Below are 72,089 nucleotides of genomic sequence, written 5' to 3'. Positions count from 1 at the left end.
ATATAAAAATATACTGGATGAATTTCACCTGATATGCCAGGCCAGTAATTATCCACCGTGGAGTTGATGATCACCATGGTGAAGCGGAAATCAATCATGGGAGAATCCACCGTAGGAGCAGACAGATGATCCGGCCATGGCGCTGTAAGCCAGTGCGAACGAGCAAGTTGCCCTCCGCGTTGTAAGCTGGCGCGGACGCGTGAATCGGCCGCAAGAGCGGACGGGTGAGTCGTCTGTGGCTTTGTAAGCCGGTGTGGTCGCGAGAGAGGGCCACGTCATTGTAAGCCAGTGAGGGAGTCCGTTGAGTAACGACAATCACTGGTGTTGAATGATGTTGGCACGCCTCCATCTCCACAGTATAATGCCACATTGTAATGAATATTCTTCTGCATATAAAATATAGCAGGACGGAGTAGTTGTTTGTCGATGGAAATCAACATGAACTTAACAAAATATGTAAGATAAATAGCACCTGATTTTTAGACGACAGATGATCCGTACGTAGCATTCGTATATAACCTGGTGATGTACGACCCATCCAATGCAAACAAAGAACTATGATGATCAGTCACTGTCTGTTTTTCTCTTGTGAGCTCTATAAGACCCCCTCCTCTTTTGTTTCTTAGCAACAATCCGATGGTCAAACCGGGCATTTTTCTCCTGAACTCACGAGGCAGGGGCAACATGACCCGGGCGGGGGTGACTTGCAAGCACTATGAAGCGGGGCCGGGTCAAGACCGTGGCCGTACAGATTTGAAGATGAGGCGGCGACTCGGTGAAGGCGGCCTGCAGCAGAAGCAATCCACGGCGGTTTATGGTGGCCAGGCGAGGCATGGTCCGCTCACAGGGGCAACGCGGCAGGGGCGCGCAGAGGGGGGGGGGGGGGGGGGGGGGCACGGCGGAGACGGCGGCAAGGCCGGTGACTCGGCGCGGACGCAGCCGAGGAAGCCCATGGCGAAGGTGGCTCAGGAGCCGGTGACTCGGCGCGGACGCAGCCGAGGAAGCTCATCGGCGACCCAGGCGAATGGCGGTTCAGCGGCGATCCGTCAACAAGGCGAAGGTGAGGGCGGTTTGAGGAGGCACCGGACCAGCAATTGACTTGGCCACGGCGGCGGTTTGTCGAGGCGATAGCGGCCCAAGGGCAGTGCAAGGGCGATGTAGGCCGAGTCCGCGTGCAGCTGCGGTGGTGACATGTTGCTCGGGCGGGAGGCGAGTGATCCGGTGCACACGGATAGCAGCAGGAGGCGCAGGCGCACCGGAGCGGGCGGTTCACGGGTGAGGGACGGTCGACAAGACCCGGCGCAGCGGAGACGGCCCGCAACAATAAAGAAGCGGCGTGGTAGCAGGCCATGGCAGAGCGGCTTGTGGTCAAGGTGATAAAGCCCGGAGGTTTAGCGCGGGGCGGTTCAGCAAACCGGCATTTCCCTCGCCGGCGACTCAGCGGGCTACGACGGCAATTGACACCGAGCCGTGAAGGCGCGCCAGAACCTCGGCCAGACCGGCGACTCGGCGGAGGCAGCGATTTAAAGGCCGCGGTGGCTGCTTGAAGCGGAAGATGAAGCCCAGCAGCAGGGCAGGTTACTTGGCTGGTTCAATGTGCGACGGCGGCGATTTGAAGCTCTGGTGGAAGTGAAGCCAACGGGCGGCGGAGGCGGGTTGAACCTGAATCAGCGGTGGTTTGAGGAGGCACCGGGCAGGCCACCCACTACAAGGGCCGGTGATTTGGCAAAAACTGAAGCGGCCGGTTCATTGGTAACCTGTTTCTCGAGGTCGAAGCAATTCGGAGTCAAACGGGTCGGCGAAAACGGAGTGGTCTCGATGGTGACTCGCAGGTCGGCGATTTGAAGCGACTCGGTACGAAGCCCTCCCGGTGACTCAGAGCAAGGCTGAAGCTGCGACGGCGGAGGTCGGCTGGCTCGCGGGCGGACCCGGCCCGCAGGAACAACGGCGGCTCAGAGTAGGCGGTAGCAAGTCGGTTTTTACTCGTCACGAAGCTGAGCGAGGGGTTATGAAGACTGGTGCCAGAGGTGAAACGGGGGCGACCCGGATCGGAGGCCCGCGGGCGTGCGGCTGGAGCAGAGGCCGGGTGACGGCGAGGGTGAGTCGAAATAGGACGGTTGTGACCGAGGCATTTAAACTGGCAGGGCGTTTTAGCAAGCTTGTGAGTGCGGCGGCCCACGGCGGCGGCTCGGAAAAGGCCGCGGCAGAGGTATTGAACCGGTGAGGGCAGCCCGGAGGCCGCGACGGTCGTGGCGATTGGCGCAGCTCTTTGGTGCAGAGCAGCTCTCTGGTGCAGGGCAGCTGTCTGGTGGCGGTGACTCAGCAAGGGAGTGAGGCGCCGGGCGGTTCAAGGCATGGTGGCCCAACGCGCTGGTAAGATGGAAGCGGAGGAGTGAAGCGCCAGGTTGGAAACGGAGGCGGGTTGAAGGCGGTGATTGAAGTCAGAATACAACCATGGCGGTATCCCGTCCGAGGCAGCTCAAGTGAAACATGGCCGCGCTAGCCGGCGGCATGGTCAAAGACTACATCTGCAGTTGGTGCTCGTTTCCGGGTTATCCACGTCCGAATCCTTTCCATTTTGGTGGCGGCTCAGAACGGCAGCAGCGTCCCAGCACCATCCGGAGCGGGGCGAGACGGCTGGCGGGTCGGCCAGTACAGGCATTGCAGCGGCGATGGTGATCTGGCAGAGGCCAGAGCCCCCCGACCGCGGAGACTGAACCCGTGATTCAAACCGCTTTCAGGTCGTGGGGGCTTCTGGATCTTCCTTTTTTTTAATGTCCAAAGCATAGACTCGCTTTTCCCTCGTACACTGATATCCAAGTCTGAATCACCTGCTCCAGACTAGACCGGCTAATTAGGCAGCCATCCGATTTGTTATTGTTTTGTTGGACATGCACCAGCACTGAGTAGAATTTGGATATGATAACTGATCCGAACGCAAAGTACTCCTTCCCTTTGTATTGATGTGATGATAAACCCTTGTAGTATTCCTTCTGGTCCACGCACAGTCCTCGGGCGCTTCCACAAGCCCTTGATTTTTATACTAGCATCTACGCCAGTCCAGACCGGGTCAAGGCAGGAGGCCAGATTCTTGACAAACCGCCTCGGAACCGCTCGTTGATGATGTAGATCCTCGCATGCTGACTGATCTGGCTAGTGAATCCAATGCTAAAACAGATCCTTCAAACCGGCGCTTTATTCGAAAAATCACAAACTTTTCGATCCCTTAGAGGAAATCCCTTTAAGAACTCAACACCACCGTGCGCAGGCCTCACGGTGGGCGCCAACTGTCGTGGTTTTGTCACGTCAGATGTCCTAGCGGAAGGATTTAGTCGTGAGGCCAACACATATATGTGGTAGCTTGAGAGGGGTTGAGCAGAATCGAGAGACGCAACGCAAGACAAAGGTTTAGACAGCTTCGGGCCCCGGGAAACATCATCCGGTAACAACCCTACATGTTGTTTGAGGCTAGATCTCATTATCATCATGAGGGAGTCGCCGTAAACCGGCTCTCCTCTAGTTGTGTCTAGCCCTAGAGATTGTTTTTTCTTCTCCCTTTTTGGGGAGCCCTGCCCCTCCTTATATAAGTTAAAGGGGCGGGTTACATGTAGAGTCCATCTCGGACTAAGACTTAAACTATTTTGACTTTCCTTCCTGGGCTTCTTAACGTCTGCCGGTTTAACATTGTCTGCCGGTTTAACATTGTCTGTCGGGTTATGATTGACTTAACACCTGCCGGTGCTACCATCTGTCTTAACTCTGCCACCGGTTTACCATCCGCCGGTTTACCAAGTCCCAGCCGGTTTACAACTCCAGCCGGGTCATACCGCGGGGTATATCCCCGACACCAACCCTTCTCCATCGCCAATTCTATGATGCTCCCCACCGGGAGTGAGTAATTCCTTCATAGGCTCGCTGGTCGGTGAGGAGTTGGATGAGATTCATCATGTAATCGAGTTAGTTTTGTTAGGGCCTGATCCCTAGTATCCACTATGTTCTAAGATTGATGTTACTATGACTTTGCCATGCTTAATGCTTGTCACTTTGGGCCCGGGTGCCATAATTTCAGATCTGAACCGTTTATGTTATCATCATTATATCCAAGTTCTAGATCCGATCTTGCGAGTTATAGTCACCTACTACGTGTTATGATTCGGCAACCCCGGAGTGACAATAGTCAGGACCACTCCCGACGATGATCGTAGTTTGAGGAGTCATGTATTCACTGCGTGTTAGTGCTTTGTTCGGGCTCTCTATTAAAAGGAGGCCTTAATATCCCTTAGTTTCCAATTGGACCCCGCTGCCACAGGAGGGTAGCACAAAAGATGTCATGCAAGTTCTTTCCATAAACACATATGACTATTTACGGAATGCATACGCCTACATTATATTGATGAACTGGAGCTAGTGCCATATCGCCCTAGGTTATAACTGCCTCATGATGAATATCATCCAACAAGTCACCGATCCAATGCCTGCGAATTTATATTATATTGTTTCTGCTAAGTTACTACTGCCGTCGTTACTGTTGCACTTGCTACAAAACTATTGCTATCACTATTACCGTTACCATTGCTACTTTCACTATTATCAAAACTATCGTATTACTTTGCTACTGATCACGTTGCTGCAGATAATTAATCTCCAGGTGTGGTTGAATTGACAACTCAGTTGCTAATACCTTCAAATATTCTTTGGCTCCCCTTGTGTCAAATCTATAAATTTGGGTTGAATACTCTACCCTCGTAAACTGTTGCGATCCCCTATACTTGTGGGTTATCAGTAGGGCACCACCGCCACCTCCTGTTCTTCATCAAAAGGGCTGATATGGAGTCCGTTTGGGGCTCCAGAGAGGGGGATTCATCGTCGTTGTCATCATCAACCCTTCTTCATCAACAATTCCATGATGCTCACCACCGGGTGTTAGTAATTCCTTTGTAGGCTTGATGAACGGTGACAGAGTTGGATGAGATTTTCATATAATCGAGTCAATTTGTTAGGGCTTGATCCCTAGTATCCACTATGTTCTAAGATTGATGTTGCTATGACTTTGTTATGCTTAATGATTGCCACTAGGGCCCGAGTGCCATGACTTCCCATACAGACCTATTATGTTATCATGAATATAAGCGTGTCTTGGATCCTAAATTGCAAGTTGTATGCACCTACTATGTGTTATGATCCGCAGACCCTAAGGTGATAAAAATTGGGATTCACTCCGGTGATAACCGTAGTATGAAGAGTTCATGTATTTGTTGGAAATATGCCCTAGAGGAAATAATAAAGTGGTTATTATTATATTTCCTTGTTCATGATAATTGTTTATTATTCATGGTATAATTGTATTAACCGGAAACCGTAATACATGTGTGAATACATAGATCGTAATATGTCCCTAGTAAGCCTCTAGTTGACCAGCTCATTGATCAATAGATGGTCATGGTTTCCTGACCATGGACATTGGATGTCTTTGATAACGGGATCACATCATTAGGAGAATGATGTGATGGACAAGACCCAATCCTAAGCATAGCACAAGATCGTGTAGTTCATTTGCTAAAGCTTTTCTAATGTCAAGTATCATTTCATTGGACCATGAGATTGTGCAACTCCCGGATACCGTAAGAGTGCTTTGGGTGTATCAAACGTCAAAACGTAACTGGGTGAATATAAAGGTGCACTACAGGTATCTCCGAAAGTGTCTGTTGGGTTGGCACGAATCGAGACTGGGATTTGTCACTCCGTATGACGGAGAGGTATCTCTGGGCCCACTCGGTAATGCATCATCATAACGAGCTCAATGTAACTAAGGATTTAGCCACGGGATCATGCATTACAGAACGAGTAAAGAGACTTGCCGGTAACGATATTGAACGAGGTATAGAGATACCGATGATCAAATCTCGGGCAAGTAACATACCGATGGACAAAGGGAATTGTATACGGGATTGATTAAATCCTCGACATCGTGGTTCATCCGATGAGATCATCGTGGAACATGTCGGAGCCAAGATGGGTATCCAGATCCCGCTGTTGGTTATTGGCCGGAGAGATGTCTCGGTCATGTCTACATGGTTCCCGAACCCGTAGGGTCTACACACTTAAGGTTCGGTGATACTAGAGTTGTTATGGGAAATTGTATGTGGTTACTGAAGGTTGTTAGGAGTCTCGGATGAGATCCCGGACGTCACGAGGAGTTCCAGAATGGTCCGGAGCTGAATATTTATATATGGGAAGTCCAGTTTCAGTCGGCGGAATAGTTTCGGGGGTTATCGGTATTGTACCGGGACCACCGAAAGGTGTCCGGGGGTCCACCTGCCCTGGGGACTTAATGGGCTGAATATGGGAGGGAACCAGCCCCTGGTGGGCTGGTGCGACCCCCTCCCCCCCAAGGGCCCAAGGCGCCTAGGGTTGGAAACCCTAGGGGGAGGGGGCGCCTCCCACCTTGCTTGGGGGGCAAGTCTCCCCCCTTGGCCCCCCTCTAGATGCATCTAGGGGGGGCGGCCCCCTCTCCCCTTCACCCTATAAATAGAGTGGGGGTGGGAGGGCTGCCGCACCCCTTCTCTGGCGCAGCCCCTCCCTCCTCCAACACCTCCTCCTCTTCCTCCTCCGTAGTGCTTAGCGAAGCTCTGCCGGAGAACCACAAGCTCCACCACCACCATGCCGTCATGCTGCCGGAGTTCTCCCTCAACTTCTCCTCTCCCCTTGCTGGATCAAGAAGGAGGAGACATCCCCGGGGTGTACGTGTGTTGAACACGGAGGCGGCGTCCGTTCGACGCTTGATCGGATCTTCCGCGATTTGAATCGCCGCGAGTACGACTTCATCGACCGCATTCTTGTAACGCTTCCGCTTAGCGATCTTCAAGGGTATGAAGATGCACTCCCTCTCTCTCGTTGCTAGCATCTGCTAGATTGATCTTGGTGACACATAGGAAAATTTTGAATTATTACTACGTTCCCCAAAAGTGGCATCATGAGCTAGGTCTATGCGTAGATTCTATGCACGGGTAGAACACAAAGTAGTTGTGGGCGATGATTTGTTCAATTTGCTTGTCGTTACTAGTCTTATCTTGATTCGGTGGCACTGTGGGATGAAGCGGCCCGGACCGACCTTACACGTAGGCTTACGTGAGACTGGTTCCACCGACTGACATGCACTTGATGCATAAGGTGGCTAGCGGGTGTCTGTCTCTCCCACTTTAGTCGGATCGGATTCGATGAAGAGGGTCCTTGTGAAGGGTAAATAGCAATTGGCATATCACCGTTGTGGCTTTTGCGTAGGTAAGAAACGTTCTTGCTAGAAACCCTTAGCCGCCACGTAAAACATGCAACAATAATTAGAGGACGCCTAACTTGTTTTTGCAGGGTATGCTATGTGATGTGATATGGCCAAAAGGATGTGATGAATGATATATGTGATGTATGAGATTGATCATGTTCTTGTAATAGGAACCATGACTTGCATGTCGATGAGTATGACAACCGGCAGGAGCCATAGGAGTTGTCTTAATTTATTGTATGACCTGCGAGTCAATGTAAACGCCATGTAATTACTTTACTTCATTGCTAACCGTTAGCCATAGTAGTAGAAGTAATAGTTGGCGAGACAACTTCATGAAGACACGATGATGGAGATCATTGTGTCATGTCGGTGACGAAGGTGATCATGTCGCGCCTTGAAGATGGAGATCAAAGGCGCAAGATGATATTGGCCATATCATGTCACTTTATGATTTGCATGTGATGTTTGTCATGTTTACATCTTATTTGCTTAGAACGACGATAGCTTAAATAAGATGATCCCACACTAAAATTTCTAGAAAAGTGTTCCCCCTAACTATGCACCGTTGCGAAGGTTCGTTGTTTCGAACCACCATGTGATGATCGAGTGTGATAGATTCTAACGTTCGCATACAACGGGTGTAAGCCAGATTTACACATGTGAAACACTTAGGCTGACTTGACGAACCTACCATGTACAGACATGGCCTCGGAACACGAGAGACCAAAAGGTCGAACATGAGTCGTATAGTAGATACGATCAACATGGAGATGTCACCATTGATGACTAGTCCGTCTCACGTGATGATCGGACACGGCCTAGTTGATTCGGATCATGTATCACTTAGATGACTAGAGGGATGTCTATCTGAGTGGGAGTTCATTAAATAGTTTGATTAGATGAACTTAATTATCATGAACTTAGTCTAAAATATCTTTACAATACGTCTTGTAGATCAAATGGCCCATGCTAATGTTGCCCTCAACTTCAACGTGTTCCTAGAGAAAACCAAGGTGAAAGACGATGGTAGCAACTATACGGACTGGGTCCGTAACTTGAGGATCATCCTCATAGCTGCCAAGAAAGCATATGTCCTTGAAGCACCGCTAGGTGACGCACCCATTTTCCCAGCAACTCAAGACGTTATGAACGCCTGGCAGTCGCGTAGTGATGATTACTCCCTGGTTCAGTGCGTCATGCTTTACAGCTTAGAACCAGGGCTCCAAAAGAGTTTTGAGCATCACGGAGCATATGAGATGTTCCAAGAGCTGAAAATGGTTTTCCACGCTCATGCCCGAGTCGAGAGATTTGAAGTCCCCGACAAGTTCTACAGTTGTAAGATGGAGGAAAATAGTTCTGTCAGCGAGCATATACTCAAAATGTCTGGGTTGCATAACCGTTTGTCTCGGCTGGGAGTTAATCTTCTAGATGACTCGGTCATTGACAGGATCCTCCAGTCGCTTCCACCTAGCTACAAGAGCTTTGTGATGAACTACAATATGCAAGGGATGGAGAAGACCATTCCTGAGTTATATTCAATGCTGAAACCAGCGGAGGTGGATATCAAAAAGGAACATCAAGTTTTGATGGTGAATAAGACCAGTAAGAAAAACTTCAAGAAGGACGACAAGGGAGTTGCCACACCCGGTAAGTCAGTTGTCGGAAAGAAGCCAAAGAATGGACCCAAGCCTGAGACTCAGTGCTTTTATTGCAAGGGAAATGGTCACAGGAAATGGAACTGCCCCGAGTACTTAGCGGATAAGAAGGCCAGCAACGCCAAAGGTATATGTGATATACATGTTATTGATGTGTACCTTACCAACGCTCGTAGTAGCTCCTGGGTATTTGATGTTGGGGAACACAGTAATTTCAAAAAAAATCATGCGCACACGCAAGATTTATCATGGTGATGCATAGCAACGAGAGGGGAAGAGTGATGTCCACGTACCCTCATAGACCGTAAGCGGAAGTGTTATGACAATGTGGTTGATGTAGTCGTACGTCTTCACGATCCGACCGATCCTAGTACCAAAAGTACCGCACCTCCGCGATCTGCCCACGTTCGGCTCGATGATGTCCCAGGAACTCTTGATCCAGCTGAGTGTCGACGGAGAGCTTCGTCAGCACGTCGGCGTGATGACGATGATGATGAAGCTACCGACGCAGGGCTTCGCCTAAGCACTACGATGATATGACCGAGGTGTATTATGGTGGAGGGGGGCACCGCACACGGCTAAGAGATCAATGATCAACTTGTGTGTCTTTGGGGTGCCCCTGCCCCCGTATATAAAGGAGCAAGGGGGAGGCTGGTCGGCCCTTGGTGGCGCGCCAAGGAGGGGAGGAGTCCTCCTCCTAGTAGGAGTAGGACTCCCCTTTCATAGTCCTACTAGGAGGAGGAAGGGGGAAGGAAAGAGAGGGAGAGAAGAGAAGGAAAGGGGCGCCGCCCCCCTTCCCTAGTCCAATTCGGACTAGAGGGGGAGGGGCGTGCGGCCCTGCCTTGGCCGGCCCTCTCTCTCTCCACTAAGGCCCATGTGGCCCATTAGTTCCCCCCGGAGGTTCCGATAACCCCCGGCACTCCGATAATTATCCGGTGACCCCCGGAACTCATCCGGTGTCCAAAAATAGTCATCCAATATATTAATCTTTATGTATCGACCATTTCGAGACTCCTCGTCATGTCCATGATCACATCCAGGACTCCGAACTATCTTTGGTACATCAAAACACATAAACTCATAATACGGATCATCACCGAACATTAAGCGTGCAGAACCTACGGGTTCGAGAACTATGTAGACATGATCGAGACACGTTTCCGGTCAATAACCAATAGCGGAACCTGGATGTTCATACTGGCTCCCACATATTCTACGAAGATCTTTATCGGTCAAACCGCATAACGATATACGTTGTTCCCTTTGTCATCGGTATGTTACTTGCCCGAGATTCGATCGTCGGTATCTCAATACCTAGTTCAATATCGTTACTGGCAAGTCTCTTTACTCATTCCGTAATGCATCATCCCGTAACTAACTCATTAGTCACATTGCTTGCAAGGCTTATAGTGATGTGCATTACCGAGAGGGCCCAGAGATACCTCTCCGATACTCAGAGTGACAAATCCTAATCTCGATCTATGCCAACTCAACAAACACCATCGGAGACACCTGTAGAGCATCTTTATAGCCACCCAGTTACGCTGTGACATTTGATAGCACACTAAGTGTTCCTCCGGTATTCGGGAGTTGCATGATCTCATAGTCATAGGAACATGTATAAGTTATGGATTAAGCAATAGCAACAAACTAAACGATCATCGTGCTAAGCTAATGGATGGGTCAAGTCAATCACATCATTCTCTAATGATGTGATCCCGTTAATCAAATGAAAACTCGTGTCTATGGTTAGGAAACATAACCATCATTGATTCAACGAGCTAGTCAAGTAGAGGCATACTAGTGACACTCTGTTTGTCTGTGTATTCACACATGTACTAAATTCCGGTTAATACAATTCTAGCATGAATAATAAACATTTATCATGATATAAGGAAATATAAATAACAACTTTATTATTGTCTCTAGGGCATATTTCCTTCAGTCTCCCACTTGCACTAGAGTCAATAATCTAGATTACATTGTAATGATTCTAACACCCATGGAGTCTTGGTGTTGATCATGTTTTGCTCGTGAGAGAGGCTTAGTCAACGGGTCTGCAACATTCAGATCCGTATGTATCTTGCAAATCTCTATGTCTCCTTCCTTGACTTGATCGTGGATGGAATTGAAGCATCTCTTGATGTGCTTGGTTCTCTTGTGAAATCTGGATTCCTTTGCCAAGGCAATTGCACCGGTTTTGTCACAAAAGATTTTCATTGGACCCGATGCACTAGGTATTACACCTAGAACGGATATGAACTCCTTCATCCAGACTCCTTCATTTGCTGCTTCCGAAGCAGCTTTGTACTCCGCTTCACATGTAGATCCCGCCACGACGCTCTGCTTTGAACTACACCAACTTACAGCTCCACCATTTAATAAAAACACGTATCCGATTTGTGACTTCGAGTCATCCGGATCAATGTAAAAGCTTGCATCAACGTAACCGTTTACGATGGGCTCTTTGTCACCTCCATATGCAAGAAACATATCCTTAGTCCTTTTCAGGTATTTCAGGATGTTCTTAACCGATGTCCAGTGATCCACTCCTGGATTACTTTGGTACCTCCCTGCTAAACTAATAGCAAGGCACACATCAGGTCTGGTACACAGCATTGCATACATGATAGAACCTATGGCTGAAGCATAGGGAATGACTTTCATTTTCTCTCTATCTTCTGCAGTGGTCAGGCATTGAGTTTGACTCAACTTCACACCTTGTAACACGGGCAAGAACCCTTTCTTTGCCTGATCCATTTTGAACTTCTTCAAAACTTTATCAAGGTATGTGCTTTGTGAAAGTCCAATTAAGCATCTTGATCTATCTCTATAGATCTTGATGCCTAATATATAAGTAGCTTCACCGAGGTTTTTCATTGAAAAATTCTTATTCAAGTATCCTTTTATGCTATTCAGAAATTCGGTATCATTTCTGATCAACAAATATGCCATCTACATATAATATCAGAAATGTTATAGAGCTCCCACTCACTTTCTTGTAAATACAGGCTTCTCCAAAAGTATGTATAAAACCATATGCTTTGATCACACTATCAAAGCGTATATTCCAACTCCGAGAGGCTTGCACCAGTCCATAAATGGATCGCTGGAGCTTGCACACTTTGTTAGCACCTTTTGGATCGACAAAACCTTCTGGTTGCATCATATACAACTCTTCTTTAAGATAACCATTAAGGAATGCAGTTTTGACATCCATTTGCCAAATTTCATAATCATAAAATGCGGCAATTGCTAAGATGATTCGGACGGACTTAAGCATCGCTACGGGTGAGAAGGTCTCATCGTAGTCAACTCCTTGAACTTGTCGAAAACCTTTTGCAACAAGTCGAGCTTTGTACACAGTAACATTACCGTTAGCGTCAGTCTTCTTCTTGAAAATCCATTTATTCTCTATGGCCTGCCGATCATCGGGCAAGTCAACCAAAGTCCACACTTTGTTCTCATACATGGATCCCATCTCAGATTTCATGGCCTCAAGCCATTTTGCGGAATCTGGGCTCATCATCGCTTTCTCATAGTTTGTGGGTTCGTCATGGTCAAGTAACATGACCTCCAGAACAGGATTACCGTACCACTCTGGTGCGGATCTCACTCTGGTTGACCTACAAGGTTCGGTAGTAACTTGATCAGAAGTTTCACAATCATCATCATTGGTTTCCTCACTTAATGGTGTAGGAACCACTGGAACTGATTTCAGTGATGAACTACTTTCCAATAAGGGAGCAGGTACAATTACCTCATCAAGTTCTACTTTCCTCCCACTCACTTCTTTCAAGAGAAACTCCTTCTCTAGAAAGGATCCATTCTTAGCAACGAATATCTTGCCTTCAGATCTGTGATAGAAGGTGTACCCAACAGTCTCCTTTGGGTATCCTATGCAGACACATTTCTCCGATTTGGGTTCGAGCTTATCAGGTTGAAGCTTTTTCACATAAGCATCGCAGCCCCAAACTTTAAGAAACGACAACTTGGGTTTCTTGCCAAACCACGGTTCATAAGGTGTCGTCTCAACGGATTTAGATGGTGCCCTATTTAACGTGAATGCAGCTGTCTCTAAAGCATAACCCCAAAACGATAGCGGTAAATCAGTAAGAGACATCATAGATCGCACCATATCTAGTAAAGTACGATTACGACGTTCGGACACACCATTACGCTGTAGTGTTCCGGGTAGCGTGAGTTGCGAAACTATTCCGCATTGTTTCAAATGAAGATCAAACTCGTAACTCAAATATTCTCCTCCACGATCAGATCGTAGAAACTTTATTTTCTTGTTACGATGATTTTCCACTTCACTCTAAAATTCTTTGAACTTTTCAAATGTTTCAGACTTATGTTTCATTAAGTAGATATACCCATATCTTCTCAAATCATCTGTGAAGGTGAGAAAATAACGATATCTGCCGCGAGCCTCAATGTTCATTGGACCACATACATCAGTATGTATGATTTCCAATAACTCTGTTGCTCGCTCCATTGTTCCGGAGAACAGAGTTTTAGTCATCTCGCCCATGAGGCATGGTTCGCAAGTACCAAGTGATTCCAGAAGTCCATCAGAATGGATTTTCTTCATGCGCTTTACATCAATATGACCCAAACGGCAGTGCCACAAATAAGTTGCACTATCATTATCAACTCTGCATCTTTTGGATTCAATACTATAAACATGTGTATCACGTCTATCAAGATTTAGTAAAAATAGAACACTCATCAAGGGTGCGTGACTGAGGGAGTCCTGGCTTAGGGGGTCTCCGGACAGCCGGACTATATCTTTTGGCCGGACTGTTGGACTATGAAGATACAAGATTGAAGACTTCGTCTCGTGTCCGGATGGGACTCTACTTGGCGTGGAAGGCAAGCTAGGCAATACGGATATGTATATCTCCTCCTTTGTAACCGACCTTGTGTAACCCTAGCCCTCTCTGGTGTCTATATAAACCGGAGGGTTTTAGTCCGTAGGACAACATACAATCAGACCATAGGCTAGCTTCTAGGGTTTAGCCTCTCCGATCTCGTGGTAGATCTACTCTTGTACTACTCATATCATCAATATTAATCAAGCAGGACGTAGGTTTTTACCTCCATCAAGAGGGCCCGAACCTGGGTAAAACATCGTGTTCCCTGCCTCCTGTTACCATCTGCCTTAGACGCACAGTTCGGGACCCCCTACCCGAGATCCGCCGGTTTTGACACCGACATTGGTGCTTTCATTGAGAGTTCCTCTGTGCCATCGCCAGAAGGAAGGATGTCTCGTCTCGTCTTTAAAGATGGTACTACTGTTGGGGGAGCTTTGGTTGTGGGCCAAACTCTCCGGCTAGGCAGGTTCATCATGACCGCCTGTTCGGCCGCCGCGCCAACGATGAATTCTCGGGTCATCGAAAATAGCCTCCACGTCAAATCGGCACTCGCCAAACAAATGGATCCAATGGATCTCTCCTCCTTAAACGAGCTCTTGGATCGCATCGCCGCCTTGGGAGTCGCTACGGACTATGACCGGATTGGGCTTAAACCCAATCAAAGGGAGATTAACTCTCCACCGGTCACCCATCATATTGCAGTGGTGGAGGAACAATGCGGCGACCTTTCCTCTATCCCGAGGACCAAATATGTCCGGATTCCCGAGCTCTCCGAGCTGGATGCCCGTTCGCGGGAGGACAACATCCAATCCATGAACTTAGAGTCAGGCAGCGGACCAGGATTAGCGGGTAACATCCCGGAACCAGAACTTCCAAAATTGGAAACTCCTCGGCCCCTGGATCCCAGATCAGGTAGGGGTTTGGATTCAATTCCACCCACCCACCCAAACACAAGTGACCTTTCCCATATCAGGCAAGAGCCCCAGGAAACAGTACATCACTACTGGGCCAGATTCCTCCTTGCGATGAACAAGGTTAAGGACTGTCGCGAGGAAGTCGCAATCTTATTTTTCTGCAATAATTGCACGGACAAGGGAATCCTTAACGCCATAAATCGCCGTGAGATAACACGCTTCGCTGACTTGGCGTCCATGGTACGAAAGTACTGTGCGATGGAAAGTGCCTGGAAAACCGAAACAAACTTTTGGGATAATCCAGCCCTGAACACAAACCCAGTCCGAAATAAAAGGGTGCATTATCACAATACACCCGGGTTAACTACCAAAAAGCAAAAACCCTCTATGGGGCAAGGAACCGTACTAGAGGGATGGCTCAACGGACCCTGCAAAATTCATAGTACAGCGGATACAATACCAACGCACAGCCTTAGAGCATGTTGGATACTCCGGCAGGTGGCCAAAAGTGGTGAGGATATACTTCTCCCAAATATCACAGAGCACCATCCCGTCGACAACAATACGGTGTTAACGGTGTTTCAGACCTTCGCGTCGAATAATAGACGCAAGCGAACACTCCGCAGCATGGCCGAAATCTGCCACGTAGCAGCAATAAATCCATGGAGTGACACAGCTATTACGTTCAATGCCAGTGACGAACCTAAATTCCGAACAACCCGAGCACCAGCCGCACTGGTCCTTAGTCCAATCATGGATGGCTTTCGACTCACCAAGGTACTCATGGACGGCGGCAGCGGATTAAACCTCATCTATGAGGAAACTCTTCAAAAGATGGAGATAGACTGGAGCCGCATTGAGAAAAGTAGCACAGCCTTTAGAGGAATCATACCCAGTCGGGAAGCACGCTGTGCTAGGAAAATGACACTAGATGTGGTATTCGGCACGCCGGATAATTACAGGTCCGAAGAAATTACATTCCAAGTGGCCCCGTTCAGCAGTGGTTATCATGCTCTTTTAGGACGGGAGGCATTCACAATCTTCCAAGCCGTACCCCATTACGGGTACATGAAGCTCAAAATGCCCGGGCCCAACGGAATCATCACTCTCACCAGCGATCCGGACACAGCACTCCGCGCCGAAAACAAAACAGCCACATTGGCCCTCGAGGCATTGTCCGAAGCCCTCTCGGCCGAGGAATTAACCACGCTACGCTCCACAGTGGACAGGGACGACATGATACTCGACAAGAGATCCAAGTCCACCTCTTTTAAACCAGCGGATAAAATAGTCAAATTCCAAGTCCACCCAACGGACCCTACAAAAACAGCCTCCATCGGGGCACAGCTAAGCCCCATTGTGGACGTCGCACTACGAGAGTTCCTGCACGAGAACTGGCACATATTCGCCTAGCATCCCTCAGACATGCCAGGAATCCCACGCAGGCTGGCCGAGCATAGCCTCAATATCCTAAAGGGATTCAAGTCGGTCAAGCAAGCTCTTCGGCGTTTCTCTGAACCTAAGAGACAGGCCATGGGAGAGGAACTAGCCAAGTTACTGGAGGCCGGATTCATCAAAGAAATAAAACACCTGGACTGGCTAGCAAACCTGGTGATGGTACCAAAGAAGGACAAATCCTGGCGCCTTTGTGTCGACTTCAAAGACCTCAATAAAAGCTTGCCCAAAGGATCCCTTCCCCCTACCACGCATCGATCAAATCATTGATGCTACTGTAGGACACGAGTCATTGTGTTTCCTCGACGCATACTCCGGTTACCACCAAATCAAGATGGCGGAGTCCGACCAAGCCGCAACGGTATTCATCACACCATACGGTCCCTTCTGTTTTAACACAATGCCTTTTGGGCTCAAAAATGCTGGCGCAACATATCAGCGCATGATTCAGACATGTCTGGAGAAACAAATTGGCAAAACAGTAGAGGCATACGTAGACGATGTGGTCGTCAAAACCAAACACGTCGACTCTTTGATAGACGACTTGAGGCCCACATTCGACAACCTCCGAACATATGACATCAAGCTCAATCCGGAAAAATGCGTTTTCGGCATACCAGCCGGAAAGCTCCTGGGATTCATTGTCTCCAGTAAAGGTATTGAAGCTAATCCGGCCAAAATCCGAGCGTTGTCACAGTTGTCTACCCCAATAGACCTCAAACAAATCCAGAAGCTAACTAGATGCGTAGCGGCTCTAAGCCGCTTTATCTCCCGCTTGGGAGAAAAGGCTTTACCCCTTTATCGCCTCCTTCGGCGCACCGAACACTTCGAGTGGACGGACGCGGCCACAGCCGGATTGGAAGAAATAAAGGCCATTCTAGCAACCAACCCGATCCTAGCTGCACCAAACATCGGCGAACCAATGATGTTGTACATTGCGGCAACTCATCAAGTTGTAAGCGCGGTGCTCGTTGTCGAACGGGAAGCGGACAGACACAAATTCCCTCTTCAAAGGCCGGTATACTATGTATCCACTGTCCTCACTCCATGCAAATAACGGTACCCGCATTACCAAAAAATAGCATATGCGGTATTCATGGCATCGCGGAAACTGCGACACTACTTTCAAGAGTGTTCGATTACAGTAGCCTCGGAAGTGCCACTTAATGATATTATCAACAACCGCGACGCTATAGGCCGGATTGCCAAGTGGGCCATTGAGCTCCTCCCATTCGACATAACATACAAACCTCACCGAGCCATTAAATCGCAAGTACTGGCCAACTTCGTCGCCGAATGGACGGAGGCCGAACTCCCTAAAGAGTACGGCGCATACTCCAATTGGATCATGCACTTCGACGGTTCTAAAATGCTGGCCGGTCTAGGGGCTGGTGTCGTCCTGACGTCCCCAACCGGAGATACCGTTCGGTACATACTGCAAATATTGTATACAGATTCCAACAATGCAGCCGAATACGAAGCTCTGTTGCATGGTCTTCGGATGGCATTCTCCATGGGCATTCAACGTTGGAGGTGTGTGGGGATTCAAACCTCGCAATATCCCAAATAAAGGGAGATTTCGACGCCAAGGATCCGAAAATGGCGGCCTATCGAAATGTCGTCCTAAAAATGTCAGCTCGCTTCAAGGGACTCGAATTCCACCATGTGGCTCGGGAAAACAATCAGGCGGCGGATATCCTCACCCGCATCGGCGCAAAACGCGACGCGGTCCCCCCCCCCCCAACATATTTCTGGAAAGGCTCTTCAAGCCATCCGTAGCATGGGAAGGGGACACCGGTAACAACAGTCCAGACCCGGCCAAAATACCCGATACCGAACTCTCTCACACCATCGGAGGCTCCGCCACCGAAACAACACCTTCAGCCCACAAAATAATGGCCATTATTGCCCCGTGGACAGAACCATTCCTGGCCTACCTAACTAGACAGGAACTTCCAGAGGACCAAAATGAGGCACGCTGCATAGTGCGGCCATCCAAGGCCTACAGGGTCCATGAGGGAGAATTGTACAAGAAAAGCACTACCGGAGTCCTTCAAAGGTGCATCTCCGAAGAGGAAGGGCGGAATCTTTTGGCAGAAATTCACGCCAGACTTGGCGGTCATCACGCCGCAGCCCGGGCTCTTGTAAGCAAGGCCTTCCGTACAGGATTCTATTGGCCAACGGCCCGGACAGATGCACGGGACTTGGTCCAACGTTGCGCCGGTTGCCAGCTCTTTGCAAATGAAAGCCACATGCCACCCACCGCCCTCCAAACAATCCCCATTACATGGCCCTTTGCGGTCTGGGGGCTTGACATGGTTGGACCCCTTAAAGGGGGAACCCACAAGAAAATATACTTATTGGTCATGGTGGATAAATTCACCAAATGGATAGAGGCCAAACCGGTTAAAATAGCCGAATCCGGACCGGTGATAGATTTCATATCCGGGGTTGTACACCGTTACGGCGTCCCCCACAGCATCATCACTGATAATGGCACGAACTTCACGACCAACGAGGTAAAACTCTGGTGCAGCAAAATGGGCATCAAGCTTGATTATGCTTCAATCTATCACCCATAAACCAACGGTCAAGTCGAACGAGCAAACGGTCTTATAATGAGCGGCATTAAACCCAGATTAGTGCGTTCCTTAACGGAGTCTGACACGCACTGGGTAGAGGAGCTCGACTCCATACTTTGGGGGCTGCGGACCACGCCGAATCGTAGTACCGGATATACACCGTTTTTTATGGTGTACGGCGCAGAGGCAGTCTTGCCCTGTGACATAATTCATGACTCACCTCGAGTGCGCATGTACAAAGAAAGAGAAGCCGAGCTCGATCGGCAGGACAGTCTGGACACCTTGGAGGAGGAGCGCGGTGTAGCCAAAGCCCGTTCCGCATTTTACCAGCAACAGGCTCGCAGATACCAAAGCAGAGAAGTACGGGCCAAAACTTATAACGTTGGCGAACTAGTTCTACGCCTGCCGGATAAGAAAAAGAACAAGCTCGAGCCCAAATGGGAAGGTCCCTTCATTATTGACCAAGTTCTGACCGGTGGAGCATACTGACTGCGGGATGCATCGACTAGTCGACTCGAGCCGAACCCATGGAACGCGGCCAGGCTCCGAAGATTCTACGCAGCACCGGACTCTATGTTAGTCCCCTCCCTTTGTCCATTTTCTGCATATGCATGATCTGTCTTGTTTCCCTTTCTTTCTTTCTCTTATTATTTCTCTAGGCCTTCAAGGGTCACCTTGTGCCTCACTTGTAGATTACAGATGCGCTAGCCGCACTCTCCATACCTGGGGGCTTCTTTCACAGAAGCTTAAATTATTTACCTGGGCCTCACGCCCAACACATGTGTTATACTTCCGCATGTACCTTTTTTCACCATTATATGCATTGATATGACTTAAGTTTTGGCCAAGCTGGGTTGACTGGCTCTTGTATTTATGCCCTACGTTCCCGTTAATTCGGCTAGGGCATAAGGGGAGCACCTCTGTGATTGTTATTGCCGGGTCAGCCGGATGTGTACCTCAGACTGGGTGAAGCCGAAAGCTAGCATTCTTAAGGGAATATTCGGTCGGTGAACAAAAGATGATTTTTATTTATTGTCCATATCTGCCCCCAGATGCTTTTTCTGCGTTTCTTATCGCAGTCCGGACATGCACTTTAGGGCATGCTTACCTAGGGAAAGGAACCCTTAACGGAACTATTCTCCCTGGAAGATGTTTCTTACTACCCATGTAATATAACATAACTAGTTGGGCACTTGTCTGATAAAGCACTAATGACCCCTACGCCTGGTCTCCACGCATACACCGGTTCTTATATAACTGAGCGGGTATTCGGATTCACTCTGGACTATCGGGCCCGGAGGTTGAAGCGAAAAGGTCTGCAACGACAAATGATCTACAATCCGGCTAGAAGGCATTATACATGTCACTTTAATTACATAGTCATGCAGACTGACTAAACTCCTCTTCTATACCATCCAACAGGCGGTCTAGCTTACAATCCCGTTGAGAATACTTTGCGGCTAATTCTACTTGCCCATAAACTAAGCTAACGGGGATCTTTTTGCCGTCGGGCCCCACAGGTCCGACCTCGGCCATGTGATTTGGGTCTGCCTTGGTGTACCGAGTCTTCACCATGGCCCAGGCCTCTCTGGCACCCTATCGGCAGGCCGATATCTTCCATAATCGGAGGCGCCGCCGTGCTCCCTTGAGCTTCTCCGTAAGCTCTGCAACGCCCTCTGGCAAGGAGACGGATGGCCACAAAGCCTGGGCAACACCTTGCATCACCTGCCGAACTTGTTCGTGCAGATGTGACAGCTCGGACAGAAGATCACCCGCAGACCCGGGCATTTCCTCCGCGGGACGACCCATCAGCATACCTACAGACATAACGTTGTTAGTCGACTTCTTCGCCGAACTCCTTTAGCAGGATTCGTTCAAGCACTTACTAAAAATGCCGCGCCGAAGCCGCTTATTCTCCTTCTCGGAGTCCGTAAGCTGGCCCCGAACATCTTTTAGTTCAACGCTCAGCTTAACATTGGCATCTTGGAGACTGTTTTTCTCCAGCATAACCTTACTCAGCACGCGTTTGCCAGCCTCTAGCTGTCGCATAACATGCTGGTCCCCGGGACTTTCTCCGGACTCATCTGCAAAATCAATTGTTAGATCTGCAGACACGCCGCACACTATATGGTAACCACCATTCTTTAAAATAAATGTTACCAGCGGGAGGCTTTTTCTGTTCCTGCAATGCGGCAAGAGCGGCCCCCAGTTGGGTCTTGCATTCCTCCAGCTCCTGGGACAGCCTAGTATTCTTCTCTGTAAGAACCTGCACATTATAGATGATCCTTAAATCAGTTCTGCTAACTGTTTCAAGTCTCAGGGGCTACTGATACATATAAATCGTCAGATTTACTCACCCGTACATCCTTTACATACTGATCCGTGGCTCTGGCTAGACCATCTTGAGCAGCACGGAGGTACGCCTCTCCAGAATTGAAGGCGTCGAACGCCTCTGGTGAGAAACAAGCGTCACGGAGTACGGCCCGGTGGCGCCTGTGATTCATGGTGCTTTCCACTGTAGCGGACAATCTATCCGCATCCTCTATCGGGGGATTATCCGGCGCCTGCCCCATATTGCCTTCCGCCTCTATGTCCGGTCCAGGCGCCCGACTGGTGGAAGCTTGATTGGCAGCATCGCCGGACATATTCCGGCGAGCGTTCTTTCTGTTAAAGAAACGAGGGCGTCATTACATTTTGAGAAAGATGACAGCCACAGAGCGGGGTTTTTCCTATACCTTTGCGCCGGCGTCTCTGTCCTGACCGCCTTCCTTTTTGGCCTACCCAGCCTCGGCACCTCTTGTTGGCGAGTTGTCGCAGGTTCGGCAGGGCGTCCCGAATGCCTTCCCTGTAAAAGATGCCATGTGTATATGGTGGGTGAAGTGCCTAAAAGGGGATCCTAGTTTTGGAGTTGGGACTTTTTGATTTTTCTTACCTGCGATGCAGGGAGCAGTCCGGGATAGTCGGCCGTAATGGCCACCGGGGTATCGTCGCAGCTTAACTGATAGAACTGTCGGTCTATCAGTTCCACGGAGATAACCAGATCTTCTTCGAGTCCGGAATCGATGGCCCGGTCAGGGTCCTCTGGTTGTGGAGAAGGGTTGTTGACCTCCTTTATGGCTTTTTGCAGTTCCTGCCGCAAGGTGGCAAGGTGAATACCTACGACTAAGAATGCAGGAAAAATGGGAGCAGGGAAATATAACTTACCCAGCTTGGAGGATTGTACATCGATAATCCATCCCGTGGCTTGATGCGGGTGAACTCCTCTTCCTCGCCCTTGAACAGTTCGGACAGAATCTTTGCTAGAGCGGCAGCATTGTCCGGACCCTTACGCCCGCAGCGGGGGGCGTCATCCGCCCCGTTATAACACCACAAGGGGTGCCCACGATATTGGAGTGGCTGCACTCCCCTCATTATGCAAATCGACATAACTTCGATTATTGTCAATCCGAATCGAGCTAGTGCTTTGATCCGGTTCATCAGATAGAGGACTTCTCCGTTGTCTTCCGCCCGGGGGCTTCGTGGGCGCCAACTTCGGCGCTTCTTCAGAGGAGCATTGTTGAACTCGGGTAGACCCCGCCGAACAGGGTCCGGAAGGGGGACGTCCTCCATATAAACCCATTCTGAAGGCCAGTCTTCGGACGGCTTCTTCGGGGTACCGGACAAATATCCGGTATCAGCGATGCGCCATACTTCGGCTCCGCCCACTTGATAAAGTGATTCCCTCTGTGTGCGAGGGACAAGGCAAAATAGCCTTTTCCACAGCTCGAAATGAGCCTCGCAGCCCAGGAACAACTCGCAGAGAGCAACATAGCCGGCGATGTGTAGGATGGAGGCAGGGGTGAGATTGTGTAGTTGGAGGCCGTAGAACTCCAGGAGCCCGCGGAGGAATGGATGAATTGGAAATCCGAGTCCCCTTAGTAAGTAAGGAACAAGGCAAACCCGTTCCCCCATGGAGGGACAGGGAAAGTTCTCCGCTTGCTCCCCGCCATTGTAGGTGGCGAGCCCGGCTCGAACGGGCACCATGTACGCCGGAGGGAGAAATCCCTTAGTCTGCAGCTCGACTAATCGACTGTTCGGGACTGAACACCTCTCCCAATCACCGGGCTTAGGGCTACGGGGGCGGGAGGAGGAGTTGCGGAGGTCGGCCATGCTGGAATGGATCTTTCCGAAGCATGCTCTGATGAATCCCCGCTGGGGGAGGATGATATGGATTGGATCTAAGAATCCCCATCCCTTTAATAGACAATTTATTTATCTGGCTAGGGGGGCGAATGTAAAAATGCCCTGGCACCTCGTATTCATTCGACGCGTGGGAGATAGCCCTTATTGGGCACAGAAGCCAAGAGGTTCAACATTTAGGGAGCCGGACACTGCTTACGAACACTTGAAAGTTGGAGAAGAACCCGCCTTGCAATGCCGAAGACAACACTGCGCACCGGACTCATCGTCATTGAAGCCTAGTTCGGGGGCTACTGAGGGAGTCCTGGATTAGGGGGTCTCCGGACAGCCGGACTATATATTTTGGCCGGACTGTTGGACTATGGAGATACAAGATTGAAGACTCCGTCTCGTGTCCGGATGGGACTCTACTTGGCGTGGAAGGCAAGCTAGGCAATACGGATATGTATATCTCCTCCTTTGTAACCGACCTTGTGTAACCCTAGCCCTCTCCGGTGTCTATATAAACCGGAGGGTTTTAGTCCGTAGGACAACATACAATCAGACCATAGGCTAGCATCTAGGGTTTAGCCTCTTCGATCTCGTGGTAGATCTACTCTTGTACTACTCATATCATCAATATTAATCAAGCAGGACGTAGGGTTTTACCTCCATCAAGAGAGCCCGAACCTGGGTAAAACATCGTGTTCCCTGCCTCCTGTTACCATCCGCCTTAGACGCACAGTTCGGGACCCCCTACCCAAGATCCGCCGGTTTTGACATCGACAATGACCATAAAAGATATTACTCATATAAATAGAACAACCATTATTCTCTGATTTAAATGAATAACTGTCTCGCATTAAACAAGATCCAGATATAATGCTCATGCTCAATACTGGCACCAAATAACAATTATTTAGGTCTAAAATTAATACCGAAGGTAGATGTAAAGGTAGCGTGCCAACGGCAATCACATTGACTTTGGAACCATTTCCCACGCGCATCGTCACCTCGTCCTTAGCCAATCTTCGCTTAATCCGTAGCCCCTGTTTGAAAATGTTAGCAACTGAACCAGTATCAAATACTCAAGCACTACTGCGAGCATTAGTAAGGTACACATCAATAACATGTATATCAAATATACCTTTCACTTTGCCATCCTTCTTCTCCGCCAAATACTTGGGGCAGTTCCACTTCCAGTGACCAGTCCCTTTGTAGTAGAAGCACTCAGTTTCAGGCTTAGGTCCAGACTTGGGCTTCTTCACTTGAGCAGCAATTGGCTTGCTGTTCTTCTTGAAGTTCCCCTTCTTCCCTTTACCCTTTTTCTTGAAACTGGTGGTCTTGTTGACCATCAACACTTGATGCTCCTTCTTGATTTCTACCTCCGCAGCCTTTAGCATTGCGAAGAGCTCAGGAATCGTCTTATCCATCCCTTGCATATTATAGTTCATCATGAAGCTCTTGTAGCTTGGTGACAGTGATTGAAGAACTCTGTCAATTACACTATCATCAGGAAGATTAACTCCCAGCTGAGTCAAGTGGTTGTGGTACCCAGACATTTTGAGTATATGTTCACTGACAGAACTATTCTCCTCCATCTTGCAGCTGTAGAACTTATTGGAGACTTCATATCTCTCAATCCAGGCATTTGCTTGAAATATTAACTTCAACTCCTGGAACATCTCATATGCTCCATGACATTCAAAACGTCGTTGAAGTCCCGGTTCTAAGCCGTAAAGCATGGCACACTGAACTATCGAGTAGTCATCAGCTTTGCTCTGTCAGGTGTTCATAACATCTGGCGTTGCTCCTGCAGTGGGTTTGTCACCTAGCGGTGCTTCCAGGACGTAATTCTTCTGTGCAGTAATGAGGATAATCCTCAAGTTACGGACCCAGTCCGTGTAGTTGCTACCATCATCTTTCAACTTAGCTTTCTCTAGGAACGCATTAAAATTCAACGGAACAACAGCACGGGACATCTATCTACAACAACATAGACATGCAAAATACTATCAGGTACTAAGTTCATGATAAATTAAAGTTCAATTAATCAAATTACCTAAGAACTCCCACTTAGCTAGACATCTCTCTAATCATCTAAGTGATCACGTGATCCATATCAACTAAACCATGTCTGATCATCACGTGAGATGGAGTAGTTTTCAATGGTGAACATCACTATGTTGATCATATCTACTATATGATTCACGCTCGACCTTTCGGTCTTAGTGTTCCGAGGCCATATCTGCATATGCTAGGCTCGTCAAGTTTAACCCGAGTATTCTGCATGTGCAAAACTGGCTTGCACCCGTTGTATGTGAACGTAGAGCTTATCACACCCGATCATCACATGGTGTCTCGGCACGACGAACTTTAGGAACGGTGCATACTCAGGGAGAACACTTATACCTTGAAATTTAGTGAGAGATCATATTATAATGCTACCGTCGAACTAAGCAAAATAAGATGCATAAAGGATAAACATCACATGCAATCAATATAAGTGATATGATATGGCCATCATCATCTTGTGCCTTTGATCTCCATCTCCAAAGCACCATCATGATCACCATCATCACCAGTTTGACACCTTGATCTCCATCGAAGCATCATTGTTGTCTCGCCAACTATTTCTACTACGTCTATCTCTACCGCTTAGTGATAAACTAAAGCAATTACAATAAAGCGACAACCATATGGCTCCTACCAGTTGCCGATAACTGTGTTACAAAACATGATCATCTCATACAATAAAATTTAGCATCATGTCTTGACCATATCACATCACAAGATGCCCTGCAAAAACAAGTTAGACGTCCTCTACTTTGTTGTGCAAGTTCTACGTGGCTGCTACGGGCTGAGCAAGAACCGTTCTTACCTATGCATAAAAAACCACAACACGGTATAGTGATTGCTTTTTGATCTTCAGAAAGAACCATGTTCATTGAATCCGATTCAACTAAAGTTGGAGAAACCGACACCCACCAGCCACCTGTGTGTGAAGCACGTCGGTAGAACCAGTCTCGCGTAAGCGTACGCGTAATGTCGGTCTGGGCCGCTTCATCCAACAATACCGCCGAATCAAGAAACAACTAGTGACGACAAGCAATATGTATATACCCATGCCCACAACTCCTTTATGTTCTACTCGTGCATATAACATCTACGCATAAACCTGGATCTGATGCCACTGTTGGGGAACGAAGTAATTTCAAAAAAATTCCTACGCACACGCAAGATCTATCATGGTGATGCATAGCGACGAGAGGGGAAGAGTGATGTCCATGTACCCTCGTAGACCGTAAGCATTATGACAACGCGGTTGATGTAGTCGTACGTCTTCACGGTCCGACCGATCCTAGTACCGAAAGTACGGCACCTCCGCAATCTGCACACGTTCGGCTCGGTGACGTCCCACGAACTCTTGATCCAGCTGAGTGTCGAGGGAGAGCTTAGTTAGCACGACGGCGTGATGACGGTGATGATGAAGCTATCGGTGCAGGGCTTTGCCTAAGCACTATGATGATATGACCAAGGTGGATTATGGTGGAGGGGGGGTACCGCACACGGCTAAGAGATCAATGATCAACTTGTGTGTCTTTGGGGTGCCCCCTGCCCCCGTATATAAAGGAGCAAGGGGGAGGCCAGACGGCCCTTGGTGGCGCGCCAAGGAGGGGAGGAGTCCTCCTCCTAGTAGGAGTAGGACTCCCCTTTCCTAGTCCTACTGGGAGGAGGAAAGGGGGAAGGAAAGAGAGGAAGAGAAGAGAAGGAAAGGGGGGCGCCGCCCCCCTTCCCTAGTCCAATTCGGACTAGCGGGGGAGGGGCGCACGGCCCTGCCTTGGCCGGCCCTCTCTCTCTCTCCACTAAGGCCCATGTGGCCCATTAGTTCCCCCAGGGGTTCCGATAACCCCCCGGCACTCCGATAATTATCCGGTGACCCCCGGAACTCATCTGGTGTCAGAATATAGTCATCCAATATATCAATATTTATGTTTTGACCATTTTGAGACTCCTCGTCATGTCCGTGATCACATCCGGGACTCCGAACTATCTTTGGTACATCAAAACACATAAACTCATAATATCGATCGTCACCGAACATTAAGCGTGCGGACCCTACGGGTTCGAGAACTATGTAGACATGACCGAGACACGTTTCCGGTCAATAACCAATAGTGGAACCTGGATGTTCATATTGGCTCCCACATATTCTATGAAGATCTTTATCGGTAAAACCACATAACGATATACATTGTTCCCTTTGTCATCGGTATGTTACTTGCCCGAGATTCGATCGTCGTTATCTCAATACCTAGTTCAATCTCTTTACCGGCAAGTCTCTTTGCTCATTCCGTAATGCATCATCACGTAACTAACTCATTAGTCACATTGCTTGCAAGGCTTATAGTGATGTGTATTACCAAGAGGGCCCAGAGATACGTCTCCGATACTCGGAGTGACAAATCCTAATATGGATCTATGCCAACTCAACAAACACCATCGGAGACACCTGTAGAGCATCTTTATAGACACCCAGTTACATTGTGACGTTTGATAGCACACTAAGTGTTCCTCCGGTATTCGGGAGTTGCATGATCTCATAGTCATAGGAACATGTATAAGTTATGGAGAAAGCAATAACAACAAACTAAACGATCATCGTGCTAAGCTAACAGACGGGTCAAGTCAATCACATCATTCTCTAATGATGTGATCCTGTTAATCAAATGATAACTCGTGTCTATGGTTAGGAAACATAACCATCATTGATTCAACGAGCTAGTCAAGTAGAGGCATACTAGTGACACTCTGTTTGTCTATGTATTCACACATGTACTAAGTTTCCGGTTAATACAATTCTATCATGAATAATAAATATTTATCATGATATAAGGAAATATAAATAACAACTTTATTATTGCCTCTAGGGCATATTTCATTCATTTGATACCGGTGCGGTTGCTTACATTTGTAACTCAAAACAGGAGCTGCGGAATAAGCGGAGACTGGCGAAGGACGAGGTGACGATGCACGCCAGGAATGGTTATTTACCTACGAGATTAGTTTTAAACCTCAATAATTGTTATTTAGTGCCAACTTTAAGCATGAACATTGTATCTAGATCTCGTTTAACGCGAGATGGCTACTCATTCAAATCCAGGAATAATGGTTGTTCTATTTATATGAGAGATATGTTTTATGGTCATGTCCCGCTGGCCCGCTGGTCAATGGTTTATTTTTATTGAATCTCGAGCGTGATGTTACACATATTCATAGTGTGAATGCCAAAAGATGTAAGGTTGATAACGATAGTCCCACATACTTGTGGCACTGCCGCCTTGGTCACATTAGTGTCAAACGCATGAAGAAACTCCATGCAGATGGATTTTTGGAGTCTATTGATTATGAATCATTTGACATGTGCGAACCATGCCTCATGGGAAAAATGACCAAGACTCCGTTCCCAGGAACAATGGAGCGAGCAACCAATTTATTGGAAATCATACATACTGATGTGTGCGGTCCAATGAGCATTAAGGCTCATGGTGGCTATCATTATGTTCTCACCCTCACTAATGACTTAAGTAGATATGGGTATGTATACTTAATGAAACATAAGTCTGAGACCTTTGAGAAGTTCAAGGAATTTCAGAGTGAGGTAGAGAATCAACGTGACAGGAAAATAAAGTTCCTACGATCAGATCGTGGAGGGGAATACTTGAGTCACGAGTTTGGCACGCACTTCAGGAAATGTGGAATTGTTTCACAGCTCATGCCGCCTGGAACACCTCAGCGTAATGGTGTGACCGAACGTTAATCGCACTCTATTGGATATGGTGCGATCTATGATGTCTCTTATCGATCTACCGCTATCATTTTGGTGTTATGCTTTAGAGACTGCCATCACTTTAAATAGGGCTCCGTCGAAATCCGTTGAGACGACACCGTATGAATTATGGTTTGGGAAGAAACCTAAGCTGTCATTTCTGAAAGTTTGGGGATGCGATGCTTATATCAAGAAACTTCAACCTGAAAAGCTCGAACCCAAGTTGAAAAAATGCGTCTTCATAGGATACCCTAAGGAAACTATTGGGTATACCTTCTACCTCAGATCCGAAGGCAAGATCTTTGTTGCCAAGAATGGATCCTTTCTGGAGAAAGAGTTTCTCTCGAAAGAAGTAAGTGGGAGGAAAGTAGAACTTGATGAGGTACTGCCTCTTTAACCGGACAATACTGCAGCTCAGGAAGATGTTTATGTGGTGCCTGCACCGACTAGAGAGGAAGTTAATGATGATGATCATGAAACTTTGGATCAAGTTGCTACTAAACTTCGTAGGTCCACAAGGACGCGTTCCGCACCAGAGTGGTATGACAACCCTGTCCTAGAAATCATGTTGTTAGACAATGGTGAACCTTCGAACTATGAAGAAGCGATAGCGGGCCCGGATTCCAAAAAATGGCTTGACGCCAAGAAATCCGAGATAGGATCCATGTATGGAAATGAAGTATGGACTTTGACAGACTTGCCCGATGATCGGCAAGCCATGGAGAATAAATGGATCTTTAAGAACAAGACTGACGCGGATGGTAATGTGACCGTCTATAAGGCTCGACTTATTGCCAAGGGTTATCGACAAGTTCAAGGGGTTGACTACGATGAGACCTTCTCACCCATAGCGAAGCTGAAGTCCGTCTGAATCATGTTAGCAGTTGCCGCATTCTACGATTGTGAGATATGGCAAATGGACGTCAAATCGACATTCCTTAATGGTTTCCTTAAGGAAGAATTGTATATGATGCAGCCGAAAGGTTTTGTCGATCCTAAGAATGCTGACAAGGTATGCAAGCTCCAACACTCCATCTATGGGTTGGTGCAAGCATCTCAGAGTTGGAACATTCGCTTTGATGAAATGGTCAAGGCGTTTGGGTTTACGCAAACTTATGGAGAAGCCTGTGTTTACAAGAAAGTGAGTGGGAGCTCTGTAGCATTTCTCGTATTATATGTGGATGACATACTATTGATGGGAAATGATATAGAACTTTTGGAAAGCATAATGCCTACTTGAATAAGTGTTTTTCAATGAAGGACCTTGGAGAAGTTGCTTACATATTAGGCATCAAAATCTATAGAGATAGATCGAGACGCCTCATTGGTCTTCCATAAAGCACATACCTTGACAAGATATTGAAGAAGTTCAATATGGATCAGTCCAAGAAGGGGTTCTTGCCTGTGTTTCAAGGTGTGAGATTGAGCACGACTCAATGCCCGACCTCGGTAGAAGATAGAGAAAATATGAGTGTCATCCCCTATGCCTCAGCCATAGGTTCTATTATGTATGCCATGCTGTATACCAGACCTGATGTGAACCTTGCCATAAGTTTGGTTGGGAGGTACCAAAGTGATCCCGGTATGGAACATTGGACAGCGGTCAAGAATATCCTGAAATACCTGAAAAGGACTAAGGATATGTTTCTCGTTTATGGAGGTGACGAAGAGCTCGTCATAAAGGGTTATGTCAATGCTAGCTTCGACACAGATCTGGATGACTCCAAGTCACAAACCGGATACGTGTACATATTGAATGGTGGGGCAGTCACTGGTGCAGTTGCAAGCAAAGCGCCGTGGCGGGATCTACATGTGAAGCGGAGTACATAGCTGCCTCGGAGGCAGCGCATGAAGCAGTCTGGATGAAGGAGTTCATCACCGGCCTAGGAGTTATTCCCAATGCTTTGGGCTCGATGACTCTCTTATGTGACAACACTGGAGCTATTGCCCTTACCAAGGAGTCCAGGTTTCACAAGAAGACCAGACACATCAAACGTCACTTCAACTCCATTCATGAATATATTCAAGATGGAGACATAGATATATGTAAAGTGCACGCGGATCTGAATGTTGCAGATCCGTTGACTAAACCTCTTCCACGAACAAAACATGAGCAACACCAGAACTCTATGGGTGTTCGATTCATCACAATGTAACTAGATTATTGACTCTAGTGCAAGTAGGAGACTATTGGAAATATGCCCTAGAAGCAATAATAAAGTGGTTATTATTATATTTCCTTGATCATGATAATTGTCTATTGTTCATCCTATAATTGTATTAACCGGAAACCGTAATACATGTGTGAATACATAGATCGTAATATGTCCCTAGTAAGCCTCTAGTTGACTAGCTCGCTGATCAATAGATGGACATGGTTTCCTGAGCATGGACATTGGATGTCGTTGATAACGGGATCACATCATTAGGAGAATGATGTGATGGACAAGACCCAATCCTAAGCATAGCACAAGAGCGTATAGTTCGTTTGCTAAAACTTTTCTAATGTCAAGTATCATTTCCTTAGACCATGAAATTGTGCAACTCCCGGATACCGTAGGAGTGCTTTGGGTGTATCAAATGTCACAATGTAACTGGGTGACTATAAAGGTGCACTACAGGTATCTCCAAAGTGTCTGTTGGGTTGGCACGAATCGAGACTAGGATTTGTCACTCTGTATGACAGAGAGGTATCTCTGGGCCCACTCGGTAATGCATCATCATAACGAGCTCAATGTGACTAAGGAGTTAGCCACAGGATCATGCATTACGGAACGAGTAAAGAGACTTGCCGGTAACGATATTGAACGAGGTATAGAGATATTGATGATCGAATCTCGGGCAAGTAACATACCGATGGACAAAGGGAATTGTATACGGGATTGATTGAATCCTCGACATCGTGGTTCATCCGATGAGATCACCATGGAACATGTGGGAGCCAACATGGGTATCCAGATCCCGCTGTTGGTTATTGGCCGGAGAGATGTCTCGGTCATGTCTGCATGGTTCTCGAACCCGTAGGGTCTACACACTTAAGGTTCGGTGACGCTAGAGCTGTTATGGGAAATTGTATGTTGTTACCGAAGGTTGTTCGGAGTCCCAGATGAGATCTCGGACGTCATGAGGAGTTCCGAAATGGTCCGGAGGTGAAGATTTATAAATGGAAGTCCAGTTTCAGTCGCCGGAATAGTTTCGGGGGTTATCGGAATTGTACCGGGACCACCGAAAGGTGTCCGAGAGTCCACCGGGTGGGGCCGCCTACCCCGAGGGACTTAATGGGCTGAATATGGGAGGGAACCAGCCCCTGGTGGGCTGGTGCGCCCCCCAAGGGCCCAAGGCGCCTAGGGTTGGAAACCCTAGGGGGAGGGGGCGCCTCCCACCTTGCTTGGGGGGGCAAGTCTTCCCCTTGGCCGCCCCCTCTAGATGCATCTAGGGGGGCCGGCCCCTCTCCCTTTCACCCTATAAAAAAGGGGGGTGGGAGGGCTGCCACACCCCTTCCCTGGCGCAGCCCCTCCCTCCTCCAACACCTCCTCCGTAGTAGTAGTGCTTAGCGAAGCTCTGCCGGAGAACCACGAGCTCCACCACCACCACGCCGCCGTGTTGTCGGAGTTCTCCCTCAACTTCTCCTCTCCCCTTGCTGGATCAAGAAGGAGGAGACGTCCCCGGGCTGTATGTGTGTTTAATGCGGAGGCACCGTCCGTTTGGCGCTTGATCGGATCTTCCGCGATTTGAATCTCTGCGAGTACGACTCCATCGACCGCGTTCTTGTAACGCTTCCGCTTAGCGATCTTCAAGGGTATGAAGACGCACTCCCTATCTCTCGTTGCTAGCATATCCTAGATTGATCTTGGTGACACGTAGGAAAATTTTGAATTATTACTACGTTCCCCAACAGTATTCACTATGTGTTAATGCTTTGTTTCAGTTCTTTATTAAAAGGAGGCCTTAATATCCCTTAGATTTCCCTACGGACTCCACTACCGCAGGAGGGTAGGACGGAAGATATCATGCAAGTTCTTTCTATAAGCATGTATGACTATATAAGAAATACATGCTTACATTGAATTGATGAATTGGAGCTATTGTGTATCGCTCTAGGTTGCGACTGTTATATGATGAATGTCATCCAACACGAATATACAACGTTGATCCAATGCCTACGTTTTTCTCATATTGATCTTTGCTTAGTCACTATTGTTGTTGTTGTTACAATCAGTACAAAACTGCTTTTGTTATTGTTCTTGTTACTATTGCTACTATTACTATTACTAACAGACTATCAAACTACTGTGTGTTTGCTTGTATTTGTGTTGATATTTCCTTGAAGAGGAGAGGATGATGTAGCACAACAACGGTAAAAATTTTCCATCAGTTATGAAACCAAGGTTATTAATTCAGTAGGAGAACCAAGCAACACTATGTAAACAACACCTGCACACAAATAACAACTACTTGCAACCCAACGCGTAAGAGAGGTTGTCAATCCCTCCTCAGTATTGAGATAGATTAAATTGTATGAGATTGGATAAACAGATATAGCAAAAACACAAAATAAAATAAAGAAAGAAAAAGTGCAGCAAGACATTTTTGGGTTTTTGGAATAATAGATCTGAAAACAATATGATAGGAAATAAACCCGGTGATCGCAAGATCAAACCCATCACAAAGCACCTCTTTTCATTGCTAGAAAAATCAATCTAATTCGTAGTCTTCAAAATCTTTCAACTTCACCTTCTTAACCAGCCCGCGAAGAATCTTATCTACCTCACGAGCGGAGAAACTATGGCCAGGAAGGAGCGGTTGCAAAAACCGCACCAGAATCTCTGGCAAGAACACACGCCACCATGGGCTTTAGGGCATCTCCAACCGTTGGCCCCCCAGGACGCATAAAAATCGCCCCTTGGGGGCGAGCCGGCGATACAATCGGCGCTGGGGGCGGTTTTGCGCCCAGTCGTCGCTCCCAGCTCGCCCCCAGGCGCCGAAATTGGCCCACTTTGCAGCCCAATTTCGGCGAATAAAGGGCCCATATGGGCGAGAATAGGCCCATATTCGGCGTGGTTTCGCCGTGTCTCGGCGTTCAATTATCAACACAATTATTTCTTATCACATATTTCATCACAGAAAAATCAAATACTTCAACAAAATAGTACAACAACAAATAGTTCAATACAAATTATATAGTTCAACAAATAAAAACTCGTATTTCATCACACGGCGTCCCCCTTGAGCCTCCATAGGTGCTCAATCAGATCTTTCTGCAGTTGATGATGCACCTGTGGGTCTCGGATCTCCTTATGCATACTGAGATAGGCAGTCCAAGTTGCCGGTAGCTGGTGATCAACTTCGGCTAGAGGACCCTGCCTGTAGTATGGTCCAGTGTCAAACACTGGGTCTTCTTGCTCACTCTCGATGATCATGTTGTGCAAGATGACACAACAAGTCAGAATCTCCCACATTTGATCTTTGGACCAGGTCTGAGCGGGGTACCGAACAACAACGAATCGAGATTGGAGCACACCAAATGCCCGCTCGACATCCTTCCTGCAAGCCTCCTGAACTTTCGCAAACCAGGCGTTCTTGCCTCCTGCCGCAGGGTTTGAGATCGTCTTCACAAATGTCGACCATCTCAGATAGATGCCATCTTCTAGGTAGTACCCCTTGTTGTATTGGTGCCCATTGATCTCGAAGTTCACTGGAGGAGAATGGCCCTCAACGAGCTTGGCAAAAACAGGAGAGCACTGCAGCATGTTGATGTCATTGTGAGTTCCTGGCATACCAAAGAAGGAGTGCCAAATCCAAAGGTCCTGTGTGGCTACCGCCTCAAGCACCACACTGCAACCGCCTTTGGCGCCTTTGTACATCCCCTGCCAACCAAATGGGCAATTCTTCCATTTCCAATGCATGCAGTCGATGCTTCCAAGCATCCCAGGAAATCCTCTTGCTGCATTCTGGGCTAGGATCCGAGCAGTGTCTTCCGCATTGGGTGTTCTCAAGTATTGTGGCCCAAACACTGCCACCACTGCCCGACAGAACTTGTAGAAACACTCTATGCTGGTGGACTCGGCCATGCGCCCATAGTCGTCGAGTGAATCACTGGGAGCTCCATATGCAAGCATCCTCATCGCTGTCGTGCACTTCTGGATGGAGGTGAATCCAAGAGCGCCAGTGCAATCCATCTTGCACTTGAAGTAGTTGTCGAACTCCCGGATGGAATTCACAATCCCGAGGAAGAGCTTTCGGCTCATCCGATGACGGCGCCGAAACGTTCTCTCGCCATGAAGTGGAGCATCAGCGAAGTAGTCGGAGTAGAGCATGCAGTAGCTTTGGAGACGATGCCGGTTCTTTGCTTTCATCCGCCCCGGCGCTGAGCCACCTCGCCGCGGCTTTTCATTGCTCGCCAGCAGCTGGCCGAGGGCGGCGAGCACCATGAGATGCTCTTCTTCCTAGACGTCGGCCGCGGTTTCCTCCTCCAGCAGCGCGGCGAGCTCTTCCTCCTCATCCGAGTCCATCGCCGAGGCAGGCAAAACGACGAACACCTTGCGCTCGGTGGGCGTGTACCCGCCGTTAAACCGCGCCTCCGCGGCCGAAAACGGTGGCCGGAAACACCCAGCTGCTGTGGGAGGGGCTGCCGCGGTGAAGCGCTGCTATTTTCCGGCGAGGAATGGCTATCTAGCGGAGTAGAGCGGCGGCCGTCGCCGGGATATAGCTAGTGGTGGCCGAGGGCGCGGGGGGTGCGAGGCGAGTCGGGGGAAGAAAATCTTGACTTTTCCCCTGTCGGTGTGGGCCACGCGTGCTTTTCCCTAGCGCCGGAGCCCCCAACTACTCCCCAGCGCGCCGGGTTCGGCCTGTGACCGCCGGGCGGAAAAAAGGTCCGAACCGGCGATTTTCGGCGTCCTGGGGGCGCGACTGGGCCGTTTTTTCGGCGCCGGCGCCGAAAAAGTGGCCTGGGGGGCCCTTTTGGGGGTGCGGCTGGAGATGCCCTTAGAATCGCAATAGAAACCTGCCGCCTTGTGTGGGGGAAGAGAAAGAGCAGCGGTTAGGTTTAATCGCCTAGGGTACTTGAAACATAGAGTGGGTCTTTTTACATGGAATCATTGGTACACGGGGAGATCGCACTAGAGATGAACTTATCTTTTTTTTTCTTTGTGAGGATGAGATGAACTTATCTTAATGTGTAGGATGTCAAACGGCTACGCGTCGATCCATTAGTTCGTGTGATTGTGATCTTGGGCAGTAATCATTGCTTAACTACGCCATCCGTCGCCGCATAAAGCTATAGTCCTTGGCAGTAATACGAAATTACTACGATTTTGACAAAGAATATCTGGATCCATCTTGGACCTGGAATCTTTGACCCTGGCAGACCGGGCCCTGGCAGCCAGCGCGGGCAGACCACCACCACTGACTGACGCACTCGCAGCATCTCGATGCCGAAATGAACCTGAGCCCGGCCCTACCCGTCCGAGCCGCCGTCCCGGTCTTCCCTCAAGCCGGGCCACCCGACCCGCTGCCACGGCCCACCACCATACGAATTCACCACCAGTTTTCTTCCAGTGGCTCCTTCCGCCCGGCCAGTCAAACGGCAGTCGCGGTTGCTGCTGGGCGTGGAGAGGCTGAGTCACGCACGCACGCACGCGACGCGACGCGGGCCAGCGAGCCAGCCGCGAGAGCCGGCGCGGACGGGGAGGGGACGCGACCCACACGCCTCCCTCCCCCCTCCCTACATTTCCTCCGCACTGTCCCCACCAGCACGCTCCCCCTCCCCCTCGCTCCGCTCAGTGTGTGCCGCCCCGCCCCCACCCCGCCCCCACCTGTTCGACGGAACTCCGGCGAGGCGGCGATGGTCTTCAAGGGCCGCTTCTTCTCGTCGCGGCACAAGTCGTCCGAGTCCTCCAGCCCCGACGGCAGCAACAGCCCGCGCACGCCCACCTCCGCCCCCGGGGCGGCCTCCGCGGCCTCGCCGGCCTCCTCCTCCGCCTCCTCCAGATCCGACAAGAAGAAGCCCAAATCCGAGACCCCCAAGAAGCGCGACAAGCTCTTCGGCTCCGCCGCCGTCGCCGTGCCCTCCCCCAGGGCCTCCCCGGCCTCCTCCACCTCCAGCCCCTCCGCCGCCAAGCACCACCTCAGGGATGCGGCCCCCGCCGCCGCGCTCTCGCCGATCCTCGCCTCCTCGCTCGGCCTCAACAAGATCAAGACGAGATCCGGCCCGCTGCCGCACGAGGGCCAGCGGATGGCCGCCGCGCTCGGGAGCAGCAACCTCGCGCGCGGCCACTCCCAGGCGGGGACAGCCTCCGGGAAGAAGGGCGTCAGCTCGTGGGCCGATTCCACCAGCGCTGGCAGTGCTAGTAACCGGGGCAAGGGAAAGGCCGCCGAGCAGCCCGTGCAACCCGTGCGCGCCGTGGAACCGGAAGGGAAGAGCGCTGCAAAAGGTAGTGGTGATCCTGCGTGTGTATGTACCCTGTTTGCAAGTTTTGTTCATGGCTTTGCTGCATAGTCCTGTAAGCTGGCTACTGATTGGTGGAAGCTAGGGCTTAGAACTTAGTACTAGTGCTGGTGAGCTCTCATATAGGCCGCGAATGGGAGTGTAGGCTCTAGCTATTCATGCTATTCAATTGCTTACTAAGTTGGCGGTTTCCGATAAGACATCACACAGCAGATGATCTGTAGTCTCACCTTAGATGTGTTGAGTTGTCGAGTGACGCAAATGCGTAACTCATCTTGATGTATGTCGTATCCAGATACCTGGTGCTGACGAAATGAATTTTCTAATCGTTGCCAAATCGAAACGGCAAGAGAATGTTCGTTATTGCTTACCTGTTTTAGTGATTCAGCATAAGGCGACCCCAACTAAATATAGGTGCATTGTGCGCCCCTTAATTCTATATAAACAATTCATTGTATGATAGTCTTTTTTCTGACACCTGGTAGGCGTCACTCAGTATCACTTCCTTGACACTTGTCGATGGGTACAGAGCCGTATTCGGCAATTCGCTTGTGCTTCATTTGTTCGTAATATTAAAGTGTTTGGTGCAGCGTACTGAATGATACTGTAGATATGCATATTGTATTGCTATAGCTGTCTGATTACAATCCTATAGTGCATGGTGTAATTGATTTTATGAATCTCATATGAAGATTACGAGTAGGCTCGAATGCAGTACATTCTACTTTACTACTCCCTCCGTTCCCAAATATAAGTCTTTCTAGAGATTTCAACAAGTGACTACATACGAAGCAAAATGAGTAAACCTACGCTCTAAAATATGTCTACATACATCCGTATGTTGTTGTCCTTTTGAAATGTCTAAAAAGACTTACATTTAGGAACGAAGGGAGTACATTTGTATGCCCATAGGGCAATACCTAACAGCTGCTGGATCTCTCTATGCAAATTAAAACCAAGTGTGTCTTCTCTATAACTCTATACCATGTTTGTGTGTTCTGGCGTCTTTCTTTTGTGGGGATTGTTCTCTTTGTTCTGCTAATAGATGTTTACATTTGACCTGGTCCTTTGCTCTGGCGCTCTTTTGTCTTGACAACCATATCTGATACGTGGGCATATAATCTATCTTATACACAGCTAAATCTAATTCATTTCGGAACCATTCGGGAGATTTGAGGACTCCGCCCCAAATACCAGCGACCGTGGTAATGATGTATTTGTATATGCTTTCCACTCCTTACTTACAAGTAAACGATGAGTTGTCCAACTTTCCCTTTTTTCTTCTTACACGTCTGCATCCACATTTTAATTGGCAGTCTGCATATGATGCCTGTGAAACGCCAAAGGAATCCGAGTCTCCACGCTTCAAGGCCATTATGCAGGCTACCAGTGCACCAAGGAAGAGAAACCCTTCAGATATAAAGAGTTTTTCACATGAGTTGAACTCCAAAGGGGTCCGACCATTCCCATTCTTGAAACCTCGAGGCGTATACAACTTGAAGGTAATCTCAGTTATTGTTCTGAGTGAGATGATTTCAATGCTGTATCCACATTTCACACTTTTATTTTATTTTTGCCTGATTCTTCTACTACCCAATAATTATGATCTTGTCATTTGTTGTCTATGCAGGAGGTGTTAAAAGTTATTCAGGTGAGATTTGAGAAGGCAAAGGAAGAGGTAAATACAGATTTGGCAGTTTTTGCGGGGGACTTGGTTAGTGTAATGGAGAAGTACGCAGACTCTCATCCTGAGTGGAAAGAAACTTTGGAGGATTTGTTAATACTTGCACGCAGCTGCTCTGTAATGACACCCGGGGAACTTTGGCTGCAATGTGAAGGTATAGTGCAAGATTTGGATGATCAACGTCAGGAGCTCCCAATGGGTGTGCTGAAGAAGCTTTACACTCGGATGCTCTTTATCCTTACAAGATGTACAAGGCTGCTCCAGTTTCACAAGGAGAGTGGATTTGCTGAGGATGAAATTGTTATGGATCAGCGAGATAAGATTATACAATCTGCTGATAACAAGATTTTAACGCAATCAGGTCCACATGCTACAACAAGCAGAAGTAGCAAAAGCGATGCAAGAAAATCATACAGTCAAGAGCAGCATAATCTGAAATGGAGAAGAAGCCAGGAGATAAAACCTGTTAAGCTTCTGCCCCTTGACACTGATATCAAGAAAGAGGTTGAATCTCCAACCAGAGAACGGATTTCTTCCTGGAAACCTTTTCCATCACCTGTTCCAAAGCCCCCAAAAGAACCTACCCCTATTAAAGAGGAATCGCCTACTAAGAAAATAGATACACTCGCTACGATTCCTAGCGGCGTTGAGTTAACCAGTCCAGTAGAATCTGTATCACATCAACCACTTCCTCCCAAGCATCAACACAAAACTTCATGGGGACACTGGTCTGACCAGCCAAATATTTCTGAAGAGGGTTCAATAATGTGTCGCATATGTGAAGAATATATCCCTACAAATTACGTAGAAAATCATTCGGCAGTCTGTGCAATCGCTGACAGGTGTGACCAAAAAGGTGTAAGCGTTGATGAACGTTTAGTAAGAGTTGCAGAAACACTTGAAAAGTTGGTCGAGTCTTATACGCAGAGAGACCTTATCAATTCTGTCAGCAGCCCAGATGCTGCAAAAGTTTCAAATCCAAGCATCAATGAAGAATCTGATGGTGCCTCTCCAAAACTGTCTGATTGGTCTAGAAGAGGTTCTGCTGATATGATCGACTATCTCCAAGACTCTGATAACACTATTTCGTTGGATGATATAAAAAATCTTCCTTCAATGACATGTAAGACTCGCTTTGGGCCGAAATCTGATCATGGAATGGCTACATCATCGGCAGGAAGTATGACTCCTCGATCTCCACTAACGACTCCAAGATCAAATCATATAGACATGCTTTTAGCTGGGAGAAGTGCGATTAATGAGAGTAACGATCTTCCACAGGTAAGCCATGCATACAATTTATGTTATTATATGTATGTCTATGTTTTTGCATTAGTAACAGATCATTCTGCTAGAAAGTTGTTAGTTGTGAAATTACCCAGACTGTGGAAAAGTTAGCTAGTACTCCTATCTTTGTTTATATGAGTTTGATGTGCAAAGCTAGTAACCATGATAATATATGCCGAGTACTGAACTACTGATGTTTGATGTTTTATTCTCTTATTTATGAGTTATAACAATTTAATGCAATTGTGCAACTTCTGAATGTTAACTGCTCAAAATAAATAACATAAATACGACATAAAGGGATCTGTAGATTTTCATGATAGTAGGGGAAGTCATTCTTGTATCCCCGTTAGCGTTTTTTTTTCTGTTAGGAAATTACTTATATTGCAGAATTAATTAGCTTAGAGCATCTCCAGCCGTTGCCCCCCCCAGGAGGCGCTAAAAATCACCGCCTGGGGGCGTACCGGCGCTAACTGCGCGCTGGGGGCGTGATGCTCCCCAGTCGCCGCGCCCACGTTTTTTTGAAAAACAAAATTCGGCACAAACAAGGCGCAAATTCAACCAAACTTCGGCGAGTTCATAACATATTTAAAATATTTTACAAAAGAAGGAAAAAACACACTACTAGACCCGTCGTCGCCCTCGCCGGCGAAGCTCTACATGTCGAGGAGCCTGTAGAACTTCGTGTAGTCGCCGCCGCCGCCGTCGTCGTCGTCGTCGCCTCCTCCGCGGCCGCCGTCCCTGCTGCTCCCCTGCCCAGGGTCGCCGACGCGCGGTGGGTTGGACGATCCGGGGGCGTCCTCGTCCTCGCCGCTGTCGAGGATCACCACGCCGTTCTCGTCCTCGCGCCCAAGCTGGCGGGCGGCTATCTCCTCCAGGGCTCGGCGCTGCTGGACCATCTCGTCGCGGAGGTAGTCGTCCCGCGCCCACTTTAGGGCCTCCTCGTCGGAGAAGCCGTGCCGGACTATGGCCTCGTACTCCGCGGGGAGGCCGGGCTCCACCTTTGGCCTGACCAGCCGGGCAGAGGTGGGGGAGGAGTCGGTGATGCGGACGCCGGAGCTGCGGGTGCGCTGGCTGATCGGCGCGTCCTGGTGCTCCGGCTTGACGGGGAGGAGGGAGGGAGAGCCGGACGAGCGGCCGGACGAGGAGGACGCCGGGTCCATGCGTCTCGGCGTCCATGAGCTCCCACGCCGGCGGGAGAAGGAGGGGGGAGCGGGGTACTCCAGCCTGGGCGTGTTGCCGCCCTCGATGTACTCGAGGACGGCCTCCAGCGTGCGGCCGGGCTCGCCCCACCATCGGCGGCGGCCGTCGAAGTTGAGCCTTCTGGAGGGCACGACGCCGTTGGTGGCCTCGAGCTGCTCGGTGCGGCAGCGACGGAAATACCGCTCCCACAGTCGTGAATGTACCTCGGCCCTTCCCTCGCCGCCTGCGGCAGAGAGGCACGGATGCGGGCGATCTCCGCACGACGCGCCGGCCCGGTGGGCGGCGGTGGCACCGGGACCCCGCCGGCGCTGATCCTCCAAGCCCCGGGCACCCGCATGTCCGGCGGGACCGGGTACTCGGCCTCATAGAGAAGCCGAGCTTCGTCCTTGTGAAGGTGGCGGCGGCCGAAGCCGTTCGCCGCCGCGCCGTTGCCTGGAAAGCGCTCGGCCATTGTGTGAACAGGAGACGGCGAGAAGAGAGGGAGGGACGGGGGCGTCAGCGGTGGAGAGTCTGTGCGTCACCGGTGCGGGAGGGATCGACTTATATAGGCGGCACTCGCATGGCCGCCGTGTGTACGCGTGGCGGGCGAGAGGACGCGCGTCGTCCCGTCTTCACTGCGCCGCCCGTGAGGCACCAATGGAGGAGGCTGACCGGCGCGGCAGCTTTGGCATTGATTCCGCCGCGGGAACCGAGGCGATGAGGACGACGACGCGACGAGTCGCTGCCAAGGAGGGCCCGTCGATTTTCGCGCCAAAAACGGTTCGGCCGGCGCCCCCAGCGCGCCGGGTTCGGCCTGGGTCCGCCGGCGCCAATTTCGGCCCGAGCCGGCGAAAAAAGGGCCTTTGGGGGCGCGACTGGGCCGATTTTTCGGCGCCGGCGGCCGAAAAATCGCCGGGGGGGGGGGGGGCTTTTGGGGGCGCGGCTGGAGATGCTCTTAGTACCAGCACAATGTTACTTACGTAATCAGAAAGTACCATATAGGACGTGTTTGTTTCACCGTTTTTGGCCTGGCATCTGATTACAGTGTCATCCAAACCCATTATTCATGTTTGGTTGAGGGGGTGTTTGTTTACAGGGACTTTTTTGTGTAGGGACTAGAAAAAGTCCCTCTTAGAGACTTTTTAACCAAACAGGAGGGACTACTAGGAACTAAAAGTTGCTTTTTGGGACTAAATGAAGAAGACTCTCAAGAAGAGTCTTTTTGGGACTTCTCCAACAATGCCCCTCCCTGCACCCATTGCCTCGCCGCCCCATGGTGTTGTTTGGCTGTTATTTTTCTTTATACTAGGGGTAACATGGTTTTTTACATGTCATTTAATAACCTCTAGGGAGGGACTAGGGACTTTTTAGTCCCTGGAAACAAACAGGGAGGGACTTTTTAGGGACTAGACTTTTAAGTTGGGACTAGAAAAAGTCCTAGGACTTATGAACCAAACAGGGCCTGAGTTATGCTGGAATTAAATACTGTGGAATCGGATTACAGCGCTGTACAAAGCCGATTACGCCCAGCCCTGGCCGTTAAATGATCTGGTCCTGATCTTTCTTCTCGCTTGACATCTCCTTCATATAGATGCCGAGCTCGACACATCACTCATCTATCGAGCAGCATCCACGCCAGTGGCCGGCCATCACCAGATCTGGTTGCTGCAATATCTGCCTCACAGTATCGGGCACCGATGGCCGGCCATCGCCAGATCTTGTCGCTGCATGTGCTGCTGCTGCCATTGGCACCACTGCAGCCGCTAATCTCTCTTCCAATCATGCGACCTCCTCTCAGCTTTTAGGCATCCAAGAACGGCGACCGGCGAACTCTGTCTTCTTTATACTAGGGGTAACATGGTTTTTTACATGTCATTTAATAACCTCTAGGGAGGGACTAGGGACTTTTTAGTCCCTGGAAACAAACAGGGAGGGACTTTTCAGGGACTAGAGACTTTTTAGTTGGGACACCTCTGTTGATTGACTGCCTTTTCTGCGCGACAGTTACCGGGGGTAACCAAACAAAACGAGCAATCGCCTCGTCACAGCCGCAGCACCGTGTATCCTCATTACCTTACCCGTGGCCCAGCCAAACGCCTCCGTAACCTGAGGATGACATGTGGATAGTTCTTCCTAATTGTGCATCTTTGGTATTGATCTAATTATGTATTTCAATGTAACAAGTGCTAACCATTTCATATTTGAAATTTCTTCAGCTTCATCATCAACTTTTCAAGTTGCTAAAATAGTTCCATTCAATCTGTGCAGATTGTTGAACTTGCTGATATTGCACGATGTATTGCAAATACTCCTCTGGATGAAGAAAGTGCTTTGTCCCAATTGGTTACTTGCATAGAAGATCTGCAAGAAATTGTCAATCGTAGGAAGCACGAAGCCCTCACAGTGCAAACATTTGGCACTCGCATAGAAAAGCTCCACCGGTGAGGATCTGCTGAGTCAATACAATTCTTTCAGCAACTTCACTTTTGCTCATTTATAACAGTATTACTATTTTCCTTTTTTAACTCTTGAATTGATTCTGCCTTCTCATTTTCATAAATCCTTCAGGGAGAAATACCTGCAGCTTTGTGACTCAGTTGATATGGACAAGGTTGACTCGTCGAGTACCATAATGGACGAAGAAGATGATGTTGTTCGTAGCTTACGAGCAAGTCCTGTTCATCCAGTCAAGGATCGTACTTCAATCGATGACTTTGAAATCATAAAACCTATCAGCCGCGGAGCATTTGGACGTGTTTTCTTGGCCAAGAAAAGAACTACAGGAGACCTCTTTGCTATAAAGGTATTTTTTGTAGATACTCATGTCATCTGTCAGTATATTTTTTTTAGTGAATGTACCAAAAATGGCATGGAGCAAGTAATTGGATTGAAAAACATTAGCGGGCTTACATGAATGTCCTGACAGAGAGAAGTTCTTGTGGGATTTTAGTTTTCAGGGATGGGGGCATTTTCCCCTTGTATTGGCTCCCAGCTTGCTAATTCAAGAAAAAGAAAAGGTCGAGTATAGCTAGTGTTAGTTCTCACATTTCAATCTGGACTACCATCTTTGCCTATTCATGTTTGTTAGCACGTAAAACTAGGTTTCGGAAAGGATCATATTACATGATCACTTTCCATAAGAATGGATGTGTATTGTGCTTTTGATAGGACTTGATTGCATGCTGACACACCACATAAATCAATACCATGGGACTGATTTTACTACTAAACGCTTCTCAGCTTATGTTCATGTAGAAGTACAGCAGCAAATTTGAATTTGCTCTGGTAAAGCTTTCATTTGTTTCATGGCGAAGAATACTCATGTGCTGGATTCCTCTACTTTAAGCAGGTACTTAGGAAGGCAGATATGATTCGAAAAAATGCCGTCGAAAGTATATTGGCTGAACGCGATATATTGATCACGGTCAGGAATCCTTTTGTGGTGAGTGAACTTACAGTTATGACTATCAACTAGGATATAACTTGATTCTAAAATGGTTATGCTTTTGGAAGGTTCGTTTCTTCTATTCGTTTACCTCTCGGGAAAATTTGTATCTGGTCATGGAGTACTTAAATGGAGGCGACCTGTATTCTTTACTGAGAAATTTAGGGTGCTTGGATGAAGATGTTGCTCGTGTATATCTTGCAGAAGTTGTAAGTTTATTTACAAGTTTGTGTCTGAGCACTTCTCATTTTCTCCCTGCCAATTTATTAAAAAATAATATGCTGCAGGTGCTAGCTTTGGAATATTTGCACTCCATGCAGATTGTTCACAGAGATCTAAAACCTGACAACCTATTGATTGCTCATGATGGGCATGTAAAGGTAACGCACACAGATGATAATTGACCTCTCTCCGAATCATTGCATCTTCCACATTTGATAGTTGTAGAATAGCATTCTTATTTTTCAAATGTGATTCTTATTTCTGTTTGGTTACTGGTTGTATTTACTTTGATAGAAGAAAATCAGATTTGTAACAGGAGATAAAATAACCAGCCAACTTACATGCTATTGAGTATAATCAATATTCAAGTCCATGATGCGTTATTAGAAATTTATAATGCCACCATGTCATCTTTTTTTTTTTTGGATTTCAGAGGCTCCGAGCTTCGTGTTAGCGTATTAGGTAATGCTAAAAAACCATGATTTTTTTTCTTGGAGAAAAACATAGGATTTCGCTACAAATCGAACGTCAAATTTTTGAGCATGGCAAATCAAATGTTTTTAAGGGAAAATTATGTTGTCGCGTGGATGGTAATTTTTCCTTTAGCAAGCATGGCAAATCCTTGCCATGTTCAGTTTTTGGCCAGGATCTACCATGCTTGCTAAAGGAAATTGCCATCCTCGCGACAACATAAATTTCCATAAAAAATCGTTCGATTTGCCATGGTTAAAAATCTGATGAAAAACACAAGGCACTGTCAAATTTAAGCTTAGTGCAGATCCATTGGCTTATTACGAGGTGCTATACATAATTAAAGAACATATTTGTGACACAAGTTTGTTTCTGAATTCCCATTTCTTGCAGCCTAAAATTATTTCATTAGCCACTACTTCCATACCCAATATCCTATTTTCTAAGCATTTTACGGGCAGGAAGAATACCATTTCCGTTATTGCGATACCATGTCTATTTCCTCCTAATATTTATGCTGTTTTTAATCTTCATTTCCTTCAGTTGACAGATTTTGGGTTGTCCAAGGTTGGTCTGATCAATAGCACAGATGATCTATCTGGCCCTGCTGTTAGTGGGGCTTCATTGTATGGAGACGATGAACCTCAGATGAATGAATTAGAGGAAATGGATCACCGAGCACGGCGACAAAAGCGTTCTGCGGTTGGAACCCCTGATTATTTAGCACCAGAAATCCTTTTGGGGACAGGGCATGGTAAAATGATAAACATAATTTTAGTTTAAATTCTATGTTTTCTTCTGGTCTTGACTATTACTTTTTTGCTGTGTGCATTATCTTCACAGGTACTAGTGCAGATTGGTGGTCTGTAGGTGTAATTCTTTTTGAGTTACTTGTTGGAATACCTCCATTTAATGCAGAGCACCCTCAGGTACCATACTTTGCATTTTCTGTATAAAATGTTGGTTGCTAGAACTCAATGTTGGTTTTTGTTATCTGGATGTGTTGATGCAACTTGACATTCTTGTTGTACTTGTTTCTGCAGACAATTTTTGACAATATTCTTAATCGCAAAATACCTTGGCCACATGTCCCAGAAGAGATGAGTTTTGAAGCGAAAGATCTAATTGACAAGTAAGATTTTTTCCAAACCATCTGAGTACTTAATTAATAATATTTATAGCGTTACATGATAGTATGTTATTGCTTCCTGTTCAAATGTTAATAAGGGCTTTAGGTATTGTGCTTTGTCGTACTTTGGGGAGTTGGGATCTGGGAGCACTGTTCCAAATATGGCCAGTCAATCGACATCTTGGTCAGTTAATCGCCACTCGGTGGATCACCGAATAGCCAATTAACTGATTTATCGGACGATTAACTGGAAAATGCGCCTATTTATCCCTACTCAGCACCTGACCGATATATGGTACCAGTTACCGATATCCTGAACATTATCTGGGAGTTAAAGGGCTAATATTATTGCATGTTTGGGCTGCATTCATTTTGATTATTGTTGCAATACACAAAAGAAACCTAACCATACATGTCCACTAATTATACTCCCTCCGTCCCAAAATTCTTGTCTTAGATTTGTCTAGATACGGATGTATCAAGTCATGTTTTAGTATTAGATACATCCGTATCTAGACAAATGTAAGACAAGGATCTTGGGACGGAGGGAGTATCTTCTAAATCATACACTAATGATCCACCTTCTCCTCGAAAAGGAGATTTTAGTAAATAACCAAATATAGCACTGGGGCTAAGGATCTATCATGAGATTCACCTAAATAATCGAAGCCTGAAAGGTATAATCCATTATTATTCATTTATACGCTGTTGGGTAAACTGACATACGATCTTGCTTACTTCAACTGTTCGATCACCACACAAGTTGCTTCAGATCAAGTTTATTAATTAGAATTTCATATTGTTGGTTGTATTACACAGGTGGGATTTAGAGTCAAATAGACACAAGTACTTCCATACTCATGTCATTGCAAACAGTTATAGTTGTTCGCCGGATAGCTTGGCATTTGCTCTCTACTTTGAGATGACATAGAACCGGCCTTTATAGTTTTGCAGTTTCTATGAATAGGATAATAGTAGTACTGTAGTAGCATGTTCCGTATATGCTATGTTTGTCACCCGTGCTCTCAGTGCAATATATAGTCTGGAATCTTTGTACATTTTCTCTTTTAAGTATAGGCATGCCATCAATGGTGCAGATTTCAGTTACAAGACCGCTTAGCAACTTCATGCTCAGATTCTAAATGTTTGATCTATTTAATTGCCGATATTGTTTAAGTAAGACTAGAGTGATCTTACAATAAGTTCCTCCAGATTTTTGACAGAAGACCCTCATCAACGTCTAGGATCAGATGGTGCCTCTGAGGTATTTTGATGGTGCTAGAAATTTCCTTTCATGGAACTTTATTTCATTGATACTCTATTAAAATATTTTATGATATATACCTGATTGATGTTGCTAATCCTATTTCCTTTAGGTCAAACAACATCCATTCTTTAAGGATGTTAGCTGGGATACCATTGCTAGGCAGAAGGTGAGATAGTGTTAACGATTATTTTCTGAAGACACGAACTGCATCTCTTTTGTACAGGCATACCAGGGATAACAGAAAAATCATTTGCAGGCTGCCTTCGTTCCCTCCTCAGATAGTGCATTTGATACCAGCTACTTCACCAGCCGTTACTCTTGGAATCCATCAGATGAGAACATATATGAAGCATATGAGTTTGAGGATTCCAGTGAGAATGGAAGCCTTAGTGGCAGCAGTAGTTGCGTGAGCAATCACCAAGATGACATGGTATGGATAATTTTTGTCTCAGTGATTGAAAAGAACATGATTAAGCAATTTCAGTAGTTGTAGGAAGCAAAAAAAAAAGCTGTATTTTCATTTCGGATTGTTAATCTACCTTTATGTTCTTCAGTTCCTTTGGTAAAACTGTTTCAAAATTGTGAATTAGGGGGATGAGCATGGAGGTGGCCCCACCGACTTTGAATCTGGCCCAAATGTCAATTACTCTTTCAGTAACTTCTCGTTCAAGGTAAACCTACAGCTTCACAGGCCTTACTTTTCGTTCATATCCAATGATGATTGAAGTATATCAACACATAGATTGAATGATCTTGAATTAACTGTTCCCCAAGTGTGTGTGTTAGCCCTTCCCTTTCCACTATATCAAACATAGCTTACATTTCTTTCTTCGAGTGAATTTTGAATATTACAAGTTTGCACGCAAATTGCAAGAAAATGACAGCTCAAGGACCAAATTGCAAGAAAATTGCTTTGTCCGATTGGTGGACAGGCAATTTGGCGTGCTGTGTGGGAATGGTGTAGTATTTTGTAAGTATGAAGTGAGCCTGGGTGGGACTTGGATGCATCCTAAAACTTGGTAGTTTTGTAGTAGAGTTTTTTGATCCCCAAAATCTGCAATCTTGTAATAGTTTCTACATCCAACCATTTTTACTAAATTTACGCGTCCTGTCCACTGCTTGGCATTAAATATCACCATTTTAACATCATCGTATACTGTTAAGAGCCAGATGCAAATATTCCGCACAATCATTGCCATAGTAGCCAGAGGCAAATATTGAATGCTAAGTTACTATAAATGGTGGTCGTCTATGGGTGAGTTGGTTAAGCTATAGTTCATTTATCCACTGTAACACATTATACACATAGTACAAATACCCAAAGTTATTAGTAATGTTCCAACACTGCAAATGACAGTTTTGACCTGTCACTGCATCTGTGGTCTGGTTTCAAATGCGAAACCAGTCCTTAAAATGTAAATCCAGTCCCTTTTGTGCATCGCCCTTGTAAATTCTTCTGGCCACAGAATCCATCCCAAAGTTATTAATAATGACCCGGCACTGCAAATAACAGTTTTCACCTGTCATTGTGATTGCGATCTGGTTTCAAATATGATATTAGTCCTTAAATATACATCCGTGAAATTTTATTATTAGCCCCCTCGTGCATATATGCTGCATATCATTCTTCTAAATTCTTCTTGCCGCAGAATCTTTCACAACTTGCATCCATCAATTATGATCTGCTGACGAAAGGATTGAAGGACGAGCCTCCTATGAAACCTGAAACATAGCCGTGTTTATACTGAGGTTTGATTTATTTGAAGTAACCAAAACAGTTTACAAGGCGCTTGGGTGGTGTGGATCTTGTACATGTAAGTGCGCCAGTTTTACGCGCAGTTAAATATCGCATATGCGATGCTGTTCCATCTAATTGCTACTATCAATTTTGCAGATGAAAGTGAGGCATGGACATCCAGCGGAGTGCAGTTTTGCGGTGGAAACAATTGTGGTGTCATCGTCGGTGAAACATCCTTGACCATAAGTTGGCATGAGTTACCTAGGAGCTCTGTTTTTTCTTTTCTTTTTCTTTTTTTCGTCCCATCATCGGCCTTGGGTGCCCAAGATTGGTCAAGGTTTACTGTATTCAGAATACAACTCCTGAAAGTGTAGATGGTCTCAGAATTGTCGTAATTGTGGCAGGTCAATGGGGATGGAGTAGGTTTACCTGTACCCAGAACTGTTGCGTAACATTCACTGGGTATAAATCTGGTCAATGCCAATGCTCCAAACTTCTTGCTGTTGGTATCAGTTTTCTTAATTGCCTGGTACATCTAGAGTATATTTTTACCCATCCGTTGACACTTATATGCTGACAAAGATTAAAATTTAGGCTTTTATTATTTCGTAAAATGAGGCATAATTCTTTTAGGCCCCGTTTGGATTGTTGTTTGCTCCTAAATACCATTGATAGACCTTGAGCCGTCATTTTTATTCCGGACAAAAATTATTTTACGGCCGGTATATACACTTGTAAATTAAATCCGGGTGAAAATGATTGGATCCAAGTATTATATAGCGACGTTTGTATTTGTATAATCTAGCTTAGTTCCATAGAACAGTCGGAGTTTTTGTAACAGAACCGTGCCCTGAAATTTAGCTGAAAATGATTGGATCCAAGTATATTTTTGTGCATGACATGACATATGCCTCAGGACTATCTACTCACTCTGCCCCAAAATATATAGTGCATATTAGATTTTTATAGTCCAACTTTGTAACCTTTAACCAAATTTATAGATGAAATTGTCGAACATCTAGAATACACTAGATTCATCACAAGATATATTTGATGTGGTAGCTATAGATATTTTTCTCTATAAACTCGGTCGAAGTCAGTGAAGCTCAACTTGAGAGAAAACCGGTCAACAAAGCGTGTATAATCATGAATAATCACGATGCGCTACAAAAAGGCAGCAATCAGTCCAACCACCTTCAGAAACAAGACATTCTGCTCTTTCTATGGCCACATTCAGTCAAATACATCAGACAGACAGGTGCCATAAAAAAGCGTTAGATAGAAAGCGAGCATTCACATATCCCAGGTAACATTGAAGATTAGAATACACGCCAAAACGCTGGAACATCAATGGTCAACCCAGGGCAGGAGAAATTTCGGTGAACATCGATTTGTCAACCAATGGCAGGAGCAGTTTCTTCTGGCCATATCCATACACTGATAGTAGGAATCTTCTTTCTTAGGTGTTCTCATTGAATGCGTGGCCGCACTCCGGGCACTCGTAGAAGATAGTCTGCCCCTCATCCGCTGACCGAAGCTGCAATTGCACGTCAAGAAGGTCGGTAGGATTCAGAACTAGAAAGAGAAAATCATAACTAAAGCTGAAGGTCAGCAAATAACCTGCTTCGTGTAATATTCGAGTTCATGATGGTTGCATTCTGGACAGGCTCGCTCTGTCTAAAGGCAGAAGAGGATATATGTGAAACGCTCAAGGTATCCATCCATCCACCCAAAAAGTAATAACCAGGGGGAAAAGGCAAATAATTTAGCTTACCAGGGATCTTTGCACGATTATGTCCATATTTGGCGCCGATTCAAGAACCACAAACGGTTTCATCTTTAGCTCTCTTCTAATATCCTGTCAACAACATATACAATTCAAAATCAAGCACGTGTTGCTAAAATAGAAACTTGTGTTGCCTGGTAAAAGAATCTGCACATGCCAAGCTAGCAGGATCTAGAATCAACAGGTATCTTATACTAGACCCCAAAATCAAAAATTGTTAAAGTATAACAGTTCTTGGGTAAGCTTACACACGCCGAGCTAGATAACCATCAGTTCTTAATTTATGGAATTCATTCCCTCAACAGGTATCTTATGCTAGACCCTAAGATCAAAATTGTCAAAGTATAACAGTTCTAGGGTAAGCTTACACATCCCGAGCTAGAAAATCATCAATTCTTAATGTATGGAATTTGTTCCATTTAATTAATTAAGCTAATTCATGCATTCCAAAAGACTGAACAATTTTCTCAAGTCCAGCAGTAGCTTGGCAGGACCAGTGTATTCCTTCAAGAAACACGACACTGCAATCTAATTAGCGCAGTATATAAGCCATCCTGCACACCTAGTTCTTCGCCTGGAACCATTGGTTGATTTTGACAGAGAGAGAGGGGCGTACCTCCGCGGTGACCGCGTACCGAGTTTCTTTCCCTTCGATATCTGCAGAAAATAAGGGGCCGGTTCTGCATTAGCCACGGGATTGCCAGTCACAAGGATGCTTGGGACCAAGAATTCTGTGATTGGGGGTCCGTAGAGAGGAGTAAACTTGGGCCTGGAGAAAGGATGGGAGGGAGGGGGGAGACCTTTGGCCTTGCGCTTGAAGCCGCAGAGAGGGCAGGAGGCGTAGCGGTGGGAGTTGAAGTCGAGGAGGGTGCCGCACACGCCGCAGAACAGGAAGTCGCGCGCCTGCCAGAAAGCCATCGCCGCCGGCCACGCTGCGCCGCCGTGCGGGAGATACGGGAAGAGAGGGGGAGAGAGCCTTTTCCTTCCTCTTCTTCGGACCTCTGTCTGCGGCGATGATCAGCAGGGGAACGGCCGGCTGCGCGCTTAGGGTTTCAGCGTGGATTCGCAGCCCGGCCCATTAAGATGGATGTGGACCGGTCACCACCAGGCGGGCCCTAGGGAAAACTCTAACGCCCAGCCCAAGAGGCCTGGTCACCGCGTGCACGCGCCACAGGCTGGGTATCTTGTCTCAAAAAAAAAGAGGCTGGGTATCTTTTTTTTTCTTGAAAGGAGGATGGGTGCTTCCTGTTCTGAGTATCTTTTTAGAGCATCTCCAACAACGGCGCGAAAAGACGCGCACGTGGGGTAAACGGGCTTTTTAGCGCGTGGATTTTTTGACGCTCTTCAACGGTGGCGGAAAAGTAGCGCACGGGGGAAAACGCGGCAGCTCGCGCGCTAGATTTAGCGCACCGTTTCCAACGCGCCTATAAATTGCGGCGCTCGTCACGTGGCTTCCACCCTGCCACGCGTGTTCTCCCCGCTCCCTCTGCCGCTTCTCTGTTGCTTGCTCGCCGCGCCCTCACCGCGCCACCATGTCGCCGTGCAGCCGGGGATCGTCTGGCTACCGCGGTGTCCGCGAGCACCCTGGCGGCAGTTACTATGCCGAGATCCGGTCCGGCGACGTCCGGCTCGGCCTCGCCAAACCAGACGATGGACGCGCTGCAAAGTACTTTTTAACACGTCACGCGTTGGACGACTGTTGGAGATGCTCTTAGTACCACACAGTTATACGAGAAGAATTTCGACCACTTTAAAAGAGCGCTTCAACCGTTGCTCATCGCCGGGCTTGGTGACGCTTGCCTATGACCGTAGATGAACGGGGCAGACGGGAATTATGCAAGCCTCACATGATGCACCGTGTGAGTGCAGCATTTCCCTAATAACTGGATTTAAGCAAGCGGACTGGTACATCCGTGTACCGCTCCCGCAGCTTGTCTAGTACTTTCTTTTTTCCTTATTAATTGTTATATTTTGGCAATTTTCAATTACTAATATATTTTGAAAATTATATTTTGAAAATCATCAGCATTATGCACAGTTAATATCGCGGATGGCACCAACGGCCCTTGTCTGATGTATCTTTATTGTGTCTTAGCATTATTCATTGGCATAATCTTTGAAATCTTTGGCATCCCTAGCGGTTTGCACAGCCGATCAAACCAAGGGTTGTAGTATGTTCTTTTAATTACTCACTCCGTTCTAAATTACTTGTTGCAGAAATGGATGTATCTAGATGTATTTTAGTTCTAGATACATCCATATCCAAAACCAGTAATTCCGAACGGAAGGAGTATATCTTAGGCCTAATTTGGTTCATAGGATAGGAAAATCATAGGAACAGGAAAGTCATAGGAAATAAGATGATATGTACCTCAAATCCTATGAGTAGGAATAGAAAAGGAGATGCTCTTTGGTTCACATCATAAGATTTTTTCCATTGAGTCTAGGCTAATACTCCCTCCGTCCCAAAAAACATGTCGCGAGGGAAGTTTTGCAAAAAGCCCTCCAGTTTCTCCCGACCGAACCCGCGCTCCTCGTCTTGCTCCTCCGACAGAATCCCCAGCTCCGCTGCTCCCCGCCGCCGTAACTTCGCTCCTCCCCGCCGCCGCAGCTGCCCTGTCCCCGCTGCCGCAGCTCCCCCGCTCCCCTGCTGCAGCTGCCTACTGCTCCACCGCCGCAGCTGCCACTCGCCTGCCTCACCAAGCTCCCCCCTTCATCATAAAAATGTTCAATTTCCCCAGCTACCGCCGCGCTCTGCTCCGGCTGTGTCGGAACCGGCGTCGGCGAGCCCAGAGGCGCTGGATCCGGACCACCAACAACAACCTCATGTCTTGGGGTCGAGCGTGGTGGCGGCGGAGCAAGGATGGAGTCCGGCAAGGGCGGTGCAGACCGGCCACGGGGCTCGCTGGAGAAGGAGTTGAGGGATGGCAGCGGCAGCAAGGCCATGAAGGCAGGGTCGACGGAGTGGCGGACGGCAGAGCAGGGCCTTGGCGGCTTGGCTGTAGGCAGGCGCTCGATGCGTCGTTCCCACGCAACAGAAGCAGGGGAGGCCGGCGGGGTCTTGGATGGCGACGCGGGACCTGACGGCAGCTTGGCGTGGGCGCCGGGGCCACCGGAGTTGGCCCCTCCAGTGGTAGCGCGGGGAGGCACGGCGCGGAAGGGAGGAGGCGGGCGACGGGAGGCTGCAGGGGCGACGCGCTCGGGGAGGGAGAGTGGGGATCGGGAACGAGGGGGATGGAGCTCGCGGCGGCCATTGACACCCAGTACATTGGGATGGATGCATGAGAGGTGCGTGCGTGCTTGCTTGCTGACCACCTGTTGGGGAACGTAGTAATTTCAAAAATTTCCCTACGCACACGCAAGATCATGGTGATGCACACCAACGAGGGGGAGAGTATGATCTACGTACCCTGGTAGATCGCAACGGAAGCGTTGACACAACGTAGAGGAAGTAGTCGTACGTCTTCTTCCTGATCCGACCGATCCAAGCACCATTATTCTGGCACCTCCGAGTTCTTAGCACACGTACAGCTCGATGACGATCCCCGGGCTCCGATCCAGCAAAGCTTCGGGGAGGAGTTCCGTCAGCACGACGGCGTGGTGACGATCTTGATGTTCTACCGACGCAGGGCTTCGCCTAAGCACTACAACGATATGATCGAGGTGGAATATGGTGGCAGGGGGCACCGCACACGGCTAAGGAACGATCTCAATGATCAACTTGTGTCTTGGGGTGCCCCCTGCCCCCGTATATAAAGGAGCAAGGGGGAGGCTGGCCGGCCCTATGGGGTGCGCCAAGGGGAGGAGGAGTCCTCTCCCTAGTGGGAGTAGGACTCCCCTTTCCTAATCCAATTAGGAAGCCCTAAGGGGGAAGGAAAGAGAGGGAGAGGGAGAGGGAAAGAGGGGCCGCACCCCCCCTCCCTAGTCCAATTCGGACTGCCCATGTGGGGGGGGGGGGGGCGCGCCACCTCCTAGGCTGCAGCCCTCTCTCTCCCCTAAAGCCCAATAAGGCCCATTACTTCCCCGGGGGGTTCCGGTAACCCTTCCGGCACTCCGGTTTTATCCGATACTCTTCCGGAACCCTTTCGGTGTCCGAATATAGCCGTCCAATATATCAATCTTTATGTCTCGACCATTTCGAGACTCCTCGTCATGTCCGTGATCACATCCGGGACTCCGAACTAACTTCGGTACATCAAAATGCATAAACTCATAATAACTGTCATCGTAACGTTAAGCGTGCGGACCCTACGGTTCGAGAACAATGCAGACATGACTGAGACACATCTCCGGTCAATAACCAATAGCGGGACCTGGATGCCCATATTGGCTCCTACATATTCTATGAAGATCTTTATCGGTCAGACCGCATAACAACATACGTTGTTCCCTTTGTCATCGGTATGTTACTTGCCCGGGATTCGATCGTCGGTATCCAATACCTAGTTCAATCTCGTTACTGGCAAGTCTCTTTACTCGTTCTGTAATACATCATCCCGCAACTAACTCATTAGTTGCAATGCTTGCAAGGCTTATGTGATGTGCATTACCGAGAGGGCCCAGAGATACCTCTCCGACAATCGGAGTGACAAATCCTAATCTCGAAATACGCCAACCCAACATCTACCTTTGGAGACACCTGTAGAGCACCTTTATAATCACCCATTTACGTTTTGACGTTTGGTAGCACACAAAGTGTTCCTCCGGCAAACGGGAGTTGCATAATCTCATAGTCATAGGAACATGTATAAGTCATGAAGAAAGCAATAGCAACATACTAAACAATCGGGTGCTAAGCTAATGGAATGGGTCATGTCAATCAGATCATTCATCTAATGATGTGATCCCGTTAATCAAATAACAACTCTTTGTCCATGGTTAGGAAACATAACCATCTTTGATTAACGAGCTAGTCAAGTAGAGGCATACTAGTGACACTCTGTTTGTCTATGTATTCACACATGTATCATGTTTCCGGTTAATACAATTCTAGCATGAATAATAAACATTTATCATGAAATAAGGAAATATATAATAACTTTATTATTGCCTCTAGGGCATATTTCCTTCAGTCTCCCACTTGCACTAGAGTCAATAATCTAGTTCACATCGCTATGTGATTAATACCAATAGTTCACATCTTTATATGATTGGTTCACATCTCCATGTGACTAACACCCAAAGGGTTTACTAGATTCAATAATCTAGTTCACATCGCTATGTGATTAACACCCAAAGAGCGATCATGTTTTGCTTGTGAGAGAAATTTAGTCAACGGGTCTGCCAAATTCAGATCCGTATGTATTTTGCAAAATTCTATGTCTATAATGCTCTGCACAGAGCTACTCTAGCTAATTGCTCCCACTTTCAATATGTATCCAGATTGAGACTTAGAATCATCTGGATCAGTGTCAAAAACTTGCATCGACGTAACCCTTTATGACGAACCTTTTTGTCACGTCCATAATCGAGAAACATATCCTTATTTCACTAAGGATAATTCTGACCGCTGTCCAGTGATCTACTCCTAGATCACTATTGTACTCCCTTGCCAAATTAGTGCAGGGTATACAATAGATCTGGTATATAGCATGACATACTTTATAGAACCTATGGCCAAGGCATAGGGAATGACTTTCATTCTCTTTCTATCTTCTGCCGTGGTCGGGCTTTGAGTCTTACTCAACTTCACACCTTGTAATACAGGCAAGAACTCTTTCTTTGACTGCTCCATTTTGAACTACTTCAAAATCTTGTCCAGGTATGTACTCATTGAAAAAACTTATCAAGCGTCTTGATCTATCTCTATAGATCTTGAAGCTCAATATGTAAGCAGCTTCATCGAAGTCTTTCTTTGAAAAACTCCTTTCAAACACTCCTTTATGCTTTATAGAATAATTCTACATTATTTCCGATCAACAATATGTCATTCACATATACTTATCAGAAATGCTGTAGTGCTCCCACTCACTTTCTCGTAAATACAGGCTTCACCGCAAGTCTGTATAAAACTATATGCTTTGATCAACTCATCAAAGCGTATATTCCAACTCTGAGATGCTTGCACCAGTCCACAGATGGATCGCTGGAGTTTGCACATTTTGTTAGCACCTTTCGGATTGACAAAACCTTCTGGTTGCATCATATACAACTCTTCTTTAATAAATCCATTAAGGAATGCAGTTTTGTTTATCCATTTGCCAGATTTCATAAAATGCGGCAATTACTAACATGATTCGGACAGACTCAAGCATAGATACGAGTGAGAAACTCTCATCGTAGTCAACACCTTGAACTTGTCGAAAACCTTTTGCGACAATTCTAGCTTTGTAGATAGTAACACTACTATCAGCGTCCGTCTTCCTCTTGAAGATCCATTTATTTTCTATGGCTTGCCGATCATTGGGCAAATCCATCAAAGTCCATACTTTGTTCTCATACATGGATCATATCTCAGATTTCATGGCCTCAAACCATTTCGCGGAATCTGAGCTCATCATCGCTTCCTCATAGTTTGCAAGTTTGTCATGGTCTAGTAACATGACTTCCAGAACAAGATTACCGTACCACTCTGGTGCGGATCTCACTCTGGTTTACCTACGAGATTCGGTAGTAACTTGATCTGAAGTTACATGATCATCATCATTAGCTTCCTCACTAATTGGTGTAGTAGTCACAAGAACAAATTTCTATGATAAACTACTTTCCAATAAGGGAGCAGGTATAGTTACCTCATCAAGTTCTACTTTCCTCCCACTCACTTCTTTCGAGAGAAACTCCTTCTCTAGAAAGGATCCATTCTTAGCAACGAATGTCTTGCCTTTGGATCTGTGATAGAAGGTGTACCCAACATTTTCTTTTGGGTATCCTATGAAGACGCACTTCTCCGATTTGGGTTTGAGCTTATCAGGTTGAAACTTTTCACATAAGCATTGCAACCTCAAATTTTAAGAAACGACAGCTTAGGTTTCTTGCCAAACCATAGTTCATACGGTGTCGTCTCAACGGATTTAGATGGTGCCCTATTTAACGTGAATGCAGCTGTCTCTAATGCATAACCCCAAAACGATAGTGGTAGATCGGTAAGAGACATCATAGATCGCACCATATCTAATAAAGTACGGTTATGACGTTCGGACACACCATTACATTGTGGTGTTCCAGGTGGCATTGAGTAGTGAAACTATTTCACATTGTTTTTAACTGAAGGCCAAACTCGTAACTCAAATACTCTTCTCTACGATCAGATCGTAGAAACTTTATTTTCTTGTTACGATGATTTTTCACTTCACTCTGAAATTCTTTGAACTTTTCAAATGTTTCAGACTTATGTTTCATCAAGTAGATATACTCATATCTGCTCAAATCATCTGTGAAGATCAGAAAATAATGATACCTGTCGCGAGCCTCAATATTCATCGGACCACATACATCAATATGTATGATTTCCAACAAATCTGTTGCTCGCTCCATTGTTCCGAAGAACTGAGTCTTAGTCATCTTGCCCATGAGGCATGGTTCGCAAGCATCAACTGATTCATAATCAAGTGATTCCAAAAGCCCATCATCATGGAGTTTCTTCATGCGCTTTACACCAATATGACCTAAACGACAGTGCTACAAATAAGTTGCACTATCATTATTAACTTTGCATCTTTTGGTTTCAATATTATGATTATGTGTATCACTACGATCGAGATCCAACGAACTATTTTCATTGGGTGTGTAACCATATAAGGTTTTATTCATGTAAACAGAACAACAATTTATTCTCTTACTTAAATGAATAACCGTATTACAATAAACATGATCAAATCATATTCATGCTCAACGCAAACACCAAATAACACTTATTTAGGTTCAACACTAATCCCGAAATTATAGTGAGTGTGCGATGATGATCATATCAATCTTGGAACCACTTCCAACACACATCGTCACTTCACCCTTAACTAGTCTCTGTTTATTCTGCAACTCCCGTTTCGAGTTACTAATCTTAGCAACCGAACTAGTATCAAATACTGAGGGTTTGCTATAAACACTAGTAAAGTACACATCAATAACATGTATATCAAATATACTTATGTTCACTTTGCCATCCTTCTTATCCGCCAATCACTTGGGGTAGTTCCGCTTCCAGTGACCAGTCCCTTTGCAGTAGAAGCACTTAGTCTCAGGCTTAGGACCAGATTTGGGCTTCTTCACTTGAGCAGCAACTTGCTTGCTGTTCTTCTTGAAGTTCCCCTTCTTCCCTCTGCCCTTTTTTTTGAGACTAGTGGTCTTGTCAACCATCAACACTTGATGTTTTTCTTGATTTCTACCTTCGTTGATTTCAGCATCACGAAGAGCTTGGGAGTTGTTTCCGTTATCCCTTGCATATTATAGTTCATCACGAAGTTCTACTAACTTGGTGATGGTGACTAGAGAATTCTGTCAATCACTATCTTATCTGGAAGATTAACTCCCACTTGATTCAAGCGATTGTAGTACCTAGACAATCTGAGCACATGCTCACTAGTTGAGCGATTCTCCTCCATCTTTTAGCTATAGAACTTGTTGGAGACTTCATATCTCTCAACTCGGGTATTTGCTTGAAATATTAACTTCAACTCCTGGAACATCTCATATGGTCCATGATGTTCAAAATGTCTTTGAAGTCCCGATTCTAAGCCGTTAAGCGTGGTGCACTTAAACTATCAAGTAGTCATCATATTGAGCTAGCCAAACGTTCATAACGTCTGCATCTGCTCTTGCAATAGGTCTGTCACCTAGCGGTGCATCAAGGACATAATTCTTCTGTGCAGCAATGAGGATAAACCTCAGATCACGGATCCAATCCGCATCATTGCTACTAACATCTTTCAACACAATTTTCTCTAGGAACATATCAAAATAAACATATGAAAGCAACAACGCGAGCTATTGATCTACAACATTTGAATCTTCTTTTTGCGGTGTGTTTGTTGAGACCGATGAATTGTGGGTTTATGATCAAGTCTATCTATGAATAATATTTGAATCTTCTCTGAATTCTCTTATGCATGATTGGTTATCTTTGCAAGTCTCTTTGAATTATCCGTTTGGTTTGGCCAACTAGATTGGTAGTTCTTGCCATGGGAGAAGTGCTTAGCTTTGGGTTCGATCTTGCGGTGTCCTTACCCAGTGACAGAAGGGGCAGCAAGGCACGTATTGTATCGTTTCCATCGAGGATAACAAGTTGGGGTTTATTTCATATTGCATGAATTTATCTCTCTACATCATGTCATCTTGCTTAAGGCGTTACTCTATTTTTAACTTAATACTCTAGATGCATGCTGGATAGCTGTCGATGAGTGGAGTAATAGTAGTAGATGCAGAATCGTTTTGATCTACTTGTCACGGACGTGATGCCTATATACATGATCATGCCTAGATATTCTCATAATTATGCACAATTCTATCAATTGCTCAACAGTAATTTGTTCACCCACCGTAGAATACTTATGCTCTTGAGAGAAGCCACTAGTGAAACCTATGGCCCCCGAGTCTATTCTCATCATATCAATCTCCATCACTTAAATATTGTTTTGCTATTTACTTTGCCTTTACTTTTAATTTGCATCTTTATATCAAAAATACCAAAAATATTCTATCTATCAGATCTCACTCTCGTAAGTGACCGTGAAGGGCTTGACAACCCCTAATCGCGTTGGTTGCGAGTAGCTATCGCTTTGTGCAGGTACGAGGGACTTGAGCATGGCCTCCTACTAGATTGATACCATGGTTCTCAAAAACTGAGGGAAATACTTACGCTACTCTGCTGCATCATCCCTTGCTCTTCGGGGAAAACCAACGCAAGCTCAAGACGTAGAAAGAAGGATTTCTGGCGCCGTTGCCGGGGAGTCTACGCAAAAAGTCAATATACCAAGTACCCATCACAATCCCTATCTCTCGCATTACATTATTTGCCATTTTCCTCTCATTTTCCTCTCCCCCCAATTCACCCTTGCCGTTTTATTTGCCCTCTCTCCCTATCCTCCCTCTCTGTTTGCCTCTTTGTTTGCTCATGTGCTAGTTTGCTTGCTTGTCGTTATGTCTGAAATTGGGGAAGTTATCGCCAATATGGGCGATAACAATATCATGGAAAATTCTAATGCTCCTGCTAAAGAACCTACCATCTTTCATACAAAAAAATCTCGTGTTGGTAGCGGTAATATTATTGGAAAAGGAGTTATTCAAGATTTCTTTACTTGTGCCGGTGCTTTACCTTCTATGGGTAGTTCTATCCTTCACAGAACTAGTAGTCTTGCTGACGCTATTGCCATGCTTGTAGTTGAACTTGAAAGACAATTCATGCAGATACATCCTTCCATACAAAGGATTTTTCTGGAATTTTCTAATATTGAACATTCATCTGTTAAGCGTGCCGCTACTATCTTTTTGGCTCATGAGTTTATATTTATAATAAGAGAAGCCAAAGAAATCTTTGCGCATTATAGGGTGGACGCTTGCCGTTCTCCCATAGAGGCTATCCTCTTTGATCAAGAAGAAATAATGCGTTTTCAATCTCTAGATTATGTTTCTTTTAATGAAAATCTTTGAAGAAGGGTTCCTAGCAATGTTTTAGTTGATAAAATTTCTGAACTTAATGATGATTTGGCTATTCGAAATAATGAACTAGGATATTCTCTTGAATATAGGCTCACAAAGTTCTGTCAAAAGAATGCTTATAATGATGAATTGGTTGTGCATTATGAAGGACCAAAGGAGGAACCTATACCTCCCAAGGTTGATCTTGGGGACTTTTGTCCCGTTAAATTTAGTCCTTTTGATTACTTTTGCTTGCCTCAAAGAAAACTTGCTGCCGAACATAGAGAATATGAAATGAGTTTCACCAATCTATCTTATTACTATGGCAATACCTAGATCTATTCTTGCTTGTTATGCCTAGCTAGGGGCGTTAAACGATAGCGCTTGTTGGCAGGCAACCAAATTTTATTTTTGTTCCTTTTTTTTTGCTCCTAATTAGTAATAAATAAATTATTTAGCCTCTGTTTAGGTTGTGTTTTTTGTGTTTAATTAGTGTTTGTGCCAAGTAGAACCGTTGGGAAGACTTGGGGAAAGTCTTGTTGAACTTGCTGTAAAAAACAGAAACTTTAGCGCTCACGAGAACTGCTGTAATTTTTATTTGAAGAGTGATATTTATTTAATTATTTTTTCAGATGATTAATATATAAATTACTCACGTCCAGAAATTTATTTTAGAATTTTTGGGGTTCCAGATCTTGCGCTAGCTACAGATTACTACAGACTGTTCTGTTTTTGACAGATTCTGTTTTTCGTGTGTTGTTTGCTTATTTTGATGAATCTATGGCTAGTAAAATAGTTTATAATCCATAGAGAAGTTGGAATACAGTAGGTTTAACACCAATATAAATAAATACTGAGTTCATTACAGTACCTTGAAGTGGTCTTTTGTTTTCTTTCGCTAACGGAGCTCACGAGTTTTCTATTTTGAGTTTTGTGTTGTGAAGTTTTCAAGTTTTGGGTGAATTCTTTTGATGGATCATGGAACAAGGAGTGGCAAGAGCCTAAGCTTGGGGATGCCCATGGCACCCCCAAGATAATCCAAGGACACCAAAAAGTTAAAGCTTGGGGATGCCCCGGAAGGCATCCCCTCTTTTCGTCCACTTCCATCGGTAATTTACTTGGAGCTATATTTTTATTCACCAACATGATATGTGTTTTGCTTGGAGCGTCTTGTATTATTTTTGTCTTTGTTTGCTAGTATACCACAATCATCCTTGATGTACACACCTTTTGAGAGAGCCATACATGAATTAAAATTTGATAGAATACTCTATGTGCTTCACTTATATCTTTTGAGCTAAGTAATTTTGCTCTATGTGCTTCACTTATATCTTTTGAGCTAGATAATTTTGCTCTACGTGCTTCACTTAGATCTTTTAGAGCACGGTGGTGGATTCATTTTAAAGAAACTATTGATCTCTCATGCTTCACTTAAATTAATTTGAGAGTCTCTTAATAGCATGGTAATTTGCCTAATAATAATATGCTTGGTATTCAAGATTTGTGAAACTTTCTTTTGAGTGTGTTGAATACTAAGAAAAGATTGAAGCATGATAATTGTTTTGAGATATGGAGGTTATAATATTAAAGTCATGCTAGTTGAGTAGTTGTGAATTTAAAGAATACTTGTGTTGAAGTTTGTGATTCCCGTAGCATGCACGTATGGTGAACCGTTATGTGATGAAGTCGGAGCATGATTTATTTATTGATTGTCTTCCTTATGAGTGGCGGTCGGGGACGAGTGATGGTCTTTTCCTACCAATCTATCCCCCTAGGAGCATGCGCGTAGTACTTTGCTTTGATAGCTTCTAAATTTTTGCAATAAGTATATGAGTTCTTTATGACTAATGTTGAGTCCATGGATTATACGCACTCTCACCTTTCCACCCTTGCTAGCCTCTCTAATACCGCACAACTTTCGCCGGTATCATACACCTACCATATAACTTCCTCAAAACAGCCACCATACCTACCTATTATGGCATTTCCATAGCCATTCCGAGATATATTGACATGCAACTTTCCACCATCTAGTTCATCATGACACATTCATCATTATCATATTGCATATCCCGGTACACCGCCGGATGCATTCACATAGAGTCATATTTTGTTCTAAGTATCGAGTTGTAATTCTTGAGTTGTAAGAAAAATAAAAGTGTGATGATCATCTTTATTAGAGCATTGTCCCAGTGAGGAAAGAATGATGGAGACTATGATTCCCCCACAAGTCGGGATGAGACTCCGGACGAAAAAAAGAGGCCAAAGAAGCCCAAATAAAAAAAAGAGAAAGGCCATAAAAAAAGAGAAAGGCCATATAAAAAAATATAAAAAAATGAGAGAAAAGAGAGAAGGGACAATGTTACTATCCTTTTACCACACTTGTGCTTCAAAGTAGCACCATGATCTTCATAGTAGAAAGTCTCTCATGTTATCACTTTCATATACTAGTGGGAATTTTTCATTATAGAACTTGGCTTGTATATTCCAATGATGGGCTTCCTCAAATTGCCCTAGGTCTTCATGAGCAAGCAAGTTGGATGCACACCCACTTAGTTTCTTTTTGAGCTTTCATATACTTATAGCTCTAGTGCATCCGTTGCATGGCAATCCCTACTCACTCACATTGATATCTATTGATGGGCATCTCCATAGCCCGTTGATACGCCTAGTTGATGTGAGACTATCTTCTCCCTTTTTGTATTCTCCACAACCACCATTCTATTCCACCCATAGTGCTATATCCATGGCTCATGCTCATGTATTGCGTGAAGATTGAAAAGGTTTTGAAGAAGTTAGAGTATGAAACAATTGCTTGGCTTGTCATCGGGGTTGTGCATGATTTAAATACTTTATGTGGGGAAGATGGAGCATAGTCAGACTATATGATTTTGTAGGGATAACTTTCTTTAGCCATGTTATTTTGAGAAGACATAATTGCTTTGTTAGTATGCTTGAAGTATTATTATTTTCTATGTCAATATAAACCTTTGTCTTGAATCTTTCTAATATGAATATTCATACCACAATTAAGAAGATTTGCATTGAAATTATGCCAAGTAGCACTCCGCATCAAAAATTCTGTTTTTATCATTTACCTACTCGAGGACGAGCAGGAATTAAGCTTGGGGATGCCTGATACGTCTCCAACGTATCTATAATTTTTGATTGCTCCATGCTATATTATCTACTGTCTTGGACTATATTGGGCTTTATTTTCCACTTTTATATTATTTTTGGGACTAACCTATTAACCACAGGCCCAACCCAGAATTGCTGTTTTTTGCCTATTTCAGTGTTTCGAAGAAACGGAATAAAATCTTCGGGAACATGATTTTCTCACCGAACGTGATCCAGGAGACTTGGACCCTGCTCCAAGGAACAAAAGAGGCGGTCACGAGGGTGGGGGGCACCCCCCCTAGGGTGTGCCCCCTGCCTCGTGGGCCCCTCGTTGCTCCTCCGGCGTACTTCTTCCTCCTATATATACACACGTACCCCCAAACGATCAGAACATGAGCCAAAAACCTAATTCCACCGCCACAACTTTCTGTATCCATGAGATCCCATCTTGGGGCCTGTTCCGTAGCTCCGCCGGAAGAGGGCCATCATCACGGAGGGCTTCTACATCACCATAGCCTCTCCGATGAAGTGTGAGTAGTTTACCTCAGACCTTCGGGTCCATAGTTAGTAGCTAGATGGCTTCTTCTCTCTCTTTGAATCTCAATACAAAGCTCTCCCCCTCTCTCGTGGAGATCTATTCGATGTAATCTTGTTTTTGCGGTGTGTTTGTTGAGACCGATGAATTGTGGGTTTATGATCAAGTCTATCTATGAATAATATTTGAATCTTCTCTGAATTCTCTTATGCATGATTGGTTATCTTTGCAAGTCTCTTCGAATTATCCGTTTGGTTTGGCCAACTAGATTGGTAGTTCTTGCCATGGGAGAAGTGCTTAGCTTTGGGTTCGATCTTGCGATGTCCTTACCCAGTGACAGAAGGGGCAGCAAGGCACGTATTGTATCGTTGCCATCGAGGATAACAAGTTGGGGTTTATTTCATATTGCATGAATTTATCTCTCTACATCATGTCATCTTGCTTAAGGCGTTACTCTGTTTTTAACTTAATACTCTAGATGCATGCTAGATAGCGGTCGATGAGTGGAGTAATAGTAGTAGATGCAGAATCGTTTCGATCTACTTGTCACGGACGTGATGCCTATATACATGATCATGCCTAGATATGCTCATAATTATGCACAATTCTATCAATTGCTCAACAGTAATTTGTTCACCCACAGTAGAATACTTATGCTCTTGAGAGAAGCCACTAGTGAAACCTATGGCCCCTGGGTCTATTCTCATCATATCAATCTCCATCACTTTAATATTGTTTTGCTATTTACTTTGCCTTTAATTTTACTTTGCATCTTTATATCAAAAATACCAAAAATATTCTATCTATCAGATCTCACTCTTGTAAGTGACCGTGAAGGGCTTGACAACCCCTAATCGCGTTGGTTGCGAGTAGCTATCGCTTTGTGCAGGTACGAGGGACTTGAGCATGGCCTCCTACTAGATTGATACCATGGTTCTCAAAAACTGAGGGAAATACTTACGCTACTCTGCTGCATCATCCCTTGCTCTTCGGGGAAAACCAACGCAAGCTCAAGACGTAGCAAGAAGGATTTCTGGCGCCGTTGCCGGGGAGTCTACGCAAAAAGTCAATATACCAAGTACCCATCACAATCCCTATCTCTCGCATTACATTATTTGCCATTTTCCTCTCATTTTCCTCTCCCCCCAATTCACCCTTGCCGTTTTATTTGCCCTCTCTCCCTATCCTCCCTCTCTGTTTGCCTCTTTGTTTGCTCGTGTGCTAGTTTGCTTGCTTGTCGTTATGTCTGAAATTGGGGAAGTTATCGCCAATATGGGCGATAACAATATCATGGAAAATTCTGATGCTCCTGCTAAAGAACCTACCATCTTTCATACAAAAAAATTCCGTGTTGGTAGCAGTAATATTATTGGAAAATGAGTTATTCAAGATTTCTTTACTTGTGCCGGTGCTTTACCTTCTATGGGTAGTTCTATCTTTCACAGAACTAGTAGTCTTGCGGACGCTATTGCCATGCTTGTAGTTGAACTTGAAAGACAATTCATGCACATGCATCCTTCCATACAAAGGATTTTTCTGGAATTTTCTAATATTGAACATTCATCTGTTAAGCGTGCCGCTACTATCTTTTTGGCTCATGAGTTTAGATTTATAATAAGAGAAGCCAAAGAAATCTCTACCATCAAATGTCCGATGGTAGAGCTAAATCATGCTCATCGTGACCGTGCGGCGCACTCGGCAGGGGCTCGAATCCGTCGAAGATCAAGTCTCCGCGGATGTCGGCCGTGTAGTTTAAGCTTCCAAACCTGACCTGGTGGCCAGGGGCGTAACTCTCGATCTGCTCCAGATGGCCAAGCGAGTTGGTCCGCAGTGCGAAGCCACCGAATACAAAGATCTGTCCAGGGAGAAAAGTCTCACCCTGGACTGCATCGCTATCGATGATCGAAGGAGCCATCAAGCCTAACGATGACGACACAGAGGAACTCTCAATGAAAGCACCAATGTCGGTGTCAAAACCGGCGGATCTCTGGTAGGGGGTCCCGAACTGTGCTTCTAAGGCGGATGGTAACAGGAGGCAGGGGACACAATGTTTACCCAGGTTCGGGCCCTCTTGATGGAGGTAATACCCTACGTCCTGCTTGGTTGTTCTTGATAATATGAGTAATACAAGAGTTGATCTACCACGAGATCGGAGAGGCTAAACCCTAGAAGCTAGCCTATGGTATGATTGTCTGTTGTTGGTCCTACGGACTAAACCCTCCGGTTTATATAGACACCGGAGGGGGCTAGGGTTACACAGAGTCGGTTACAAAGAAGGAGATCTACATATCCGTATTGCCAAGCTTGCCTTCCACGCCAAGGAGAGTCCCATCCGGACACGGGATGGAGTCTTCAATCTTGTATCTTCATAGTTCAACAGTTCGGCCAAAGGATATAGTCCGGCTGTCCGGATACCCCCTAATCCAGGACTCCCTCAGGGGGCAAATCGTTTTTTCGGATGCACTTCCTTGCATGCGAAGATGTAGCTGGTGGGTCCCAGCAGTCAGGGGGGCGAATCATTTTTTCATAGACGCACTTCCTTGCGTGCGAAGATGTAGCTCATGGGTCCCAGCAGTCAGGGGGAGAATCATTTTTTCGCGAAATACGATGGCCCGTCCGGTGGGTCCCCGCTGTCAGGTGGAGGAATAATTATTTTGAGCGTAATAAGGAGGCACTTCCTTGCGGCTGCCGTGGACCCAGCTGTCAGCCTCTCCACGTACAGTCCATGTCCGATGGAAGTCGTTCCTTGGCCACATTGACCACGCCACGCCGAGAGCACCAGGGCGGTGGACGACGGCGAGGCCTAGGAAGGGGACAACACGGAGCCGGGGAAGACGCGGAAGTGGATGCACACGCGGAGAGGAGTACGAGGGTTCATTGGTTCGGCTGCGCTGCCGTTGCTGCAGAATAACAGGGGGTGTGGGTGAGTGGAGGGATGGCCTGGCCAGCGGTGGGAGTAGCAGGGGGCAGTGAGGCCTTCGCGGCAGCACAGCCGGCCACGGGAGGCAGGAGCAGGCGGCACGACCGGCGCTGCTTTGGGCGGCTGGAGCAAGAAGACCAGAGGTTGAAGAAGCACGACGGCCATTGGATGGACATTGTACGGTCACTGCAGCTAGAATCATTTATATTGACTAAGTTGACAAAGCCCTTGGTACGTCAACTTAGTAGGCCCACAGGTCAGCTTCCGAAACGGTGCGCCCCGGATGTCAGGGGGATGAATCATTTTTTCGGCGGGTGAAGCTAGAATATCCGAGATTGAAGAAGAAGCACGGCATCCGTTGGATGGATATCCAACGGCCACTGCTGCTAGAACCGTGTGTTGACTATAAGTTGACAAAGCCTTGCATACGCTTCAACTATGTTTTTTTAGGGGACGCGTCAACTTAGTAAGGCCAGAAGTGTGTGGCAGAGAACTTATAGCCCATTTGAGATTTGTAAGAATGTGTAGCCCATTTTTGAATTCTAATGGAATTTACTACAGCCCATTTACAGTTTGTTAAAAGTACAACCCATTTCAACCAACCGTTCAAAACAGAATTCAATAAAATTCCCCACATTTTGATGGGATCCGAAATATTTTTATCCTGAAATTTCTAGTCAGATTAAATACAATTTCAATATAAATTTATATTACGTAAAAATCCAACGAAACATTGCGCTCGCAACAATTAATGAAATTAAAATTTTCAATATCCAAAAATAATATTTTATAAACTAATCACGTGTTTGGTGCATTTTTTATAGTTATTATCCAGTTTTTATAATTACATCCCATTTATTATTTCTTAAAGCCCATTTTCTTGTTAAGCCTAATGCATCCCTCCTAGGAAAGATTTGCAGCCCAGCGGGGCAGAGAATAACAACTTGACCTTGCCTGGGTATTCCTAAAAAAAAGTATAGCTGGGCTAGCCATTTTTGGCTTGAAAAAAATTTAATATCTGGGCTGGATATCTGGCCTGGCTAGACGGGCCACAACCCGCCCAGTTAATACCTGCAGCGATGTTTTCGTTGTTGTTCAGAGGAGAAAAAATAATATCTGGGCTAAACATCGAAAAACTCTGCAGTGCTCACACCTCAAAAACACAAATACTGCTCGAGCTGCTTAGTCCCAGCTGTCGGCCGCTTCTTTCCGGTTTATAAGGCTCAATTCAAAAATCTCACCAACCAAGGTAGATGATGAGTGGTGGAATATTTTTTGTAGTTTGCAAAAGCACCCAATTAATGCTCTTGTTTTCCTCAAAAAATTATGTTTAAGAATGCATTAATTGCAATGCATGCATGCATAAAGTGCATGCATTGGTCAGTTTTCTCTCAATACTTGCATGCAATGATTTAATGCACCTTGAAGTCTGAACATGTGATGGAGAACAACCAAATTGAGCCTTATAAAATGGAAAAACTAAAATTTTGAGATAAGCCCTATAAACCAGAAAGGAGGGAGTACTACATAGGTTGACAATGATGTGGGACCGTGATGTCAGGAAACCAGGAGGAAGCAAAATAAATTATAGTTATATATATATAAAATAAGGAGGCACTTGCGTACGTGAGGCTATGGACGTGGTGGGTCCCCATTGTCATCCCCTCCAAGTAAAGTCATCTCCTCGCCCGCGCGCGCTTTCCGCCCGAAACAGTCAGCACCGCCCGCCCCGCTTCCCGGTGCAGGCGATTGCTCTGCTTTCAAATGACACAAGTGCCGTCCGTCCGTCCATCTGCCGCTCACATTAATGATACGCGGTTGCCGAGGCGGCTACTCCGGCGCCACACGTCCATCCCTCCGCCCGCCCACCATTGCTATATAAACTGCTGCGTTGGCCATAGACGTAGTCATCCGCATCCATTCCCTTTCTCCTGTCCACACCACTACTGCCCACCATGGCTTCCTCGCGCTCCAGTGCTCTTCGGGACGGGCGGATGACGAACCACAAGGAGATGGCAGCCATTGCCGCCGACCGGCTGGCCGGCAGGCAGCCGGAGGACGACGACGTCCCAATGGAGAACATGGTAGTCGACGATCCGGCACCAACCCCCTCCTCCATGCCATCCTCGCCGGTGCATTGCACCATTACCATCGGCGAGGCCCGTGCCCAATATATGGACATGGTGAGGCAGATGCGTGAGGAGCAGTTCCGGGAGGCGCAGGCCGACGCCGCCTACAACCACCATCTCCTCCAGGAGCACCTGCAGGCGGAGGAGCAGATCGTCGCAGAGCGGGCGGAGCAGGAGGCGCTGCTCGACTCGTACCGCTCCACCCTTAAGGGCCGCCTCGAGCGCTGGCGGTACCGCATGCAGGTGGCGGAGGCGCTATTTGGCGAGACCGAGGACGAGGCAGAGGACAATGCCAGCTCCGACAAGTCCCCGCTCCGCTGGCGTCGACGAGGCCCTGCTCCGCCGAGGCCCCGCGGCGCCAACAACGAGGCAGAGGACACCGCCGGCTCTGATGAGTCCTCGCTCCACTGGCGTCGACGAGGCCCTGCTTCGCCGAGGCCCCGCGGTGCCAACAACGAGGCAGAGGACACCGCCGGCTCCGCCGAGGCCCCGCCCCGCCAGCAATGAGGCAGAGGACATCACCGGCTCAGCCGAGGCCCCACCCTGCCGACAACGTGGGGGAGGATTTCCACCGCTCCGCTGAGCCGCCGCCCGCCGGCAACGAGATAGAGGACATCGCCGGCTCCGCCGAGGCCGCGCCCGCTGCCAATGAGGCCGCGCCACACAAAAAACGAGGAAGAGTAGAACACGGTAGGTCGCCGCCGCTCGGGTCCAAGTAAGGCCACCGCTGCTACCCTCCGGTTGAAGCCAAGCTAGGCGGGTCGACCATTGACTGCCGGTTAGCTTCTTGGCGGCGACGTGGAGTCGGAGAGCTGCGCTGGAGAAGAGCGCTGCTTCTACTTAACTGCTGGTGCAGTTGGCTGACTGACACGTGGGCCCAACAGGCCACATGTCAGTTACGCAACAACACCTGCATTTAAGTCACTGAAGCTTCTGTTCGGCTCAGCGGGACACAGGTGGGTAGCTTCGGTTAATTAATTATACCTCCAGTGCACCCCTTTTTAGTTTAAGAATGTATGAAATGTAATGAAATCCGGCATGTTTATATGAAATCCGACCGTGTATGAATGAATTTATTTCGATTAGTTCGAATTCCTGTATCACTGGCATTGGATGAACATGCAAAACAATACGTACTAGCATTATTCCAGGGTGATCTCCTCGTTTGCAGCAGTTTCACATGTACTCCCTCCGGTCCTTTCTAGTCTGCATACAAGTTTTGTCTGCAGTCAAAGTATCTCTACTTTGACCAATCTTATATAAAAAGTATGCACTTTCACAATGTGCAAAGTAAAAAGGAACAGAAGGAGTAAAAAGAGTTTGAGCAGCTTTTTAGCGTTTCTGTACATTGCAATCAAACACACAGGCCTGGCAATTCATAGAGAACATTCAAAACAATCGAT

General features: G+C 46.6%; 2 protein-coding genes across 2 annotated transcripts; one reads left to right on the top strand and one right to left on the bottom strand.

Annotated features, from left to right (window-relative positions):
- Positions 1-36,496: 36,496 nt before the first annotated feature.
- LOC125550400 (putative serine/threonine protein kinase IREH1) lies at positions 36,497-50,149 on the top strand. The gene is made up of 18 exons (XM_048713393.2): positions 36,497-37,188; positions 38,340-38,407; positions 38,519-38,704; positions 38,833-40,167; positions 43,624-43,796; positions 43,924-44,158; positions 44,705-44,797; positions 44,869-45,009; positions 45,088-45,180; positions 46,037-46,247; positions 46,337-46,422; positions 46,537-46,625; positions 47,835-47,886; positions 47,999-48,055; positions 48,146-48,319; positions 48,480-48,560; positions 49,539-49,703; positions 49,784-50,149. The coding sequence occupies exons 1-17, from the start codon at positions 36,600-36,602 to the stop codon at positions 49,620-49,622; spliced, it is 3,747 nt and encodes a 1,248-aa protein (XP_048569350.2). The 5' UTR covers positions 36,497-36,599; the 3' UTR covers positions 49,623-49,703; positions 49,784-50,149.
- A 589-nt stretch (positions 50,150-50,738) lies between these two features.
- Positions 50,739-52,460, bottom strand: LOC125550403 (DNA-directed RNA polymerase I subunit RPA12-like). Its single transcript, XM_048713396.2, has 5 exons — positions 52,214-52,460; positions 52,030-52,070; positions 51,402-51,485; positions 51,248-51,304; positions 50,739-51,164 (listed from the first exon to the last, which is right to left on the bottom strand). Exons 1-5 carry the CDS (start codon positions 52,329-52,331, stop codon positions 51,087-51,089), a joined length of 378 nt encoding a protein of 125 aa, XP_048569353.1. The 5' UTR covers positions 52,332-52,460; the 3' UTR covers positions 50,739-51,086.
- Positions 52,461-72,089: the final 19,629 nt, after the last annotated feature.

This window comes from Triticum urartu, chromosome 4A (assembly GCF_056163025.1).
Source record: "Triticum urartu cultivar PI428250 chromosome 4A, HENAU_Tu73, whole genome shotgun sequence".
Lineage (NCBI taxonomy): Eukaryota > Viridiplantae > Streptophyta > Magnoliopsida > Poales > Poaceae > Triticum > Triticum urartu.
This window is presented reverse-complemented; position numbering and strand designations above follow the sequence as displayed.

Excerpts from the sequence above, each read along its gene's own strand:
- LOC125550400 (XM_048713393.2), top strand. The coding sequence starts at position 36,600 with ATGGTCTTCAAGGGCCGCTTCTTCTCGTCGCGGCACAAGTCGTCCGAG. Across the intron at positions 44,159-44,704 it reads GAGACCTCTTTGCTATAAAG|GTACTTAGGAAGGCAGATAT; the intron begins GTATTTTTTGTA and ends TACTTTAAGCAG. Across the intron at positions 46,626-47,834 it reads GCGAAAGATCTAATTGACAA|ATTTTTGACAGAAGACCCTC; the intron begins GTAAGATTTTTT and ends AAGTTCCTCCAG.
- LOC125550403 (XM_048713396.2), bottom strand. The coding sequence starts at position 52,331 with ATGGCTTTCTGGCAGGCGCGCGACTTCCTGTTCTGCGGCGTGTGCGGC. Across the intron at positions 52,071-52,213 it reads CTTCAAGCGCAAGGCCAAAG|ATATCGAAGGGAAAGAAACT; the intron begins GTCTCCCCCCTC and ends TATTTTCTGCAG. Across the intron at positions 51,486-52,029 it reads GGTACGCGGTCACCGCGGAG|GATATTAGAAGAGAGCTAAA; the intron begins GTACGCCCCTCT and ends TGTTGTTGACAG.